Source organism: Oncorhynchus tshawytscha, unplaced genomic scaffold, assembly GCF_018296145.1.
Source record: "Oncorhynchus tshawytscha isolate Ot180627B unplaced genomic scaffold, Otsh_v2.0 Un_scaffold_530_pilon_pilon, whole genome shotgun sequence".
Classification (NCBI taxonomy): domain Eukaryota; kingdom Metazoa; phylum Chordata; class Actinopteri; order Salmoniformes; family Salmonidae; genus Oncorhynchus; species Oncorhynchus tshawytscha.
In genome coordinates, this window is record NW_024609811.1 from 146,653 (window position 1) to 203,019 (window position 56,367).

General features: G+C 43.4%; 5 protein-coding genes across 6 annotated transcripts; 4 read left to right on the plus strand and 1 right to left on the minus strand.

Moving 5' to 3' along the window:
- Positions 1-2,771: 2,771 nt before the first annotated feature.
- Positions 2,772-6,198, plus strand: hddc3 (HD domain containing 3). The gene is made up of 4 exons (XM_024407079.2): positions 2,772-2,976; positions 3,650-3,705; positions 3,908-4,148; positions 5,107-6,198. Exons 1-4 carry the CDS (start codon positions 2,865-2,867, stop codon positions 5,235-5,237), a joined length of 540 nt encoding a protein of 179 aa, XP_024262847.2. The 5' UTR covers positions 2,772-2,864; the 3' UTR covers positions 5,238-6,198.
- Positions 6,199-7,154: 956 nt separating this feature from the next.
- LOC112238505 (macrophage mannose receptor 1-like) lies at positions 7,155-9,514 on the plus strand. The gene has a single exon (XM_024407080.2). The coding sequence runs from the start codon at positions 8,047-8,049 to the stop codon at positions 8,797-8,799; it is 753 nt and encodes a 250-aa protein (XP_024262848.2). The 5' UTR covers positions 7,155-8,046; the 3' UTR covers positions 8,800-9,514.
- Positions 9,515-27,590: 18,076 nt separating this feature from the next.
- LOC121845993 (guanosine-3',5'-bis(diphosphate) 3'-pyrophosphohydrolase MESH1-like) lies at positions 27,591-29,544 on the plus strand. 2 transcript variants are annotated; one of them, XM_042318630.1, is made up of 4 exons: positions 27,591-27,827; positions 27,953-28,008; positions 28,202-28,337; positions 28,697-29,544. In XM_042318630.1, exons 1-4 carry the CDS (start codon positions 27,716-27,718, stop codon positions 28,825-28,827), a joined length of 435 nt encoding a protein of 144 aa, XP_042174564.1. In that variant the 5' UTR covers positions 27,591-27,715; the 3' UTR covers positions 28,828-29,544. The 2 variants fall into 2 exon arrangements, with proteins under 2 accessions (XP_042174564.1, XP_042174563.1); XM_042318629.1 differs by having other exon boundaries at positions 27,594-27,827; positions 28,202-28,442.
- Positions 29,545-41,098: 11,554 nt separating this feature from the next.
- mfap1 (microfibril associated protein 1) lies at positions 41,099-45,752 on the plus strand. The gene is made up of 8 exons (XM_024407077.2): positions 41,099-41,786; positions 42,152-42,368; positions 42,666-42,810; positions 43,004-43,197; positions 43,557-43,826; positions 44,300-44,459; positions 44,784-44,873; positions 45,241-45,752. The coding sequence occupies exons 1-8, from the start codon at positions 41,705-41,707 to the stop codon at positions 45,418-45,420; spliced, it is 1,338 nt and encodes a 445-aa protein (XP_024262845.1). The 5' UTR covers positions 41,099-41,704; the 3' UTR covers positions 45,421-45,752.
- hypk (huntingtin interacting protein K) lies at positions 45,742-47,152 on the minus strand. Its single transcript, XM_042318624.1, has 4 exons — positions 46,951-47,152; positions 46,484-46,539; positions 46,339-46,390; positions 45,742-46,081 (listed from the first exon to the last, which is right to left on the minus strand). Exons 1-4 carry the CDS (start codon positions 47,110-47,112, stop codon positions 45,986-45,988), a joined length of 366 nt encoding a protein of 121 aa, XP_042174558.1. The 5' UTR covers positions 47,113-47,152; the 3' UTR covers positions 45,742-45,985.
- Positions 47,153-56,367: the final 9,215 nt, after the last annotated feature.

Here is a 56,367-nt window from a genome sequence, read left to right on the forward strand (position 1 = left end):
GCTGCACTGTTTGTATTCAGTCATGTCACCAGACACCTTGCCCTGATTAAAAGCAGTGGTTCGCGCCTTCAGTTCCACACAAATGCTGCCATCAATCCACGGTTTCTGGTTAGGGAATGTTTTAATCGTTGCTATGGGAACGACATCTTCAACGCACGTTCTAATGAACTCGCACACCGAATCAGCGTATTCGTCAATGTTGTTATCTGACGCAATACGAAACATCTCCCAGTCCACGTGATGGAAGCAGTCTTGGAGTGTGGAGTCAGCTTGGTCGGACCAGCGTTGGACAGACCTCAGCGTGGGAGCTTCTTGTTTTAGTTTCTGTCTGTAGGCAGGGATCAACAAAATGGAGTCGTGGTCAGCTTTTCCGAAAGGGGGGCGGGGCAGGGCCTTATATGCGTCGCGGAAGTTAGAGTAACAATGATCCAGGGTCTTTCCACCCCTGGTTGCGCAATCGATATGCTGATCAAATTTAGGGAGTCTTGTTTTCAGATTAGCCTTGTTAAAATCCCCAGCTACAATGAATGCAGCCTCCGGATAAATCGTTTCCAGTTTGCAGAGAGTTAAATAAAGTTCGTTCAGAGCCATCGATGTGTCTGCTTGGGGGGGATATATACGGCTGTGATTATAATCGAAGAGAATTCTCTTGGTAGATAATGCGGTCTACATTTGATTGTGAGGAATTCTAAATCAGGTGAACAGAAGGATTTGAGTTCCTGTATGTTTCTTTCATCACACCATGTCACGTTGGCCATAAGGCATACGCCCCCGCCCCTCTTCTTACCAGAAAGATGTTCGTTTGTCGGCGCGATGCGTGGAGAAACCCGCTGGCTGCACCGCTTCGGATTGCGTCTCTCCAGTTAGCCATGTTTCCGTGAAGCAGAGAACGTTACAGTCTCTGATGTCCCTCTGGAATGCTACCCTTGCTCGGATTTCATCAACCTTGTTGTCAAGAGACTGTTGTCCAGAGTAGTGATGCTGGACGGGCGGGCAGGTGCAAGTGTAGCCGATGTGAAATGGCTAGCTAGTTAGCGGTGGTGCGCGCTAGTGGTGTTTCAATCAGTGACGTCACTTGCTCTGAGACCTTGAAGTAGTGGTTCCCCTTGCTCTGCAAGGACCGCGGCTTTTGTGGAGTGATGGGTAACGATGCTTCGAGGGTTACTGTTGACGTGTGCAGAGCGTCCCTGGTTCGCGCCCAGGTCGGGGCGAGGGGACGGGCGTAAAGTATATACTGTTACACAGGCAGCGATCGGTTGAAGAGCATGCATTTAGTTTTACTTGCATTTAAGAGCAGTTGGAGGCCACGGAAGGAGAGTTGTATGGCATTAAAGCTCATTTGGAGGTTAGTTAACACAGGGTCCAAAGAAGGGCCAGAGGTATACAGAACGGTGTCGTCTGCGTAGAGGTGGATCAAAGAATCACCAGCAGCAAGAGCGACATCATTGATGTATACAGAGAAGAGAGTCGGCCTGAGAATTGAACCCTATGGCACCCCATAGAGACTGCCAGAAGTCCGGACAACAGGCCCACCGATTTGACATACTGAACTCTATCAGAGAAGTAGTTGGTGAACCAGGCGAGGCAATCATTTGAGAAACCAAGGCTGTTGAGCCTGCTAATGAGAATGTTGTGATTGACAGAGTCGAAAGCCTTAGTCAGGTCGGCTGCACAGTAATGTCTCTTATCGATGGCGGTTATGATATCGTTTAGGACCTTGAGCGTGGCTGAGGTGCACCCATGACCAGCTCTGAAACCAGATTGCATAGCGGAGAAGGTACAGTGGGATTCGAAATGGTCGGTAATCTGTTAGTTAACTTGGCTTTCGAAGACCTTAGAAAGGCAGGGTAGGTAAAGGAAGTATTTGGTTATCTTTTCAAATGTAGCCAGAAAGGTCAAACAAAATACTACTAAAAACAATTTAGATGTCCTCCTTACATAGGAAAACACACATTAAAAAAAGATGTCTAAAATACATGTTTTGATGCCAAAACACTGATCAAGTTGATCCTTGTTTTTGGCAAACTATTACATTTTTTTCTTTCTGACAATAATCACCCCCCAAAATATATATATATATATTTACTACATTTTGGCATAGATTTTTCCTGATTTGGATCAATGATTGGGTCTCAAATGATGACTTACCAAATCACTTTACGCAGCAGATAAATGTCCTTCTCTCCTGACAGTCCCTTGTTCGCCAGTGCTCTACCTCTCTGATCAGGGTCGCACAGCGGAGGTGGTGGGCGGGGCAGCTTTCCCCCGGTCCAGGCCTGGTATGGTATGGTACTACTGGGGTAGCCTACCCGTTCATCCACATGTCCACAAGTCTCTGCTTCCTAGACAAATCCAGCCCCTGATCATGACATTCAAACAAACCCCTGCTCATAATGGGGACTTTATGCAAAAATGTTCTTGTCTCTAATGAACACATGGACATTAGGACTAAGTATTGATTTACGAACTATTATTAATCAAATCAATTCTATTTATAAAGCTCTTCTTACATCAGCTGATATCTCAAAGTGCTATACAGAAACACAGCCTAAAACCACAAACAACAAGCAATGCAGGTGTAGAGGCACGGTGGCTTGGAAAAACTCCCTAGAAAGGAATACTGCTAAAATATATATATAAAGGTAAGGCTCATTCGTATTTATATTGTTTCGCAAGGATGCACACAATTTATCCCAATGCAATATGTTATCCTTGCTTCTGTGGAGGCGGATAAAATGTTGGGAGACTTTGTCTGACTACGGACATTTAAAGAGAAGGCACTGACGCACAAATGACGGGTGAGATCTGCGACCAAACGTTGGTAATAATGTGCGGTCTGTAGTGTGAGAAACTACTTTTACAGCATGAGTTCAGAAGCGGTCATTCTGTTGGAGACTGTCAACTTCGCTGCTGAAAAGCACCGCAATCAACGACGTAAAGATGCTGAACAAACGCCATATATCAACCACCCAATAGGTACAGTTGTTATAAAAACAATCTTAACAGATGCTAGCTAGTTAACGTCTATGAATGGCATAAGGACTTAACTAGCTACCATTAGCGCCTATTGATGATAGCTAGCATCTTCTGACCGGGGAAGTTTTGTTAATTAAGAGCCCCGACGCTTGTTCTGAACGTTAAAACATCTTTTGCGGTACGGTTTTGGAAACACAAGGAACATATATTTCATATTAGCTAGACATTTTTTTTATTAACACAAAAGATAAAAGCACTGCACACTTTTTTTTAGGGTAAGTGTTCCCACACAGTCTTATCTCCATGGTACCGCGCTTGTTTACTGAAGACAGAGTCGTTCATGTGCTAATTAGCTGTCTGCATCTGTTGTCACTGAAAGATGCTGACAGCTGCATCTGTTAACAGTGTACAGTAAGTGTATGTTTTGCATTTGGGAAATTATTTGATGTAAAAGTTTGTTTCTAGAAGTTTACTGTAATTGAGAATTTAGTATTTAGCGGTTTTGGCTGCAAGGGCCAATTTGCCTCTAAACATGCAAGGTCCTTGGACGATAAGGAGTAACGTTAGCCTCTAGTCCATTATTGAGAGAGGTCCTTAGCAATAACTCTCTCACTGCTTGGACTTCAGTGCATGGATATCTGCATTTACATTTGCCGTGTTTATCATTTTGCAGGTGTGGCAAGGATCCTAAGCCATGAAGGTGGGATCACAGACATTGAAGTTTTGCAAGTAAGTGTTTTACGTATCAGACAAACTCAAAATACTTTCTTGCATACTTGTTCCTGGAGGGCAATATTTTAAATCGTAATGAAATTATATTATTAAGTATAGACGAGTCAATGGGCAATGTTAAGCTCATGAAAACATTCAACATTTTTGTGTTAACAGGAAGGTCATGACCGATATTTATGTGTTTTCCAACTGTCCTCAGGCAGCTTTGCTCCATGACACAGTGGAGGACACTGACACCAGCATAGGAGAACTACAGGCCATCTTTGGGCAAACGGTGGCTCGAATTGTTCAGGAAGTGACAGATGATAAGGCGCTACCCAAGCATGAGAGGAAACGTCAGCAGGTGGAGCATGCACCTCACGCCAGCCACCAGGCCAAACTGGTCAAACTGGCTGACAAACTGTACAACCTGAGGGACCTGAACCGCTGCACACCTACAGGTGATTGATTGTAGGGTGTCCAATCAAAAAAGCATATTTTTGGACCCTCTGTGTAAAATATGTTAATTGTGTTGGTTATCCTATGAGAGAACCAATGGTCCAAACCCCATTTCACTATCATATAAACCCCATTTCACCGTTCAAAGGTTATTGGAGTTTTTACCCTTGTAGGTTGGCCAAAATTTGTGTGACTAAGTCAATGGAGGCCAGAGAGAAAAAGTGGTCAAAATAAGGAAAATTGCACAGTGTTGCGTTAACTAGGCTAGAAGCTGTGTAGGAGATAATTACCTGACAAGCTCACTTTTCTGTTGATCTAGTCATCTATCTTCTCAAATCCACAGGACGTAAAACAATATAGAGGTAAGATGGATATTGATTTTGAGACATGACATGTCTGCTATATGCATCTGCTGCTAAATCATGGCCGCTACTGCGGGATGGTAAATGTTGTCAGAAGTTAACATAAATGACTAAGCAGTCGATGGACAAGGTATGACAACAATCCATGCTTTGGTTTTGTTATCCACCATTTCAAATGCTAACTTTTTAGCATTTTTGGCACATCCAATGCATGCGAATGGTATCTTTATTAGCATTTTCACACGTCATGTCCAAATCCTAAAGTATCTAATATATATATGTATATGTATATGTGTTACTGTGTGAAAATGCTAATATAGGTACCATTGATTTGTGCCAATGTGAGTGACTGATTCTTTTTTTTAAAAAGAAATAGCAAGAGCAGCACCATCTAGTGGTTAGAAGCTGGTGATGCAGGATGGGACATAAACCTAACAACCTCAATGACCAATTTCTCTGAACTGGGGAAACTGATCTTTATTTTCTAATTCTCTCTCTGGCTCATTGCTTCTCTTTACTTACTTCCCTCGTTGTCTGACTGTCCCTCTCTTTACCCCTGTCCTATATCTTATATTTAAATCTGTGTTGTGGTTGCCAGGTTGGTCGGCAGAGCGTGTTCAGGAGTACTTTGTGTGGGCAGCCCAGGTAGTGAGAGGACTGAGGGGGACCAACCCAGCACTGGAGAGACACCTAGAGGAGCTCTTCAAGCAGAGGGGGGTTGAGCTTTGACACCTCTCTACTTCTGATACAGGGTGGCACAACAGAGCAACTCTTGATGCACACTTTTGTAAAGAGTTCATGTGAAAAGATCTGAGCATATTGTCTTCATAATAGGAGCCTTCTCCATCGAATAAACTCTTAGCTCTCATAAGGATATATTTTTTATGGGTAATTTATTATTCATTCATTCTACAGTCATTTGCATACATTGTCTGTAGAACTGGCAAACCATCAATGTCACCTTGAGTTTTCTCGTATTGAATAAAGCAATGATATGCATAATTTTGTGAAGATGAAAGGCTGTTGTGGAAATTCACCACCATGTCATGGAAATGACCACCAGGGACACTTAAGTCAATCTTAAATGAATGATCCTTTATTATCAGCGCGCTGGAGAGGTTCCAACCAACTCAATGCACTATAGAGCACATGTCAATCAGGAGCTCTGCTGGGGCAGTCCCAACTGTTGTCTTATATATGGCTATACACAGACATGTTATATTTGCATAATTAATTCATCATTACTGTTTTGTTTCATACATGTGACCGACCAGTACTGGTTCATAACATGTGACAGACCAATACCTCAAGGCTTCTTCTCTCTAAGCCAAGACCTTGAAACTCAGAACTTTTGTTCTCGAAACAAAGTTCTGGGCGTACTGCCAAATTGCAGCTACTGAGAGTGAGGATTCGTTCAGTCAGTCACTTGCATGAACATAGAAAACGGTTACTAGAAAAGCACACGACTAGAACACAGAAATTAGTTCTTAGAAAAGCACAAACGTTAAACATTTCCAGCACAGTTACTTTTGTAAATCATAGTTTGCAGGACTCATCTGAATTCTGATATTTGTTGTTTTATCACCTACATTGTATCTGTTGCCTTTTGTATCATTAATACTGACAATCAAAGATGGGGTAGTGAAAATACATGTAATATTTATCCCCTCAATAAAAACAATGAATTCCACCATTTATTTTTTATTTTATTTTACATTTGAGTCATTTAGCAGACCCTCTTATCCAGAGTGACTTAGTTATTGCATTCGTCTTAAGATACTATAGCTAGGTGGGAGAACTACATGTCACAGTAAGTCGATTTTTCATAGATAAGGTCGGAGCTAGTAAGGGGGGAAAAGTCTAGTGTAAGTTAATGAAAGTCCTTTGGGGGGGGCACAGAACCGTATAGAATTTCTTTGTATGCTGTACCGTTAAGATTTCCCTTCACTGGAACCAAGGGGCCTAGCCCGAGCAATGAAAAATATCCCCATTATTCCTCCTTGACAAAACTTTACAGTTAGCACTATCCATTTGGGCAGGTAGCGTTCTAATGTCATCTGTCAAATGCAGATTCATCCATTGGACTGTCCGATGGTAAACGCATTTCCACTGCCCCAGAGTCCAATGGCGTCGAGCTTTACACCTCTCCAGCCAATGCTTGGCATTGCGCATGGTGATCTTAGGCTTGTGTGCGGCTGCCTGGCCATGGAAACCAATTTCATGAACGGAAAGGGGGATACCTAGTCAGGTGTACAACTGAAATGTGTCTTCCGCATTTAACCCAACCCCTCCGAATCAGAGAGGTGCGGAGGGCTGCCTTAATTGACATCCACATCTTCGGCTCCTGGGGAACAGTGGGTTAACTACCTTGCTCAGGGGCAGAATTACAGATTTTTACCTTGTCAGCTCAGGGATTTGATCCAACAACCTTTCGGTGAAGCTCACGACAAACAGTTCTTGTGCTGACGTTGCTTCCAGAGGCAATTTGGAACTCGGCATTGAGTGTTGCAACCGAGGACAGATGATTTTTACATGTTACGCTTCAGCACTCGGTGGTCCTATTCTGTGAGCTTGTGTAGCCTACCACTTCGCGGCTGAGCCGTTGTTGCTCTTAGACATTTCCACTTCACAATAACAGCACTTACAGTTGACACTCAAACCTCAAAAGTGGTCTCCTGATGTGGTTTAAGCATTGTTATGGACTTAGATAATACAATTACGTTGTTTTCTGTAAGAAAAAGTGTAACAGAACGAAAACCTTACAGAAATGGGGAAAAATCTGAAACCTGTGAATTTGTGACTCAGTTGGCAGCCTCATTTATCTGTTTCAGTAGTAGGCCTACTATTAGCCTACTGCACAGTACAGCATGGGTTGGTCTGACTGTGAAAGACCAATATGGGATTTATCATTTTAGGTTATTCATAGTGTATGTCACTGTTTCTCATATAATATTTCCACACAGGGCGCCTTTCCTTCGCCGGATGAGCCCTTTGGCAAAATGAGAGTATACCCACTTCTCCAGGCACCACTACAGCCCTGATTAAACATGTAGGTTAAATATGTAGCATCAAATATGGTCAAGAATATTGAGTTCTCTGAACTCACTACTGATTCTCTGTTGGAGGGATTTACATGTCAACTTTGGTTAAAGTTTATTCGTGTTCTTTGGACCGTGAGATTTTCTGAAGCTCCTGGGTAGAATTTGCTTAAAAGATGCAGCCATTATTTGACTGCGGTGTTCCTTTTTAGGCAATGTGTGTACAGGGCCCTTACTCTATTTTCTTACCCTGAATCCTCACATCCACTTTCAAAGTCTCTCCCCTCTGACGCTGTCCTCCAATTCATTTAGAGAAGGCGAGGAAAGAGGATGTGGCCAATCAGAAAACCTATGAGGAAGAGCCATGGATTGGTTGGCAAGATTAAGGAGGCACTCTGATTGGTGGGCTGTGTGGACACATGAGAGGGGGCCAGTAGAGTAGCAGCAGCTTCATAATATCAGCAGCAGCTTCATAATATCAGCAGCAGCAGTGGGGCATCATGCAGAGGAAGAGTAGCTTCACTGGTCTCCTCATCACTGCTCTGTGTGCAGTGGCCTCTGGTAAACTCAGAGAATATCACTATGTGTCTGAAGAGAAGACCTGGTCAGAGGCTCAGCAGTACTGTCATGAGCACTACACTGACCTGGCCTTCATCAGCAACCAGGAAGAAGTATATCAGCTCCTTCCCATTTCAAGGGGTGATTGGACCTGGATTGGTTTGCACAGAAATGCTAACGACCCAACAGGATGGACATGGTCAGGAGGAGAGAACTCAGCATTTAGGTTTTGGAAGTCAGGAGAGCCAAACAATGCTGGTGGCATTGAGGACTGTGTCATGGTACAGTGGGATATGAGATGGATGGATTCGCTTTGCTCCCGGACATTCCCCTTCTTATGCTACAAGGAGAAGTTGATCCTGGTTCAGGAGATGAAGACGTGGGAGGAGGCTCTGGAGTACTGCAGGGGTCACTACACCGACCTCCCCAGCCTGCTCTCTAAGACTGAACATCTCCAAGCCCAGAGCAAGATAGAGGGTGCCCAGACCGACCATGTGTGGACGGGTCTGATCTTCTTGGCCAGAGAATGGCTGTGGGTGAACGGGGACCACCTGGAGTACCAGGCCTGGTCTGGCGGGAAGCTGCCCCACTGCCCCGCCCAATACCTCCACTGTGGGACCCTGACCAGAGATGAAAAGCACTGGGGAACCAGGAACTGTGAGGAGAGGAGGAACTTCCTCTGCTACAGAGCGTGAGCCCCAGAGGAGAGAGATATTATTGTAGTAGATATGATTATCTATGGATGCTCTCTACTTATTACCAGTTAACGCTGTGATTGGTTATTCACCCTATTTACTTGTTGGTGCATATAAACCTATTGGGTTTAACCCACGGGGCAGCAGGTAGCCTAGCGATTAGAGCGTTGGGCCAGTAACCAAAAGATTGCTGGTTCGAATATCGACAAGGTGAAAAATCTGTTGATGTGCACTTTAGCAGGACACTGAACCCTAATGTGCCCCAGCGGCACCGTACTACTATGGCTGACCCTGTGAAACAACACATTTCCTGCACCTTTCTGGTGTATGTGACAATAAGACATATATTTTTTTGTGTGTGTTTTCTACAATAGTCTACTATTTTTGTACCTGTAGATACCGTGGTTATGATAGTGGGTGCTTTGTGTGTACAAAGACCATAACACTGGGCACAGATGTCAATTCAATGTCTAGTTTTGATAACATTGAATTGAGTTGGTAATTAACTTCTTCTTTTTTACCATGTCATTCGATTTAGGTAGGGTAAAAAAATATAGACAAGAAATCACAGAATTCCTTCAGGTTGATGACTCTGCAAATCCAATCAGTTTTCCTCTTTGATTCATCCCCATCAGAATGAAAAACAGTAACAGTAGATATGAACGGACACATCATGTACTGTATATCATGTAAGGAAACCAACTGTTGGTATGAAATAAATAATTAACTTAGACAAAGATAAGACCTTCCTTCTCATTTTTATTGGTGCACCTAGAAATAATAATAGATAGCAGAACATCTCATTGAAAGATCACAACTTCTCATTGATAACCTGTCATGTACCATGAAATATGTGTCTGAAATAGTGAAAATATTAACTATTTACATGGTTTATGGTTACAAAAGGATGTAATCCAAAATGCACTTGAAGGAAACATAGAATTGACAATAACTGCAAATCAAATCACAAAGTGGGGGAGAGAAACAGAGGGGGAGGAGGGAGAGAGAGACAGAGGGGGAGGAGGGTACGGAAGGAGGGAGAGACAGACAGAGGGGGAGGAAGGTAAGGAAGGAGGGAGAGACAGACAGAGGGGGAGGAGGGTACGGAGGGAGAGAGAGACAGACAGAGGGGGAGGAAGGTACGGAAGGAGGGAGAGAGACAGAGGGGGAGGAAGGTACAGAAGGAGGGAGAGAGACAGAGAGGGGGAGGAAGGTAAGGAAGGAGGGAGAGACAGACAGAGGGGGGAGGAGGGTACGGAAGGAGGGAGAGACAGACAGAGGGGGAGGAAGGTAAGGAAGGAGGGAGAGAGACAGAGGGGGAGGAAGGTACGGAAGGAGGGAGAGAGACAGGGGGAGGAAGGTACGGAAGGAGGGGGAGAGACAGAGGGGGAGGAAGGTAAGGAAGGAGGGAGAGAGACAGAGGGGGAGGAAGGTATGGAAGGAGGGAGAGAGACAGAGGGGGAGGAAGGTAAGGAAGGAGGGAGAGAGACAGAGGGGGAGGAAGGTACGGAAGGAGGGAGAGAGACAGAGGGGGGAGGAAGGTACGGAAGGAGGGGGGGCGAGACAGAGGGGGAGGAAGGTAAGGAAGGAGGGAGAGAGACAGAGGGGGAGGAAGGTATGGAAGGAGGGAGAGAGACAGAGGGGGAGGAAGGTAAGGAAGGAGGGAGAGAGACAGAGGGGGAGGAAGGTATGGAAGGAGGGAGAGAGACAGAGGGGGAGGAAGGTAAGGAAGGAGGGAGAGAGACAGAGGGGGGGAGGAAGGTACGGAAGGAGGGAGAGAGACAGAGGGGGAGGAAGGTACGGAAGGAGGGGGACAGCGAGACAGACGGTGATCTGGGAAACCTGTTGTCTGGGAAGTGTCCTTGTGTATCGCTTTGTTGTTGTTGTAGTTTGGTTACTGATATACTCCAAATGAACTTAGCTAACTATATCTGACACAATATATCTGATTCCAGCCTTGGGGCCATCAAATAAACATAATAATAATAATAATAGTAAATGAATCGGTTTCATCTGACAGTTGTGTCCAGTAAAAGTCATTGTAACAACCACAAGCACCGTGGAATGGAATCTGTGTAAAATAGCGGGCTGGACCAAAGATGATATTCTTAACACGAAGCCAATGGTGTACATTATCCCCTAAACCCGGCATTCATCTACTAAATTCCATAGGTTGTAATTATACATTTACAAACAGTATATTTTTTCCCTCCACCACAAACACCCATGTCAATCAAACAGTGCTCTTGAATTTCAGGATGAAGACTAAAACAAATGTAGTTAAAGAAGCAGAAAATAAGTGCAGTGCTGGACTTCTGAACCTGTGAGAGGACATACAGTGCATTCGGAAAGTATTCAGACCCCTTGACTTTTTCCACATTTTGTTATGTTACAGCCTTAATTTAAAACCGATTTTAAAAATGTTTTCCCCCCTAATCAATCTTCACACAATACCCCATAATGACAATGCGGAAACTGTTTTTTCTCATTTATAAAAAATGTAAAAACAGAACTAATTGATTTACATAAGTAATCCATAGGTCATCCTTGAGATATTTCTCCAACTTGATTGGAGTCCACCTGTGGTAAATTCAATTGATTGGACATGATTTGGAAAGGCACACACCTGTCCATATAAGGTCCCACAGTTGACAGTGCATGTCAGAGTAAAAACCAAGACATGAGATCGAAAGAATTGTCCATTGAGCTCCGAGACAGGATTGGGTCAAGGCACAGATATGGGCAAGGGTACCAAAACATTCCTGCAGCATTGAAGGTCCCCAAGAACACAGTGGCCTCCATCATTCTTAAATGGAAGAAGTTTGGAACCACCAAGACTATTCCTAGAGCTGTCTGCCCGGCCAAATTGAGCAATCGTGGGAGAAGGGCCTTGGTCAAGGAGGTGACCAAGAACCTGATGGTCACTCTGACAGAGCTCCAGAGTTCCTCTGTGGAGATGAGAGAACCTTCCAGCAGGACAACCATCTCTGCAGCACTCCACCAATCAGGTAATTATGGTAGAGTGGCTAGACGGAAGCCACTCCTCAGTAAAAGGCGCATGACAGCCTGCTTGGTTACCAAAAGCACCTAAAAGACTCTCAGACCATGAGAAGCAAGATTCTCTGGTCTGATGAAACTAAGATTGAACTCTTTGGACTGAATGCCAAGCGTCACGTCTGTAGGAAACCTGGCACCATCCCTACAGAGAATTAGACAATATAGGCTATCCCTCTGCCTATTGGCTTATTTGCATGTTCAAAACTGTCTCAAAATACAATGCTGCTGGCACTAAGACAGCATTGAATGAGCTGTATTCCGCCATAAGCAAACAAGAAAACGCTCACCCAGAGGAGGCGCTCCTAGAAGCCGGGAACTTTAATGCAGGGAAACTTAAGTCCGTTTGACCAAATTTCAATCAGCATGTTAAATGTGCAACCAGAGGAGAAAACACTCTGGACCACCATTACTCCACACACAGAGACACATACAAAGCTCTCCCTCGCACTCCATTTGGCAAATCTGACCATAATTCTTTCCTTCTGATTCCTGCTTACAAGCTAAAAATTAAAGCAGGAAGCACCAGTGACTAGATCATTAAAAAAGTGGTCAGATGAAGCAGATGCTAAGCTATAAGACTGTTTTGCTAGCACAGACTGGAATATGTTTCGGGATTCCTCCGATGGTATTGAGGAGTACACCACATCATTCATTGGCTTCATCAATGAGTGCATTGATGACGTCTTCCCCACAGTGACAGTACGTACATACCCCAATCAGAAGCCATGGATTACAGGCAACATCCGCACTGAGCTAAAGGCTAGAGTTGCCGCTTTCAAGGAGCAGGACTCTAACCCGGAAGCTTATATGCCCTCCGATGAACCATCAAACCGGCAAAGCATCAATACAGAACAAAGATTGAATCGTACTACACCGGCTCTGACGCTCGTCGAATGTGGCAGGGCTTGCAAACCATTACAGACTACAAAGGGAAGCACAGCCGAGAGCTGCCCAGTAACACGAGCCTACCAGACGAGCTAAACTACTTCGATGCTCGCTTCGAGGCAAATAACACTCAAACATGTATGAGAGCACCAGCTGTTCAGGAAGACTGTGTGATCACGCTCTCCAAAGCCGATGTGAGTAAGACCTTTAAACAGGTCAACATTCACAAGGCCGCTGGGCCAGACGGATTACCAGGACGTGTACTGCGAGCATGCGCTGAACAAATGGCAAGTGTCCTCACTGACATTTTCAACCTCTCTCTGTCCGAATCTGTAATACCAACATGTTTTAAGCAGACCACCATAGTGCCTGTGCCCAAGAACAATAAAGTAACCTGCCTAAATGACTAGTGACCTGTATCACTCACATCTGTAGCCATGAAGAGCTTTGAAAGGGTGGTCATGGCTCACATCAACACCATTATCCCAGACACTTCGACCCACTCTGATTTGCATAACACCCCAACAGATCCACAGATGATGCAATCTCTATTGCACTCCACACTGCCCTTTCCCACCTGGACAAAAGGAAAACCTATGTGAGAATGCTATTCATTCACTACGTTCAACACCATAGTGTCCTCAAAGCTCATCAATAAGCTAAGGACCCTGAGACTAAACACCTCCCTTTGCAACTGGATTCTGGACTTCCTGATGGTCCGCCCCCAGGTGGTAAGGGTAGGTAACAACAAATCCGCAACGCTGCTCCTCAATACTGGGGCCCCTCAGGGGTGCGTGCTCAGTCCTCTCCTGTAGTTCCTGTTCACTCATAACTGTACTGCCAGGTATGACTCCAACACCATCATTAAGTTTGCCGGTGGCACAACAGCGGTAGGCCTGATCACAGACAGCGACGAGACAGCCTATAGGGAGGAGGTCAGAGACCTGGCCATGTGGTGCCAGGACAACAACGTCTCCCTCAAAGTGATCAAGACAAAGGAGATGATTGTGGACTACAGGAAAAAGAGGACCGAGCACTCCCCCATTCCCATCGATGGGGCTGCAGTGGAGCAGGTTGAGATTTTCAAGTACCTTGATGTCCACATTACCAACAAACTAACATGGTCCAAGCACTCCAAGACAGTCGTGAAGAGGGCACAACAAAACCTATTCCCCCTCAGGAGACTGAAAAGATTTGACATGGGTCTTCAGATCCTCAAAAGGTTCCATAGCTGCTCAATCGAGAGCATCGTGACTGGTTGCATCACTGCCTGGTATGGCAACTGCTGGGTCTCTGATCGCAAAATAATGAAGAAAAAATAAAGGTAAAACGTATCGGTGCTCATCGGCCATTGGACATAAACATTACACAACAAGTTGGAAATTCAAATTCAACAATGAGGTGTTTGGAAGGAATCCGTGACAGTGGATAACCGCAAGCATTGCAACTGGGAAGTCAGACTGGGAAAATACGTTTTGAACGGTCATCCAACTGGGAAGTCAGACTGGGAAAATACGTTTTGAACGGTCATCCAACTGGGAAGTCAGACTGGGAAAATACGTTTTGAACGGTCATCCAACTGGGAAGTCAGACTGGGAAAAACGTTTTGAACGTCATTTCAGACTGGGAAAACACGTTTTGAACGGTCATCCAACTGGGAAGTCAGACTGGGAAAACACGTTTTGAACGGTCATCCAACTGGGAAGTCAGACTGGGAAAACACGTTTTGAACGGTCATCCAACTGGGAAGTCAGACTGGGAAAACACGTTTTGAACGGTCATCCAACTGGGAAGTCAGACTGGGAAAATACGTTTTGAACGGTCATCCAACTGGGAAGTCAGACTGGGAAAATACGTTTTGAACGGTCATCCAACTGGGAAGTCAGACTGGGAAAACACGTTTTGAACGGTCATCCAACTGGGTCAAGTCAGACTGGGAAAACACGTCATTTTGAACGGTCATCCAACTGGGAAGTCAGACTGGGAAAACACGTTTTGAAGTCATCACTGGGAAGTCAGACTGGGAAAACACGTTTTGAACGGTCATCCAACTGGGAAGTCAGACTGGGAAAATACGTTTTGAACGGTCATCCAACTGGGAAGTCAGACTGGGAAAACACGTTTTGAACGGTCATCCAACTGGGAAGTCAGACTGGGAAAACACGTTTTGAACGGTCATCCAACTGGGAAGTCAGACTGGGAAAACACGTTTTGAACGGTCATCCAACTGGGAAGTCAGACTGGGAAAATACGTTTTGAACGGTCATCCAACTGGGAAGTCAGACTGGGAAAACACGTTTTGAACGGTCATCCAACTGGGAAGTCAGACTGGGAAAATACGTTTTGAACGGTCATCCAACTGGGAAGTCAGACTGGGAAAATACGTTTTGAACGGTCATCCAACTGGGAAGTCAGACTGGGAAAATACGTTTTGAACGGTCATCCAACTGGGAAGTCAGACTGGGAAAATACGTTTTGAACGGTCATCCAACTGGGAAGTCAGACTGGGAAAATACGTTTTGAACGGTCATCCAACTGGGAAGTCAGACTGGGAAAATACGTTTTGAACGGTCATCCAACTGGGAAGTCAGACTGGGAAAATATGTTTTGAACGGTCATCCAACTTGGAATTGTAAATATTTTTCTTTGATGACAAAATTTGCCAAAGAAGGACCACCGCGCACAACAATGTGAGTCCAAAAATGTCTTATATGCTGCTGCATAAATTATGTAATATGCCAGGGAGATATGGTCAGCCATATCAGGTATGTTTTTAAAAAGGCAGTAAATGAGGCTGAATGAATTGTTTCGCTGCCAGACAAGGCTCTGCTGATGGCCAGGCTTTAGCGGTGGTAAGGATTCACTCCATTGTGCTGACTTCCCAGTTGCAATGCTTGCAGTTAGCCACTGTCACCGATTCCTTCCAAACAACTCATTGTTGATTTTGCGATTTCCAGCTTGTGTAATGTTTATGTCCAATGGCCGATGAGCACTGATACGTTTTATCTATATTTTCTCTTCATTATATCTCTTCCTATGACAAGGACTAAAAATGATTTTCCAGTAGAATTGATTCATGAAGTAAGATGTTGATATGATCAGTTCAATCAAAGCTGCTGTACATATAACGTGATTTGACGTAATTTCTGTGGCCAATGACCCTGCTGTTGGGACAGCTTTAAGTAGGATCTGAATGTTTTTGTGCACCTCTTGTTGCCGTTATAGTGCAATTAATGTATTGTTTAGTGTTGTGACTTTGCTGGCATGCATCAAACATTTTTTTTGTTGTGGTTGCCCCACCAAGATTTATATTCTAAAATCGACACTGTATATAGTGCAAACTAATGGGAAGAACTTTCAATCTTGTGTCTCTGCACAGCCTGGCATTTCTTCTGCACGGCAGTCCTGGAAAGGGTATGCATCTGCGCCCCTGTAGAGGGAACATTGTCCACCACCCAAAGGACATCCAGCCAACTTGACACAACTGTGGTAAGTATTGGAGCCAACATCCGCCAGCATCCATGTGGAAGGCTTTTGACACCTTGTAGAGTCCATGCCCTGACAAATTGAGGTTGTTCTGAGGGCAAAAAGACCCCTACTTAAGTCGTTTTTGGGGCATCTGTACTTTACAATTTATATTTTTGACTACTTTACTTTTTTAAAAACTTTTACTTTACTAGAATCCTTAAGAAAATAATGTACTTTTTACTCCATACATTTCCCCATAAACATACAACGTTTTAAGAACATGAACAATTGTGCCATCTGGTTTGCTTAATATAAGGAATTTGAAATTATTTATACTTTTGATACTGAAGTACATTTTTGCAATTGCATTTACTTTTGATACTTAAGTATATTTAAAACCAAATACTTTTAGACTTTTTCTCAAGTAGTATTTTACTGGGTGACTACTGGGCCATTTTCTATTATGGTATCTTTACATTTACTCAAGCATGACAATTGGGTACTTTTCCCACGACTGCTAATCCCTGGATAGGGGCACATTAAAAGCATTGATATTTGTGCCAGAGTCTGCTTATGTGGTAGTGCTGCCGATGTCGGACCACACATTGCCCAACTTGGCGGGGTTTCAAAACTCACCCTGCACCTTTAAACTTTCATTCCTCTCTATATCGGTACATCCAATAAAGAAACATATGAATGTTGAATGGATGTTAACACTTCATTACAAAAAAAACATTGATGTATGAGTATTCTAGGTTAGAAATGAGTTCAATTCAATTGGAATCATCAGAATTATGTAAAATATTGTTGTATATGTTAATGTCCTATCAATTCAACAGTGGTCTAATAATATCATCACAGGTTTACTACTAATTGTAAAAGATGTTCAGTTATTGTCAGTTCTATGTTTCCTTCAGGTGGATTTTGGATGACATCTTTTTGTAACCACAAACCGTGTAAATACTTAGTAACTATTTTAATTATTTCAGGCATATCATATTTCATGGCACATGACAGGTTATCAGCGAGAATGTGTGCTCTCTCAACGAAATGTTCTGCTATTTATTTCCTTGACATATCTGTTGCTACTGTGCCAGAAAGTATTCATACCCCTTGACTTATTCCACATTTTGTTGTGCTTCAGCCTGAACTCAAAGGGGATTAAATAGATTGTCTCACCCATCTACACATAATACCCTATAATGACAAATTGAAAACATGTTTTTGGAAATGTTTGCCAGTTTAGTATTCATACTCCTGAGGCAATACTTTGTAGAAGCACCTTTGTCAGCGAATACAGCTGTGAGTCTTTCTGGGTAAGTCTCTGATAGCTTCCCACACCTGGATTGTGCAACATTTGCCCATTATTATTTTTTAAATGTTTCACGCTCTGGTTGTTGGTCATTACTATACAACCATTTTCATGTATTGTGTGATTTCTTTTGTCCATTGTTGTGATTCACAGTAGGGAGCTGGTAAGGCCCAACAATGCCTTCAGAAAGTATTCATCCCCTAGACTTGTTCCACATTTTGACGTATTACAGCCTAAATTCAAAATGTTTCAAATCATTTTTTTCCTCACCCATCTACACACAATACCCCATAATGACAAAGTGAAATTATGTTTTTAGAATACATTTTTTTAAATGTATTAAAAATGAAATCACACAATACATTTTGAGCCTGTAATCGAACCCACAAATGCTGGATCTCCAGATACTCAACTAGTCTAAAGAAGGCCAGTTTTATTGCTCCTTTAATTAGAACAACAGTTTTCAGCTGTGCTAACATAATTGCAAAAAGGTTTTCTAATGATCAATTAGCCTTTTAAAATGATAAACTTGGATTAGCTAACACAACGTGCCATTGGAACACAGGAGTGATGGTTGCTGATAATGGGCCTCTGTACACCCATGTAGATATTCCATTAAAAATCAGCCGTTTCCAGCAACAGTAGTCATTTTCAACATTAACAATGTCTACACTGTATTTCTGATCAATTTGATGTTATTTTAATGGACAAAAAATGTGCATTTCTTTCAAAAACAAGGACATTTCTAAGTAACCCTAAACTTTTGAACGGTAGTGTATATACTCCTGAACTTATTTAGGCTTGCTATAACAAGGGGCTTGTATACTTATTGACTCAAGACATTTCAGCTTTTCGTTTTTAATGAATTAGTAAAAATGTAAAAAACATCATTCCACTTTGACATTATTGGGTATTGTATTGTGTGTAGGCCGGTGACAAATCTTATCTTCATCCATTTTAAATTCAGGCTGCAACACAACAAACTGACATCTCTTACTTTATCTCTCTCTCTATCTGGCTCTTTGCTTCTCTTCACTTGCTTGCTTCCCTCTCTGGTTGTCTGACTGTCCATATCTTTACCTACCCCCCCATATCTTATATTTATTCTGTATTGTGGTTGCCAGGTTGGATGGCAGAGCATGTTCAGGAGTACTTTGTGTGGGCAGTGCAGGTGATGAGAGGACTGAGGGGGACCAACCCAGCACTAGAGGGACACCTAGATGAGCTCTTCCATCAGAGGTTTGACACTTCTCTTCTTTTAACACAGGGTGACACAACAGAGCAGCTGTTGACGCACACTTTTGTAAAGAGTTTATTTGAAGACTTTGAGCGTATGGTATTTATGTTAGATGGCTTCTCCTTGGAATATACTTTCTATACTCTTAACTCTCACAAGGAAAAGGCCCACTTAATAAGATTTATTTTAATAGGTGATTCGATTATTGCTTTATTCTACAGTACTTTGTAAACATTTTGTTTGTAGAACTGGCAAACCATGAATATGTCACATTGAGTTATCTCACTGTATTGAATAAAGCAATGCTATGCATTTGAAAAGATGAAAATGGTTACTTGTTAAAAAATAAATATGCATTTAATGGTGAAGCGGAACCGGTAACTACTCTATAATGACACACTGAATGAAAAATACATTTTATTTATTGTGTGTATGTGTCATCTATTTTTTTGTATATGAATGTAGGGGTTTAGGGTTACAATCAGCATTACAGGGTCTCTGGGACTGGTAGGCCTATTCTTGCCTGGCTACACTCTAAAAATGCTGAGTTAAACAATCCAATTTGGATTGGAACACAGGAGTATTGGACAGAATACAAGTTCAGTTATTCTGACCCAGCCATTTGGGTCACTTAGTTGGGTTGTTGGGTTATTGATGCTGAGTTATTGAGCTATGAGACAACAACACATCTGCCATGCTGACCCTCAACACAGGGGCCTCTTAGGGGTGCGTTCTCAGTCCCCTCCTGTACTCCCTGTTTACCCACGACTGAGTGGCAGCGCACAACTCCAACACCATCATTAAGGCTATTTTACAAACTGATATAACATTCAACCTTAAAATGAGTAACACATCCATGGTGTTGAGGTTAATGTAACTATTTCTTCTTATATAATCATATAAAGTGTTCATGTTGAAGATAGCATGCATAGGTCATTGCAAGTCTGTGGAGATCGCTGTAATAATCTGTGCAGAATCTCAAACGGCATTGATCACTTGCACCATGTACTTTTAATATAATCTCAACTGCAATCCAGGTGGCGCAGCCGTCTAAGGCACTGCATCTCAGTGCTAAAGGCGTCACTACAGACCCTGGTTTAATTCCAGGCTGTATCACAACCGGCCGTGATTGGGAGTCCCATAGGGCGGCGCATAATTGGCCTAGCATCGTCCGGGTTAGGGTTTGTCCGGAGTAGGTCGTCATTGTAAATAATATTTTTTTCTAAACTGACTTGCCTGGTTAAATAAATCAAATAAATGAGTTTCTACTATTAGATAAATCACAGTGATAACACATTCATCTGTTGTATGAATAAACAAAATACCTGACATTGTATTCCTCATTTGAACGTCGCTGTGCTTTTGAATGGTTGAAAGTGCAGTGATAGACAATTGGGTGAAAACTAAACCCCCCAAATAAATTCTAGTGGAATTTGGTTGTGCTTTTAGATGTTTGAAAGTATAGTGATAAAACATTGGATATTAAACTAACTTTTGGCTGTCTTTTTGACTGGGTGAATATAGTTTGTAATCTCATTGATCAATGTCTCAAACAAATATTACCCAATTGTCCACGTTGAAATTACCTGGTGTGCCCAGTGGGTGGGGAGTTTGGTAAATGACTGGATTAAATAATGACCTACACAAACACAACTTGCTCTATAAATACTTGGAATAAATGCTTTAAAATGAATGTCTCTCTAGTGAAGGCCACTCCTTCTTCTAGTGAAGGCCACTCCTTCACAACCACTTTACTGAAACTTGAGAGCAAATATTTATAGGCTGATTTGTTTCAACTGCCAAGAATGCAGTCTTTCAGGTCATGGGTGTATACTTTAGGTCTTCTGTGCTGGCCAGCCTACTCCTGATACAAATCATAGTGTAGTATATCCTGCCATTATCATCACTGTATTTACCATGCATTATCATGTGAATTCTAATGACTCCTCCATCATCGTGACAATGCATTTCAGACACGGTATGTGTTTTTTCTGCAATGTCACTACATGTGTCTTTGAAAATCACTTTGTTAGGCCTAGGGTTTTTCCAAAGCAGCACTGCACTCCAGTTTTTCTTTTAAGCACTAGTTATATTTTTGGTAATTGTGTTTGCATACCCAGGGTGATTCTTAGGACCTAGAAAGAGAAGTGTCAACAACCTCTGCATAATCAGAACAGTTGCTTTGTGAGGTGTTAAGTGGAAGGTGCCATGTAGGCCATTGAAGCCTGAAGCGTCCCACTTCCCCTCAGCCTGGCAACAGGTGAAGGGGAAACCTAGATTGGAGAAAAACCTGAGTCCATTAAGTCCATTAAGGGCTTCCATTCTACCAAATGTGATGATGAGAGGAAGTGCAGTGGCAAGGCAGAGGGAGAAGATGGAGCAAGATTAAACTTTGCCGAAATTCTGCTAAACTTCTCCGAAATGAATCATCTGATCTCAATACAAACAGAGCGCATTACTTTTTCTAGACTTGACCATTTTCTAAAGTTATCCTTGAATTGTCCCATAGAATCTCTGTTTAGCAGATGGGACATTTGGAGGGAGCAGCTTCAGGGTTAAATACCAGAACAAACATAAGGAAATGTGATTCAGGTCAACAGTTCCCAGCTATCACCTGTGCTTTCCTGAACCAGTACTTATATCTGTTCTGGTATTTAACCCTGACACTGCTCAGTTCTTATGCCCCAACTACCACACAAATGGGCTAACAAAAGTGATTAAGTATTGCAAAGTTGTGTTTAGGGGCTCATATTGGCACATTTCCATTGTCACATTTGACTCCAGTGTTTAGCCGACCAATGCTACCTTTCGTGTTTCCATCTCCAAGACCTGGCCCAAAAGACTAGCTGGGCCATGGCCTTGGTGGACCTACCCTGATTTGGGTCCAGACCAATGTCGAATTTCCATTTGGGATTTGTCCCAGTGTTTACCTGGTGTGGCAAAATAGTTTTGCGCTTCCAACTCCACTGCCCGGGCCAGTGAGTCACTGGGCCATGTTGGGCCCTATAAAGTCTGTTTACATTTTTAACCAGATTCTGTTGTTTTTTTCCAAAATGATGTTTTCTTTGTTTCGTTTTTACAGGTTTGCATGTTCCCTGTTTTTTTCTGATTTTCACTCTACAAATCACACTTTTTAAAAATAGAAAACAACTAAGTTTGATGTTAAGTCCACAACAATGCCTAAACCACATCAAGAGATCACTGAATCTATTCTACCACGCCCAGAAATCTGCTCCTTTTATTCTCTGTCCCCAACGCACTAGACAACCAGTTTTGATAGCCTTTAGCCGTACCCTCATCCTACTCCTCCTCTGTTCCTCGGGTGATGTGGAGGTTAACCCAGGCCCTGCGTGTCCCCAGGCACTCTCATTTGTTGACTTCTGTAACCGAAAAAGCCTTGGTTTCACGCGTGTTTACATCAGAAGTCTCCTCCCTAAGTTTGTTTTACTTACTGCTTTAGCACACTCCGCCAACTATGATGTGCTTGCCGTGTCTGAATCCTGGCTTAGGAAGAACACCAAAAATTCTGAGATTTCCATACCCAACTACAACATTTTCCGTCAAGATAGAACTGCAAAAGGGGGAGGAGTTGCAATCTACTCCAGAGATAGCCTGCAAAGGTCTGTCATACTTTCCAGGTCTATTCCCAAACAGTTCGAGCTTCTAATTTTAAAAATGTATCTCTCCAGAAATAAGTCTCTCACTGTTGCCGCCAGTTATAGACCACCCCCAGTTACCAGCTGTGCCCTGGACACCATATGTGAATTGATTGCCCCCATCTATCTTCAAAGTTTGTTCTGTTAGGTGACCTAAACTGGGATATGCTTAGCACCCTGACAGTCTTACAATCTAAGTTAGATGCCCTCAATCTCACACAAATCAATTATCAAGGAACCCACCAGGTACAACCCTAAATCCGTAAACATGGGCACCCTCATAGATATTATCCTGACCAACTTGCCCTCCAAATACACCTCTGCTGTTTTCAATCAGGATCTCAGCAATCACTGCCTCATTGCTTATATCCGCTATGGGGTCCACGGTCAAACGACCGCCCCTCATCACTATCAAATGCTCCCTAAAACACTTCTTCGAGCAGGCCTTTTGAATCGACCTGGCCCGGGTATACTGGAAGGGTTTTGACCTCATCCCATCAGTCAAGGATGCCTGGCCGTTCTTTAAAAGCAATTTCCTCACCATTTTAAATAAGCATGCCCCTTTAAAAATGTAGAACTAAGAACAGAAATAGCCCTTGGTTCACTCCAGACCTGATTGCCCTCGACCAGCACAAAAACATCCTGTGGCGGACTGCACTAGCATCGAATAGTCCCTGCGATATGCAACTTTTCAGGGAAGTCAGGAACCAATACACACAGTCAGTCAAGAAATCAAAGACTAGCTTTTACAAACAGAAATTTGTCATCCTGTAGCTGTAACTCCAAAACGTTTTGGGACACTGTAAAGTCCATGGAGAATAAGAGCACCTCCTCCCAGCTGCCCACTTCACTGAGGCTAGGTAACACTGTCAACACCGAAAAATCCACGATAATCAAGAATTTCAATAAGCATTTCTCTACGGCTGGCCATGCTTTCCTCCTGGCTACCCCAACCCCGGCCAACAGCTCCGCACCCCCCGCAGCTACTTGCCCAAGCCTCCCCAGCTTCTCCTTCACCCAAATCCAGATAGCAGATGTAAAAATCAGCTGGGCTAGACAATCTGGACTCTCTCTTTCTAAAATTATCTGCCGCCATTGTTGCAACCCCTGTTACCAGTCTGTTCAACCTCTCTTTCGTATCGTCCGAGATCCCTAAAGATTGGAAAGCTGCCGCGGTCAGCCCCCTCTTCAAAGGGGCTGACACTCTAGACCCAAACTGTTATAGACGTATATCCATCCTACCCTGCCTTTCTAAAGTCTTCAAAAGCTAAGTCAATAAACAGATCATTGACCATTTCGAATCCCACCGTACCTTCTCTGCTGTGCAATCCGGTTCCCGAGCTGGTCACGAGTGCACCTCAGCCACGCTCAAGGTCCTAAATGATATCATAACCGCCATCGATAAAAGACAGTACTGTGCAGCCGTTTTCATCGACCTGGCCAAGGCTTTCAACTCTGTCAATCACCGTATTCTTATCGGCAGACTCAACAGCCTTGGTTTCTCAAATGACTGCCTCCCCTGGTTCACCAACTACTTCTCAGACAGAGTTCAGTGTGTCAAATCGGAGGGCCTGTTGCCCGGACCTCTGGCAGTCTCTATGGGGGTACCATAGGGTTCAAATCTCGGACTGACTCTTTTCTCTGTATATACAGTGGGGAGAACAAGTATTTGATACACTGCCGATTTTGCAGGTTTGCCTACTTACAAAGCATGTAGAGGTCTGTAATTCTTATCATAGGTACACTTCAACTGTGAGAAACGGAATCTAAAACAAAAATCCAGAAAATCACATTGTATGATTTTTAAGTAATTAATTTGCATTTTATTGCATGACATAAGTATTTGATACATCAGAAAAGCAGAACTTAATATTTGGTACAGAAACCTTTGTTTGGAATTACAGAGATCATACGTTTCCTGTAGTTCTTGACCAAGTTTGCACACACTGCAGCAGGGATTTTGGCCCACTCCTCCATACAGACCTTCAGATTTCGGGGCTGTCGCTGGGCAATACGGACTTTCAAAGATCCCTCCAAAGATTTTCTATTCGGTTCAGGTCTGGAGACTGGCTAGGCCACTCCAGGACCTTGAGATGCCTCTTACGGAGCCACTCCTTAGTTGCCCTGGCAGACCACATGACCTTCTCCCATTCCTCCTCTGGATCATCCAGATGGTCATGGGCAAACTTCAGACGGGCCTGGACATGCGCTGGCTTGAGCAGGGGGACCTTGCGTGCGCTGCAGGATTTTAATCCATGACGGTGTAGTGTGTTACTAATGGTTTTCTTTGAGACTGTGGTCCCAGCTCTCTTCAGGTCATTGACCAGGTCCTGCCGTGTAGTTCTGGGCTGATCCCTCACCCTCCTCATGATCATTGATGCCCCACGAGGTGAGATCTTGCATGGAGTCCCGGCCCAAGGTTGATTGACCGTCATCTTGAACTTCTTCCATTTTCTAATAATTGCGCCAACAGTTGTTGCCTTCTCACCAAGCTGCTTGCCTATTGTCCTGTAGCCCATCCCAGCCTTGTGCAGGTCTACAATTTTTTTCCCTGATGTCCTTACACAGCTCTCTGGTCTTGGCCATTGTGGAGAGGTTGGAGTCTGTTTGATTGAGTGTGTGGACAGGTGTCTTTATACAGGTAACGAGTTCAAACAGGTGCAGTTAATACAGGTAATGAACGGAGAACAGGAGGGCTTCTTTAAGAAAAAGTAACAGGTCTGTGAGAGCCAGAATTCTTACTGGTTGGTAGGTGATCAAATACTTATGTCATGCAATAAAATGCTAATTAATTACTTAGAAATCATACAATGTGACTTTCTGGATTTTTGTTTTAGATTCTGTCGCTCACAGTTGAAGTGTACCTATGATAAAAAATTACAGACCTCTACATGCTTTGTAAGTAGGAAAACCTGCAAGATCGGCAGTGTATCAAATACTTGTTCTCCCCACTGTATCAACGATGTCGCTTTGCTGCGGGTGATTCCCTGATCCACCTCTACGCAGACGACACCATTCTGTATACATCTGGCCCTTCTTTGGACACTGTGTTAACTAACCTCCAAACGAGCTTCAATGCCATACAACACTCATTCCGTGGCAACCAACTGCTCTTAAATGCTAGGAAAACCAAATGCTTTCAAACGTTCGCAGCCTGCACCCGCCCGACCGACTAGCATCACTACTATGGACGGTTCTGACTTAGATTATGTGGACAACTACAAATACCTAGGTGTCTGGCTAGACTGTAAACTCTCCTTTCAGACTCATGTTAAACATCTCCAATCCAAAATGAAATCTAGAATCAGCTTCCTATTTCGCAACAAAGCCTCCCTCACTCACGCTGCCAAACATACCCTCGTAAAACTGACTATCCTACCAATCCTCGACTTCGGCGATGTCATTTACAAAACAGCTTCCAATACTCTACTCAGCAAACTGGATGCAGTCTATCACAGTGCCATCCATTTTGTCACCAAAGCCCCTTATACCACCCACCACTGAGACCTGTATACTCTAGTCAGCTGGCCCTCCCTACATATTCGTCGCCAGACCCACTGGCTCCAGGTCATCTATAAGTCTATGCTAGGTAAAGCTCCGCCTTATCTCAGCTCACTGGTAACGATAACAACGCCCACCCGTAGCACGCGCTCCAGCAGGTATATCTCACTGGTCATCCCCAAAGCCAACACCTCATTTGGCCGCCTTTCCTTCCAGTTCTCTGCTGCCAATGACTGGAACAAATTGCAAAAATCGCTGAAGCTGGAGACTTATATTTCCCTCACTAACTTTAAACATTAGCTATCTGAGCAGCTAACCCATCGCTGCAGCTGTACATAGCCCATCTGTAAATAGCCCACCCAATCTACCTACCTCATCCCCATATTGTTTTTATTTACTTTTCTGCTCTTTTGCACACCAGTATTTCTTTCTACTTGCACATCATCATCTGCTCATCTATCACTCCAGTGTTAATTAGCTAAAATGTAAATACTTCGCTACTATGGCCTATTTATTGCCTTACCTTCTCACACCATTTGCACATAGTGTATATAGACTTTCTTTTTTTCTATTGTGTTATTGAATGTACGCTTGTTTATTCCATGTGTAACTCTGTGTTTTTTGTGTCGCACTGCTTTGCTTTATCTTGGCCAAGTCGCAGTTGTAAATGAGAACTTTTTCTCAACTGGCTTACCTGGTTAAATAAAGGTGAAAAAAATGTAAAATAATAATGTTTCAAAAACTTTTAAAGTAGGGGAAATGTTTGAGAATCTTTTGGGGGGTGTAGTTACCTTTTATTTTTCTAGTGTGCAGCTATCAAGAGGCTGTTGTTTAGCAGTATTTTCTGTAGGGCACATGTGATCAGTGATGTAAATTACTTAAGTAAAAATACTTTGAAGTACTACTTAAGTCGTTTTTGGGGTTATTTGTACTTTACTATTTATATTTTTGACAACTTTTACTCCATTACATAGAAAGTACTTTTTACTCCCTAAAGTTTCCCTGACACCCAAAAGTACTAAATATCAAATGCTTAGCAGGATATTGTCCAATTCATGCACTTATCAAGAGAACATCCTTGGTCATCCCTACTGCTTCTGATCTGGCGGACTCACTAAAGCAAATGCTTCGTTTGTAAATTATGAGTCTTGGAGTGTGCCCCTAGCTTTCTATAAATAAAAAAAACACGAGAATTGTGCCTTCTGGTTTGCTTAATATAAGGAATATGAAATTATTTATACTTTTACTTTTGATACTTAAAGATGCACCATGCAGAAATGCTCCTCCATTTCATGGTTGCTAACATTCTAATAGTTCACCTAATTTCAGTTTACAAAACAAGCAAGTAGATTGTAGAGAGTCATTGTGCCATCTAAACCACTATATTTTCCATAACCACAAATGTTGTATTTTCAGCTGTTTGAAGCTGGTGCACAAAACTGAAAGTAAAATATTAAATTCTCCATATTGCAGATTTAGTAGGGCCCTAGCCTTGGCCTCTGTTGACCTGCTAGCTAACATTAACCGTCTATCTTATGTAGTCATTCAAATCATAACATATCATACTAGTATGGCGTACCAGATTTACTATTACTATGTTACGTCTAGTGTATGAGACCAGGCTGGTGATATACGTCATCATTTTGGGCAACAGGCGTGTCCGTATAGCCTCTCCCTGGAGGAACGCGCCCTTAAAGAGAAGGCAGCGACGCTGACATCACTGAGATGTGCGAATTTGATAAATTGTGATCAAACGTTAATATACTGTCTGTATTGTGTGTCAATAACTACTTTTACAGCATGAGTTCAGATTCTGTCATTTTGTTGGAGACGGTTAACTTCGCTGCTGAAAAGCACCGCAATCAACGACGTAAAGATACTGAACAAACACCATATATCACCCACCCAATAGGTACAGTTATGACAACAATCTAACGGCTATCCAGCTAGATAGTTATTGCTAAGGACCTATCTCTTTACTCGGACTTCATTGTGTGAATATCTGCATTTACATTTGCTGTGTTCATAATTTTGCAGGTGTGGCAAGGATCCTAAGCCATGAAGGTGGGATCACAGACATTGAAGTTTTGCAAGTAAGTGTTTTGTGTTTCAGACAGACTCAAAATACTGCTTTCCACAAAATCGCACATCCACAAAGTCAAAATTGTCCATATTGTAACGACCCTTGGTTTATAAGCGCGGAAATCGACCCTGCCGCACGAGCGTTTAAAACATTTTTCGAGTTTGTGTTAGCCAGAGTTTGTTAACAGGAATGACTGTCCTCAGGCAGCTTTGCTCCATGACACAGTGGAGGACACTGACACCAGCATAGGAGAGCTACAGATCGTCTTTGGGCAAACGGTGGCGCGGCTCGTCCAGGAAGTGACAGACGACAAAGCACTGTCCAAGGAGGAGACAAAGCGTAAGCAGGTGGAGTATGCACCTCATGCCAGCCACCAGGCCAAACTGGTCAAACTGGCTGACAAACTATACAACCTGAGGGACATCAACCGCAGCACGCCAACAGGTGATTGTGCTCTCTGTCCTTCTGTCTGTCTGTCTGTCTTCAGCCTCTTGATCCAACCAACTGACTAGGAAAATGTTGTAGGCTAGACACAATAAACTGATACCCTATCAGGATACTACTCTCTCTTTCGCTCTCTCGTTCTCGTTCTCTTTCTCTCTGTTTCATTGCTTGTCTTCACTTGCTTCCCTCTCTGGTTGTCTGACTGTCCCTCTCTTTACCCATATCATATATTTATTCTGTATTGTGGTTGCCAGGCTGGTCGGCAGAGCGTGTTCAGGAGTACTTTGTGTGGGCAGCCCAGGTAGTGAGAGGACTGAGGGGGACCAACCCAGCACTGGAGAGACACCTAGAGGAGCTCTTCAAGCAGAGGGGGGTTGAGCTTTGACACCTCTCTACTTCTGACAGGGTGGCACAACAGAGCAACTCTTGACGCACACTTTTTGTAAAGAGTAAGACTTTAAGCGAATTGTCTTTGTTAGCTTCTCCTTGGAATATACTTTTCTATACTCTTAGCTCTCACAAGGAAAAGGCCCACTTACTTTGGATTTATTTTTATGGATGATTTGATTCTTCATTTTAAGTACAGTGATTTGTATACATTGTGTGTTCCTATAGGAAAACCAACAATGTCACCTTGAGTTCCTGCTGTATTGACTAAAGGAATGCTATGCACTCGTAATGGTGAACATTGTTCAATTATAATATTTCATGGTGATGCAGAACCTGTAACTACGGTACTCTGTCATGTCACACTAAACTAAAATAGATTTTTGTATAGATTTTTTTTTTTTGTGTGTGTGATTTATTTTTGTAAGTATATAAATGTAGGGGGTTAGGGATACAATTAGCTATACATTAAAATGGTGATATGTAAATTATTCCATAGTACCCATTATACATTTTGCTAGTAGAATGGGTCGGAAGCTATTTTTCCACTAACCTGTTCATGCTTCTACTTTCTTTGTTCTCGATTCGGGAAGACATGTGTACCTTAATGTCTGTGTTCAGTTGCAGGTACTTCTCCAAAAAACAGAATATACTCAGAAAGAGTCAAATACAAGTTTTGTATCGAGTGAGAAATGCCTCTTTCATGTGAAGGTCTTCTTTTTTTTGTCACAATATGTGATGTGCTGTCATCTACTTATACAGTGGGACAAAAAAGTATTTAGTCAGCCACCAATTGTGCAAGTTCTCCCACTTAAAAAGATGAGAGAGGCCTGTAATTTTCATCATAGGTACACTTCAACTATGACAGACAAAATGAGGGAAAAAAATCCAGAAAATCACATTGTAGGATTTTTTATGAATTTATTTGCAAATTATGGTGGAAAATAAGTATTTGGTCAATAAACTTTTGTTATCTCAATACTTTGTTATATACCCTTTGTTGGCAATGACAGAGGTCAAACGTTTTCTCTAAGTCTTCACAAGGTTTTCACACACTGTTGCTGGTATCTTGGCCCATTCCTCCATGCAGATCTCCTCTAGAGCAGTGATGTTTTGGGGCTGTTGCTGGGCAACACGGACTTTCAACTCCCTCCAAAGATTTTTTGGGAGAATTATTTCTGCCTCGTCATGCCTTCACCCAGTCTTCCCCTTTCCGGCCACAGGCTCCGAGAGGTGTTCCCAAGCCATGTCATTTTTACTTTGTTCCCCATCTTTTCCCTTGCCACCTGATAGGCACGTCAAGTGCATATCCCTAATCAACGCTACATCCTCTTGAGGTAACTCAGCACTGTATATGCTTTCATATCAATGCCTTCAGAATGTTGTCCAGTGTACAATTACCCCAACATCTATCCTTTCATATGATGCATTAACCAATAAAGCAACTAACCCAACCCAACTATGGCGGTTAAAGTAGCTCCCAGACCCAACCCATCGCATGTCTACAGTGGATAGTCTTTCTCTCTTTAGCTCCACTTCCTCTGTCATGGCGACTTCAAGCTCACCCGTTATACAGTTGGACCTCACTTCACGTGACAACTATGCACTCACTGAGGAGAGACATGGCGATCTTTACCGCTGCCGGTGCTGTAAATAGTACTGTGTGTGGACCAGACCAACGCTGTCCCAACACCACCGCCTGATGTATCTTGATGTACACTCAATCTCCAGAATTCAGCCAGTACCCTCGGTTATCTCCTGCTACTCATGTGCCACTTACACCTTGGAATATACACACTGCAATGCATGGGTCATTTCCTGACAACAGGACAACAACACTCTCCCCTTATGGCCAGATCACTAATTTGTGACGTGTGAATAACAGCCCCTAGTACTCTCATCAGTCTCCCAGTTACCCATTACCAAGCCATGTGGCATGAGTCCTCATAAAATGATATCTCAACAATACTACTAAAGTAACCCCTACTGCTACTGACACTGCCCATGACCCATACCTCAAACTCCCTCATTTCTGCAATAGTCTAATTCCATGCTGTTACTATAGCCTTTAATTACTGTCCCTACAGTTACTGCCGTGAGAATAACTACTGCATGGAATCTGCCAAGTGTTCGCTGGCTGTTATAAATGGGAAAGAGATTAATGACGTTGGAAGAATATCCAACCTAACAAAACTCTGAGTCACAGGTTTCTTGAAAGTTGACAATAGTGTCTGAAATGCCAACACTATCTCTGCTACTTTCACCATGATCTGGGTATGTGTAACGTTCAATTTAACTTCATAATAGTCCCTATATTGTGCACAGTTAGCTGTTAGCAGTTATCTCCTGTAACAATATACACGGAGTGGTATCATTCCCAGCGACTATAACCACGACCTTCATTTATGAGCCCTCACAGATCTCCACCCCAGTCACATTCCATTCCACTTAACAGCCTTATGTTTATCTCACCTCCTGCTACAGATACATTTGCACATATATCATTACATTTAACCCATAACACAATGGTCACTACTCCTAATATACTTCTAAAGTTATAAACATACTAAAACATTCTCAAATCAATTAGTCAATATACCTCAGTCCCTCCTCTGGAACAATGATCACTCTTATGTTCCACGAAACCTCAAAAATATTGACTTAAACAGGGAAAATAGAAAATACATGTTTTAATAATTTCACACACCCCTTGATGCGACTAAAACTAGGTAAAGAACCGTCCATCCGTTACGTTCTATGCCCATGTGATGCTGGTCTCCATGCCCGTCTCCTTCATTTTCATCCTTGGGTGTTAATGCAAGACACAGACTATGAGCCTTGTATGCAATTGATTGTACCGTATCATCCAGCAATCTATATGTATTGATGCAATTTAGCATTCAAATTCTGATGACATGGTAAAACCAAAAAAACGTAATGGTTGACCCAAGCTATCATCTAGTGAGTTTTCCAACAACCTCCCTGTCGGAGAACACTTAAAGATAAGGTTTCTAGAGCCTCCCTAGGCCCAATAAATTTGAGCAGTGCCCCCACCCCTCACCATTTGAGAGCAACTCTCTCCCGCTCTATCCGAATCATAACTAAAACATTTTGACAAATTATCCAACCCAAATTTAGAATGATAGCCCTTAGTGCTTTACTTTGAGTCTATCACTCAAATTCCAGCTTCTCAACCTAGCACACATCATCCCGGTTAGAATGTACAGTTATAAACGGGACCTTTTATTGCCGGTAATAACTCGTCTCATTACAACCCCCGTTTTTCCCTGTTTTCCTGTCTCGAATGGCATGGTAATGAAAGATCAGTATCTCAATACATCTTAGTCTAAATTGTTTGCATTGTGTAGACCTTCCTCAATACCACCCCCAATTAAACAATTACGGGCACGGTTGACCACCCCACCCTTCTCCCGGCACTTATCATTCTAGCGTGTCTTCTTCTGACAGAGTTACAGTTCATCTTCCCAATGGCACATGTAACTCTTGCCTGTCACATTTGATGGCCCTTAGTAATGTCCCGATTTCAATATAAGCGGCAGGGTAGCCTAGTGGTTAGAGCGTTGGACTAGTAACTGGAAGGTTGCAAGTTCAAACCCCCTACCTGACAAGGCACAAATCTGTTTTTCTACCCCTGAACAGGTGGTTAACCCACTGTAGGCTGTCATTGAAAATAAGAATTTGTTCTTAACTGACTTGCCTAGTTAAATAAAGGTTTTTAAAAAAGTAATCAGTTTTTCCCACATACAAGTCTCTCACCTGAGCCACTACCACCATTCTGCCTGGTCCATTTCTCCCACCAGTACACCAGGAGCATGAGAGAAGTTTGAATGTTATCTCTCTCCATGCTCACTCCACAGCCGCTGTCTCAGGAATAGAGTTCCCTACCTTCCCGGTTGGTCCAGTCTATCCTGCCTCCTTGGTAGGCTCTCAGTTTCTATCTGTACCTGGCCTTCAGTCTCTGGCCCTGGTTGCAGGTTCACACTGTTCTGACTTAGGTTCCCAGACTCCTATCATACTGCTCGTCCCCCAGTCCTCTGTTGTTCTAGGCCACAGTTCCCTGTACTGGTCGCCCCTAAGTTTGGCCCTAGGTATCCTACCCAGCTAGGCCCCAGAGTCGCTGGCCTGTCTGCAGTCTTCTGCCCTGCTCAGATCACAGCCCCCTGCCTTAGCTGTTAGACAGTTGCCTAGCCTGCCTGGTTTAGTGCCTACTAGGCACAGAGTTTGTTGCACTAGCTTGCTGTCTCCAGACATATTCAGTCTGCCGTACCCTGGCCCACCAGGCTTAGAGCCTCCTGCCCTGCTAAGCCACAAGTTATCTGTGCTGGGTTCTCAGCCCTTGTCTGCCCTCAGTCCCTAGCACTAGGTCCTCAGTCTCTGGCTGTACTAGGTCTGCTGTCTCCAGCATTGGTCAGACCTCAGTCCCTAGCCCAGGTGGGACATCAGTCTCCTTCCCCGCCAGGCTCAAAGGTACCAATCTTTCCAGTAGGCCCTGAGGCCTACTGCTCTCCTAGCCTTCAGTAGTTTCATTTTCCCTCTCAGTTCCAGAGTCAGTTTCCATGGTCAAGAGTTAGTTTCCCTGTCCGGTCCAGACTTTTTCTCCCTCTCAGGTTCAGAGTCGTTCTCCCTTTCAGGTGCAAAGTAATCAGCACTGCGCTCCCAGCCTTCAGCCATTCTAGTTTTGCTGTCTCCAGCTCTAGTCGGACCTCAGTCCACTGCTCCGCCAGGCGATAGGTTCTCTGCCCCACTAGGTGTGTAGACCCTGCCTCTAGCCAGTTCGCAGCCCCCAGCCTTAGTCTGCAACCAGTCACCTAAACTAGCACTAGGCTATAAGTTCCCTGCTCCAGCAGGTTCTGCAGCCTCTCACCATAACTGGCTTGCAGTTGTCAGTCTTAGTGGTAGGTTAAAAGTCCACTGCCCTGTCAGACCCTGAGTTTCCTGCACTGATAGGTTCAGCCCCATGACTTGGGGGACCCACTGTTCCCTGACCCCGGGGGATTGCTGTCTCTAATTCTGTGGGGCCGCTCGCCTCCTGCCTTGGACAACGCAAAGCCCTGCCGATGTGGGAGACCACCTGACCTCATCTCTGGGGCCCAGCCGGGCCCCTACATCCAGATCCCTGATGATCCTCGACAGTTGTGGCCGGTGTGCAACATTCCTCCGCCGCAGTAGACCATACTCAGCGTTCAAAGATGGGCCCCAGCTGCCCTGCAACAGCTGAGTCAGAGGATCCTCCGCCACACCCGTTGTATTCCATGGGGTGGCCCAGGACTCTCCCTGCGTCTCCATGCTCCTTCTTTATTGGGCGGCCCATAATCCCCTTGTCGGCACCCTACAGGCCCTCATGGTCCTCTAAAGTGACAGTAGTAATAAGCTTCCCTTCACTGCTCTGCCCCTTTGCCCTAACTGTCAAGTTGGGCCAAGTTGGTGAAGATGAATGTCCTGAATGGACAACAGTAGTGTCGAAAAGTAGAACAAAAAGGGTGGATATCTCAGCTGTCAATCACAGCCCTTCGGTTTTTGGCCAATCAGTTGGCTTGGACACATGTGGACACTGCACCTGCCCATTCTAGCTTAGGGTTTGGTCGACTTCGCAAGAAGAAGACAAGAAGAAGACACAAGTTTGGATGGTGACCAAGTTTACAGTTTACTCTTAAGAACATTGTGAGTGCAACAAAGGGAAACATCAGTAGATTCCTAAGTAACTGAAGAGTGTGTGTGTTAAAAGTATACAGTTGAAGTCGGAAGTTTATATACACCTTAGCCAAACACATTTAAACTCAGTTTTTCACTATTCCTGACATTTAATCCTAGTAAAAATTCCCTGACTTAGGTCAGTTAGGATCACCACTTTATTTTAAGAATGTGAAATGTCAGAATAATAGTGGAGAGAATGATTTATTTCAGCTTTTATTTCTTTCATCACATTCTCAGTGGGTCAGAAGTTTACATACACTCAATTAGTGTTTGGTAGCATTGCCTTTAAATAGTTTAATTTGGGTCAAATGTTTCGGATAGCCTTCCACAAGCTTCCCGCAATAAGTTAGGTGAATTTTGGCCCATTCCTCCTGACAGAGCTGGTGTAACTGAGTCAGGTTTGTAGGCCTCCTTGCTCACACACGCTTTTTCCGTTCTGTCCACAAATTTTCGATAGGATTGATGTCAGGGCTTTGTGATGGCCACTCCATTACCTTGACTTTGTTGTCCTTAAGCCATTTTGCCACAACTTTGGAAGTGTGCTTGGGGTCATTGTCCATTTGGAAGACCCATTTGCGACCAAGCTTTAACTTCCTGACTGATGTCTTGAGATGTTGCTTCAGTATATCCACATAATTTTCCATCCTCATGATTTCATCTATTTTTTGAAGTACACCAGTCCCTCCTGCAGCAAAGCACCCCCACAACATGATGCTGTTGTGAAGTGGTTGAAAAACGAGTTTTAATGACTCCAACATAAGTGTATATAAACTTCCGACTTCAACTGTATGTGGTAGTAATGAAGATGAATAAACCTCCTGGACTGAGAAGCATCCGTGCTGTTTTTGCCAGACAGCTTGTAGCGAATCAGAACCAATTTTATCAGCATTAAGTTCTAGTGGGTAAGGGCATTCACAGCCGACCGCTCAGACGAGCTCCCGCTTGCTGCATTTTTACAATTGGAGTGGAGGATACATGTATGAGCGATAATTAATAGTTTCTGTTTGGGATGCGTTTGTTGAGTAAGGATGCAGATGTGGGAGACCTGTTTGACGTGTTGAAAATGGTGAAGTATGCGCTGGAAAAGTGGAGTCTATCAGAGTGACCAGGAGTGGTCTTATTTTGATTAATTGTATTTCTGAATAACCTACAGTACCTACGCATGTGAAGTGGGTGGGGTTATATCCTTCCTGTTTGGCCCTGTCTGGGGGTGTCCTCGGATGGGGCCACAGTGTCTCCTGACCCCTCCTGTCTCAGCCTCCAGTATTTATGCTGCAGTAATTAATGTGTCGGGGGGCTAGGGTCAGTTTGTTATATCTGGAGTACCTCTCCTGTCCTATTCGGTGTCCTGTGTGAATCTAAGTGTGCGTTCTCTAATTCTCTCTTTCTCTCTCTCTCTCTCGGAGGACCTGAGCCCTAGGACCATGCCCCAGGACTACCTGACATGATGACTCCTTGCTGTCCCCAGTCCATCTGACCGTGCTGCTGCTCCAGTTTCAACTGTTCTGCCTTGTTATTATATGACCATGCTGGTCATTTATGAACATTTGAACATCTTGGCCATGTTCTGTTATAATCTCCACCCGGCAAAGCCAGAAGAGGACTGGCCACCCCACATAGCCTGGTTCCTCTCTAGGTTTCTTCCTAGGTTTTGGCCTTTCTAGGGAGTTTTTCCTAGCCACCGTGCTTCTACACCTGCATTGCTTGCTGTTTGCGGTTTTAGGCTGGGTTTCTGTACAGCACTTTGAGATATCAGCTGATGTACAAAGGGCTATATAAATCAATTTGATTTGATTTGATTTTGAAGCTTGGTTACGTCAGATATTCTGTAAGAGCTTTCATCCCCAAACTCCTTCATGTTTCATGTGTGTACAGACGCACGGTGTATACTGAAGAACGGTGTGTAGAAGGATGACGGTATTTCAATTCTGGTGGGGATCATGATCCCGAGTTCCTGGAGTGCCATGTAAGGGTGAAGGAGATTGAGGTGTCAAAAGTTAGAGCGGTCAATCAAATCTCCTATGTGTTTCTGTACAGCACTTTGAGATATCAGCTGATGTACGAAGGGCTATGTAAATACATTTGATTTGATTTGATTTGATTTGGAGGCGATTCAAAGAGTTGAAGATATGGTAGTGGGCGCACCACAGCCTGTAGTAAATGTTTGTTGTCAGTCAAACTGTGTGTTAAAAACGTGGATTTTGTGGAATTCATTGCCACAGTTATAAACTGTATGGCTGAAGTCTCAAAGAAGTCAAAGAAACTGGACATTATTGTGGCAGCGGAAGAAAAGTGTTTGTGATTTAAGGATTTTACATCTGAATACTTGCAAGGCCGTACTGGCGCCAGAAGACGGCCCGCCCTTCCAGGCTCATCTTGAGCCTATGAGGGGCTCAGATCTGTGTTGTTTTTTTACAGAGAAGTTGTTTGATTTAGTTTTGACTGTACTGTATATACTAAAGTTTGGACACACCTACTCATTCAAGGGCTTTTCTTTATTTTGACTATTTTCTGTATTGTAGAATAATAGTGAAGACATTGAGAGAATGCCAAGAGTGTGCAAAGCTGTCATCAAGGCAAAGGGTGGCTACTTTGAAGAATCTAAAATCTAACATATATATTGATTTGTTTAACACCTTTTTGGTTACTAGATGATTCCATATGTGTTATTTCATAGTTTTGATTTCTTCACTAATATTCTTCAATGTAGAAAATAGAAAAAATAAAGAAAAACCCTTGAATGGTGTGTTCGAACTTTTGACTGGTACTGTATACATAATGTTTTTGGTGTAGTTTGGTTGTTTGTTTTGTTTTTTGGGAATCCTGTTTCCATCCCACACAGTAGGTGGTGAGATGTACACTAAATTGTGCCAAAGTCAATATATCATAGAAGAAGAAGGAACCATTGTAACCATAAATGTTCCATAGGTAGAAAAGTATTTCCAGTCATCCTGATGATAGATTACATATTTAAGGAGGTGGGACAGGGAGTGTGTGTGGCCTTTGCTGATGATGGGACTGTATGGAAGAGAGGTGGGAATGTGAAATATTTGATGAGGAAGATGCAAGAAGCTGTGGGAGTTTTGGAAGATTGGTCTCTAACATGGGGGTTTAGGATGTCTGTGGCCAAGTCCTGTTTTATAGTCAGGGTATAGGTAGGGTGTATGAGTTCAAGTATTTAGGTACAGTGCCTTGCGAAAGTATTCGGCCCCCTTGAACTCTGCGACCTTTTGCCACATTTCAGGCTTCAAACATAAAGATATAAAACTGTATTTTTTTGTGAAGAATCAACAACAAGTGGGACACAATCATGAAGTGGAACGACATTTATTGGATATTTCAAACTTTTTTAACAAATCAAAAACTGAAAAATTGGGCGTGCAAAATTATTCAGCCCCTTTACTTTCAGTGCAGCAAACTCTCTCCAGAAGTTCAGTGAGGATCTCTGAATGATCCAATGTTGACCTAAATGACTAATGATGATAAATACAATCCACCTGTGTGTAATCAAGTCTCCGTATAAATGCACCTGTGATAGACTCAGAGGTCCGTTAAAAGCGCAGAGAGCATCATGAAGAACAAGGAACACACCAGGCAGGTCCGAGATACTGTTGTGAAGAAGTTTAAAGCCGGATTTGGATACAAAAAGATTTCCCAAGCTTTAAACATCCCAAGGAGCACTGTGCAAGCGATAATATTGAAATGGAAGGAGTATCAGACCACTGCAAATCTACCAAGACCTGGCCATCCCTCTAAACTTTCAGCTCATACAAGGAGAAGACTGATCAGAGATGCAGCCAAGAGGCCCATGATCACTCTGGATGAACTGCAGATATCTACAGCTGAGGTGGGAGACTCTGTCCATAGGACAACAATCAGTCGTATATTGCACAAATCTGGCCTTTATGGAAGAGTGGCAAGAAGAAAGCCATTTCTTAAAGATATCCATAAAAAGTGTTGTTTAAAGTTTGCCACAAGCCACCTGGGAGACACACCAAACATGTGGAAGAAGGTGCTCTGGTCAGATGAAACCAAAATTGAACTTTTTGGCAACAATGCAAAATGTTATGTTTGGCGTAAAAGCAACACTGCTCATCACCCTGAATACACCATCCCCACTGTCAAACATGGTGGTGGCAGCATCATGGTTTGGGCCTGCTTTTCTTCAGCAGGGACAGGGAAGATGGTTAAAATTGATGGGAAGATTGATGGAGCCAAATACAGGACCATTCTGGAAGAAAACCTGATGGAGTCTGCAAAAGACCTGAGACTGGGACGGAGATTTGTCTTCCAACAAGACAATGATCCAAAACATAAAGCAAAATCTACAATGAAATGGTTCAAAAATAAACATATCCAGGTGTTAGAATGGCCAAGTCAAAAGTCCAGACCTGAATTCAATCGAGAATCTGTGGAAAGAACTGAAAACTGCTGTTCACAAATGCTCTCCATCCAACCTCACTGAGCTCGAGCTGTTTTGCAAGGAGGAATGGGAAAAAATTTCAGTCTCTCGATGTGCAAAACTGATAGAGACATACCCCAAGCGACTTACAGCTGTAATCGCAGCAAAAGGTGGCGCTACAAAGTATTAACTTAAGGGGGCTGAATAATTTTGCACGCCCAATTTTTCAGTTTTTGATTTGTTAAAAAAGTTTGAAATATCCAATAAATGTCATTCCACTTCATGATTGTGTCCCACTTGTTGTTGATTCTTCACAAAAAAATACAGTTTTATATCTTTATGTTTGAAGCCTGAAATGTAGCAAAAGGTCGCAAAGTTCAAGGGGGCCGAATACTTTCGCAAGGCACTGTATGTGGTTTGATGAGAGGCTTTCGTGGAAGAGACATGTAGAGCATATTGAAATTAAGTGAAGGAAGGTGCTGATCCTCATGAGGGAAGTGGCAGGATATGATTGGGGGTCAGATAGACGATGTATATATACTGCACATGTTGTATATACCAGGCATTGATCAGGTCATCTTTGGATTATGGGTGCCTTGTATATGGATCGGCAGCCAAAACGGCACTACAACGCCTGGATAGGATACAGTCAAAAGCCCTGAGATTGTGTGGGGTGCCTTCAGGACACCACCTGTTGAGGTATTGCAGGTGGATAGTGTGGAACTGCCACTGAGGATTTTTTATATGTAACCGTTATTTAACTAGGCAAGTCAGTTCAGAACAAATTCATATTTTACAATGACAGCCTACCGGGGAACAGTGGGTTAACTGTCTTGTTCAGGGGCAGAATGACAGATTTTTACCTTGTCGGCTCGGGGATTCGAGCCAGCAACCTTTCAGTTACTGGCCCAACGCTCTAAGAACTAGGCCTCCTGCCACCCTGATAAGGTGGGACAAACTTGTGTACTGGACAAGGTTGAAAGGACATCCTGTGGTCACGACAACTGGGGAATGCTGGGAGCAAGGATTGGGTAAGTAGAGGGCATACAGGTGGACAATCGGGCAGAAGGTGGTAGAATATGGACTGGGGGTGAGCGAGATAGGGCTAGGTAAGCTTTTGCTGGGTTCCTACCCATGTGGGTGTGGAGGGGTAATGAGAAGGCAGATGTGGTGGCTAAGAGTGCTGTGAGGAGAGAGGGGGTAGATATTCAGGTCCCGCTGGGCTGCAGGGAAGTCAAGTCCTTGATCTGGGCAAAATGGCTTGATCTTTGGCAAAGGGAGTGTGATGCTAGTAGTAAGGGGAGGCAATTTCCCACTGGGATTCTCTGCCTCTAACCCTATTACAGGGGCCGAGTCACTGGCTTACTAGGGCTCTCTCATGCCGTCCCTGGAAGGGATGCGTCACCTGAGTGGGTTGATTCACTGATGTGGTCATCCTGTCTGGGTTGGCGCCCCCCCTTGGGTTGTGCCATGGCGGAGATCTTTGTGGGCTATACCCAGCCTTGTCTCAGGATGGTAAGTTGGTGGTTGAAGATATCCCTCTAGTGGTGTGGGGGCTGTGCTTTGGCAAAGTGGGTGGGGTTATATCCTTCCTGTTTGGCCCTGTCCGGGGTGTCCTCGGATGGGGCCACAGTGTCTCCTGACCCCTCCTGTCTCAGCCTCCAGTATTTATGCTGCAGTAGTTTGTGTCGGGGGGCTAGGGTCAGTTTGTTATATCTGGAGTACTTCTCCTGTCCTATTCGGTGTCCTGTGTGAATCTAAGTGTGCGTTCTCTAATTCTCTCCTTCTCTCTCTCTCTCTCTCTCTCTGAGGACCTGAGCCCTAGGACCATGCCTCAGGACTACCTGACATGATGACTCCCTGCTGTCCCCAGTCCACCTGGCCGTGCTGCTGCTCCAGTTTCAACTGTTCTGCCTTATTATTATTCGACCATGCTGGTCATTTATGAACATTTGAACATCTTGGCCATGTTCTGTTATAATCTCCACCCGGCACAGCCAGAAGAGGACTGGCCACCCCACATAGCCTGGTTCCTCTCTAGGTTTCTTCCTAGGTTTTGGCCTTTCTAGGGAGTTTTTCCTAGCCACCGTGCTTCTACACCTGCATTGCTTGCTGTTTGGGGTTTTAGGCTGGGTTTCTGTACAGCACTTTGAGATATCAGCTGATGTACGAAGGGCTATATAAATACATTTGATTTGAATTTTACAGCATGCACCGGTCAGGAAAGGAAGATGTGGAGAGTATGGGATGTAGGACAGAGGAAGTTGTGTGGAGTAGACTACAGTTTGAGTTTTAATGCCACGTTGTGGATGATAGAGAGACAAGAAACAGGTATGTGTGATGAGTGTTTAGTGGAGGAAACAGTGGTGCAGGTGTTGATATTTTGTGGACTGTATGATGTAGATAGGGAGAGATTGTGTGAAAGGGTTAGAGGCTGGCTGGGTTGCTGTAGTGGACGGAGGAAAGTGGTGTCTAGGGCTCTATTTCATTTTCTTAGAGGAACATGAATAATGAATATAATTTAATATAATATAGGTAGGCTGTGACTGGCCTCACACTCCAGTAATGTAGGTGGCAGTGTATGCTCCTTAAAAGGATGCGATCCGATCCGCCAACCCAATCCCAAGGAAGAAGAATGATTTCCGGTAAAGTTAGAGTATTTCCTGTGGTGGTCGAGAAAATAAACGACGGGTTTGTTTTGCTATCTAGAAGTCGATTTAATTTTTGTTAATATATTGATATTGTTGATCGGGCAATCATGTCTGGACGGGACGCCCTCAACATGAAGCAACCGCCGATCCAGTCCACGGCTGGTGCTGTGCCGATTCGAAATGAGAAAGGTGAGTTTTCCTGTAGCTAACGTTAGCTAAGGCAAGCTATCCTGGACTAGGTGGTAGCCGATTTCATGGTAGCAATAGATAGCTATCTAGCCATCCAAGTACACAACTTTGTATAACTTAGCTAGTTAATATCACGATATAATTGCATGCTGCATTTTCTTAATTGTACGGACAAACTTTTTGTCTGCGTCTACAGTAGATATACAAATCACAATTCATTCCCTTACTCGTGTTTCAATCCATCACAAAACCAAAACGACAGTATATACAACTTAACCTCACTAAATGTAACAGAGTAAGTAGAGCTATCTATGATAATGGACAGTTCATGGTAACCAAGCTTGCTCGCCTACTTTCGTCCCCAGGTGAGATTTCGATGGAGAAGGTGAAGGTGAAGCGCTATGTGTCGGGTAAACGTCCCGACTATGCTCCCATGGACTCCTCTGACGAGGAGGAGGAGGACTTCCAGTTTATAAAAAAGGCAAAGGATGCCGAGCCTGAGATGGAAATGGAGGAAGAGGTGGTGTCTGACCCGCGTCTCAAGCGTCTGCTAAACCGCGTCTCTGAGGATGCGGAGGAGAGGTGAAGATAATTCTCATTGATTCATCTTGTAAACCAGTGGGATCCTGTGTTGGTTGTGATGGCTCCCAGTCCCATCTTCATTGAGCTGAACTGTATTTGTCAGTAGACACCCATAGTTGGGTGAGGGGTTGTTAAAACCTTTCTGCACATATTGTGGGTTATCAGGAATTTGAATACTATGAATGACTGACTGATTTTTATTGGGCTTAGATCACTAAACCATTTAGGCCTAACTATTAGCCCTATTGGATTTTGAGTGCTGTGATGATTGTAAATGTTTCTTTCTCTCTCTCTCAGGTTGGCAAGACACAGACAGATCGCAGAGCCGGAGGTGGTTGCAGAGAGCAGTGAAGACTCCGACGAGGGAACCTGGCACCCAGAGAGAGCACCCGAAGAGAGCAGTGACGAAGAGGAGGAGGAAGAGGAAGAAGTGGATGATGAGGTGAGTGACACAAGGATCTTCTTGGAAAGCTGGATCAGGCACCCCTTTTATTCATTAAGATTTTAAAGACAAAACTGATCTTAGAACAGCACTCCTACTCTGAGATGCTTTGTGAATACGGTCCCAGGTGTGTAATATGGAATGGTATACAAGATACCCTTTACGTAACACATTGACTTTGTTTTGTTTGTAGGAAATCGAGAGGCGGCGAGCGATGATGCGCCAGCGAGCGCAGGAGCGGAAGAACGAGGACATGCCGGAGATCATGGAGGTGGAGGAAGAAGGGAATTCGGGCGCGGAGAAGGAGGAGTCGGAGTCAGAGTACGAGGAGTACACGGACAGTGAAGATGAGGCCGAGCCGCGGTTAAAACCAGTCTTCATCCGCAAGTAAGGAGTCCTGCCATCCAAGATTACTCCTGAACCATTATCAGGGCTTAATATAATTTATTTCAGAATGTAATAACTTTATTTTTCTAAGGGAAACTTTGATCGTGGGCTTGGGATTAGACAATTCAAAACGGCCAAATTGACTGATGAAAATACATTTGGCTTATAGGAGAAATAATTTTAATTTAAAAGCCAGTACAAAACTGTTACCAGCTATGCTGTTTTCTACTGCATGCATCAGTTTGTGTATACCTGCTGTCCTGTTATCATATGGACAGAGTATGTTCACAACAAATGGATTGTGTTGCAGCGTTTGTGTCCCGGGTGAGAAAATTAGATTTTGATGTGTATCTCCTCAGGAAGGACCGAGTAACAGTGGCGGAGCGCGAGGCGGACGAGCTCAAACAGCGGGAGCTGGAGGCGGAGGCCAAGAAGCAGGTGGAGGAGCGGCGGCGCTACACCCTGAAGATCGTGGAGGAGGAGGCCAAGAAGGAGTTTGAGGAGAACCGCCGCACTCTGGCTGCTCTCGACTCCCTGGACACGGACGGGGAGAATGAGGAGGAGGAGTATGAGGCCTGGAAGGTCCGGGAGCTCAAGCGCATCAAGAGGGACCGGGAGGCCCGTGAAGCGTGAGTACAGTCAGACTTAAACATGAACCATGGTGTTCACTAGGCACAAAATGAATATAGATCTGAAACGGTCAAGTACTATCTTGAAACACTCGTTTTCATCTTTGAAACATTTTGCTACAGTGTGTCCTATTGTGCAGCACTTTAAACCATTCAAAACCATTTACAGGCAAATGCATAAGAGTGGAACATATTAAGACAGTCTTGAATGACAATGGAAGTAGACATCAGAAATACTTCACATAGGGCATTGATTCACTTAACCATTGAAAGCTGGTGTTGTTCCCTCTCAAAGTAAAAAAGGCTAGCGTCTTTGTTTTTATATTATGTGATTATCTGTATGATTATCTGTATGAATGACCTGTACACTTGAAGTGTTTATACCCATGTTAATAATTACTGGTCCAGAGTTAATTATATTGACACAAACCTTTGCTGTCCATGTAACCCACTTGCCTTGTCGGTTTTTCCAGAATGGAGAAAGAGAAGTCTGAGATTGAGAGGTTCCACAGCCTCACCGAGGAGGAGCGCAGGGCCGAGCTGCGGAATAATGGCAAACAGATCACAAACAAGGCCTCTAAGGGCAAATATAAGTTCCTCCAGAAGTACTACCACAGAGGAGCCTTCTTCATGGTGAGTTGTAGACACGAGGGTTCAGAGAACTCCGTACAGTGCATTCTTATAAGAAACACACCACCAGATGTTGCTGATGAGTGATTGTTAGAATTGTAGGAGAAAGTGTAAGTATAGGAGTGATCTGTCTCATGTTTGTTGTTAGATTGTTGTATGAGTGATTCTTATAAGCAGTGTGCGCACTGTTGTAGCATATTCAGAGATGTGATTCAGGTATATAGAATATGTATGATCCTTCATTCATATAATTGAAACTTGGTAAACGTATTTTGTCCGACTAGCTCGTCTTGTCTTTGATGTTGGCTGAATGTGATCTGTTTCCAGGACGAAGAGGAGAATGTGTTCAAGAGAGACTTCAGTGCCCCCACTCTGGAGGACCACTTCAACAAAACCATCCTCCCCAAAGTCATGCAGGTCAGCTGGACTTCTTTCAAACATCATACTTTTGTAGCACATATAATCCCCCTATGTTTATTTATTATAAATGTACACTATCAATGTAAACAGCAAATTCATACTGTTTTTGAACCCAGTGTATTGGCAACCCCTATGTAAATTAATTTCTTTAATTTATAGTGGCTATACAGAATGTTTTTTGTTCTGGAGCTGCTCTTGAGACAATGTTCTCCTAAATGGACATATTATCCAGACATTACCTCAAAATAAGGATGTGTGTGGTTTCATGACAATAAATTATACAATTATATGAGCCATACAGTCAACAATTGGCAAATAAACGTCCAGATAGTTCATCTTTAACAACCCCCTCATTTAATTCCAGGTCAAGAACTTTGGTCGCTCCGGACGCACTAAGTACACCCACCTGGTGGATCAGGACACCACATCGTTTGACTCAGCCTGGGCTCAGGAGAGTGCTCAGAACAGCAAGTTCTTTAAGCAGAAGGCTGCAGGAGTGAGAGATGTGTTTGACCGACCAACAGTGCAAAAGAGGAAGACCTGAATCTAAGTTGAGGGGGAAGAGACACACTTGGGGTGTGTTCAGTGGGATGAAATGTTTCAGAATGTTGCAGATGGAAATGAACTACACTTCACTGAAGTATATTCTATGGCCATACATTTACCTGCAATATCCTGAATGCACCAACCCTTTGAGCAAGGCCCTGGGTTTAGGGCTATGCCCTGATAATGTGTGGATGCTTCATGGAGGCATATTGATGTAATTTTGTACATTTTCAAAGTTGTGTAGCTATTTTGTTTTATCGCCATTGATCTGACATCTGTTAATTTCTAACTTGGATATAAAGCGTACGTGATTAAAACATAACATTTTCATCCATTGGTTTTATTTCATTCCACATTTATTATAAATCAAAAACAGGTGCTTGCAAAAGTAATCATTTTTAAGTATTGTTGAATATACATAAAGAGAAATGCAATGTTTTATTTCAGTTGACAAAATGTCTGATTTGAGCTATGGAATGGAGTCAATGAATACAGTCAGGCTAGGAAGCAGTCCAGTGTCCAATGCTGCTGCATAAAGCTGCTCTCGGGTCAGTTTCTCCTGGTCAGTTTGACAGGTCAATCAGAGCCTCTACCACATTGCCCATGTGTTCTCTCAGACTGCGCTCGGCCACTCCCCGGGAGATCTCCATCTCACCCATCTGTGGAAAGACAGTTGAGGCAGGACATTAGAATAATCAGAATGGGTAGTTGTATTGATAGACCGTCTGAAGTGTTCTATGTATGAATGTATCTCTGAAGCATAGTTTCTAATAACACCCCCTAGTAGAATATGGATGACTAGAGTTCCAGAGGACTAATTTGATTTAATGCTTTTGTGATGCAAAAGATCATTAACTTTAGATGAGGGTTGTGACCCTGACACTTAAACAAGAAACATGTCTGGGGGGATACTTACAATGAGTTCTACATCCTCTTTCTTGATAGTGACTTTAGCCAGTTCCTTTTCCCTGAAATCATAACCCCAGACAAGTCATTAGTGTACTCATTCATTTCCAGATCAATGATTGTTGAATGAAAATCTGACAAAGGAAGTGACTCACCTATCTTGTTTAGCTTTCTGTTCTCTTGATCTCCTGTCTCCAATCACTGACATTGCCTGAAACAGGACATGCAGACATCAGATAGTCAAAGGGATCATATTTGTATGACAGCACTGACGAGTCAGTAACTAGAACTCCCAAAACAGGTTGGAAGAGTAAATTATGCAAGGCAGAAAAACCTACAAGCAGCCATAGGCTAACGCTTGCTGAATAGACAGAAGCTCTACCCTGTCCTGGGATGTACAGCGCCTGTTCTGTTCAGGGCTGACTTGGTTAAACAGCACGTGCCAACGTGAAATGACGCGTTTGTATGTTGATTACGGTAACATTTTCACAACACATGGTTTGTGCAAATATGTTTCCATTCTTCACTGTACGCCGGTTAGGCCCGTTGTTAGCATACGCTAGCTAGCCTTCATGCTAACGTGGGCACCCATCGTCGCCCCGCGTGCTTGGCCCAGTCTCACCGTTTCAAGATCGGAGCTCGATATTTCCTTCTCCTCGGCATAATCGGTGACTCTCTCCAAATCGGCAGCCCCACTATCATGTTTCCGAGGCTTTTCTGCTGGTTTTCCAGTGCAGTTCTCCTCAGCTTCCAGGTCCAAATCCACATCTCCCTCTGCCGCCATGTTTGCTCCTGTAGAGCCGGAACGAAAAGAGAGTGGGTATCCGTTTACAAAACTATCGGAAGGCAAATTAAGAAGCACCGATGTCACATGGTTTCCAGTGTGAGTGCTAACCAAGTCCTTCGGACATTCATACCCTCATTGCAGGTTACAAAAAGGTTAAGGTTAGGGTTATGTAAGAGTTGGGGTTATAGGGTAGGGTCGTCTCAAGGATCCCAGATAGCGAATATAGAAAAAACCGCAATCCATTATCAGCAATTTGTAAGCAAAAATTAAAATATTTTACATTGATATTCAGTTTTAATTTGTATTTTGTTAACTTCATATACAATTAGATTAACTAAATCTTTATCCTAAATTATGTTATAGTAGTTATGCTCATATTACTACAAATTATGCATATTCTAGCATGCCAGGCAAATATTGAATTTACCATGCAAGATACATTTCTTGATATCCTTAAAGTGATACAGCCAGTAGTTTTGAAAGTAGCGCTCATCACCAGCCAAATCTGGTCCCTGAAAAGTGTGCAAGGTGATATGTTACATCCTGGAAAAGAAGAAATGTCATGCAATTACGGATTTGCAAGTGCTTAAAGTAACTGTCCAGTGTTTCCAGATTTCTATGATATATGACATATAATTAATTACAATATGAATGAAATAGTTTTCCTGCTCAAAAATTGTAATTAAGTATGTTAAAAATCAGCTTTTCTGTGTTGGAATGGTGTGGGCATACCACAACAATGTAATGGCATGGGTGTATCCCGGTCATTATAGATATTCATGAGCGTAGACCACTGATTGGCCAGCTGGATGACATTATAGTCTTTATTTTACTAGGCAAGTCAGTTAAGAACAAATGTATTTATTTTTATTAAATTTATTTTCAATGACAGCCTAGGAACAGTGGGATTAACTGCCTTGTTCAGGGGCAGAACAACAGATTTTTACCCTGTCCGCTCAGGCATTCAATCTTGCAACCTTTCGGTTACTAGTCCAACACTCTAACCACTAGGCTGGCTACCTGCTGCCCCACTCTATGAGGAAATAGCAAGCATTTTTTAATTGGTCTGTTTGAGATACAAGTTTGAGATTGGATTTTTTAAGTGTTTTTTCTCCAATTTATGCTTTGGCCACAAATACAAGTATAAGATGAGTCAAAACATTATTTGGGTATGAGTTAACAGAGCATTAACTTTCAAAAGTCAGATTTTCTCAGGACAGTTACTTTAAGATCCAGTTCAATCTCTTAAAAAAAATTGATATCCAACTTCCAAGTGTCACTTGGCCAGATGGGCCAAATGCCAAATTATATTCTGACTGGATAGGTTGATGTATAGACTGCATGAGGTTGGATTAAAGGGTACTCCGCACACCTAGGCCTATTTCTGTCTTGCATAAGAGGTTTACAGTACTTTAATACTCAGAGTCCCAACAACCTGGCCAACCTCCTACGTTTCTCTCTTGACCCCCCCCCCCACAATAGTTTTCCCGCCTCCTGTACACTACACTACACTTACCAATCAATCCAATTTATTTTAATCAGCTTAATCCTAAAAAGTAGAGAAATCTTCCTTGACCACATCTGAAGCCAAAATCTCTTTGACTGGCTCTCCCTCTCAGGGTGTTTGCCTTGTACATCATCTATGCCTGTCTGTTGGGGGAGATGTGTGGGATGATCGATGGGGCCCAGAGGAATGGTGGTGCTGGGGCTTATTAATGAAAAACAGGAGGGTGATATGCATATACTAAACTTGAGTGTTTCCGGGCTTGTTAATTCTGTACTGCTGTCCCAGTACCCCTTTCATCCTGATGTATGATTGATCGTTGAGAGCCGGTGGACCTGGAGCTTCTTCGCCCCCCTCAGTGCCTGCTGCACCAGTCTGGGAAGTAATGTTGTGTCGCTGTCTCTGTACTCAGGTGAGAAACTGATGAACTCAGAACGAAACATTCAGAGAGTGAGCTTGGGCTTTTGCAAGTGGTGGGACTGGTGTTGGGGTCAATTCCATTTCAATTCAGTCAATGTAGTTTAAGTTTATTTCCTGAATTTATTTCATTTAAATGGAATTGAATCCAACTCTGGTGGGACTGCCTTCAAAATGGATGAGATTAGACTATCTACCTTTAATTCAATAACAAAGAATACTTTATGAATTCTATCAAATTCTATAGTTTTTATGGATCGCAATTCCCAGCCTGAGAAACAGTGAATGGTGTTTCAGACATTACCATCCTGGTAAACACAATGGAATGAATAGAATGTCTTATTGAATGTCTTATTCTTCCCTTCCCTGCCTGGTGGAATGTGTCCCACTGACTGCCTTCCTTCTCACCCAATTCAGCTCTTGGCCATGTTCAGTAGTTCATCAACACCTCACTATGATCCACTTCTTGATCTGTAATAGTTACTGTTGACCTAGACATATACAGTTACAGTATACTATGGATTGATAGGCAGGCGGGCGGGCAGGCAGGCAGGCAGTACACTGTGATCATATTGTTATGAATCTTTAGAGTGAAATGGCCCATTTTACTGTTATACAATTCATGTCACATAGGCCTATACTGTATATTATTTTTGATAGAAAGTCTCATTGAATTCATGAAGATATTAGTTTGAACTTTGCACTCATGGGTTGCTGAGCCACATAGAAAAGGCAATCAAATACTGTTTTTAATCTCCTAACCTGCAAAGCAGAAATATTATGTTTCATCCATTCAAAAATGTTTGGGATTGTGGTGTAGATTATGTGTAGGACGTTTGCCATAATCTGCAGTTTCTGTGTAATCCAGAGAGCGTAAACTGGAAAATGGACTGTTATGTACACTCAATCAGTTATGTCACTGTTGATGAATGGATAAATTGTGTTGCCATGGGTTGGCATGGGAATCCTCTGACTGACATGTGAGGCTTGCCTCTCTCTGGGTCATCGTCTTAGTTCTGTGTCTCATCACTCTCAATGGACAGTAAGACTACAATGTTTATACATTCTTACACTTCAAACATATCTCTAAATAACTGGACTCTAAAGAATCACAAGATTTTAACATTTTTACACGCAAAAAAAAACTACAGTCAACTGTGTTTTTTGGAAAACGTGTTTGGACTCGATCCAACCGTTCTTCCAAAAGGCCTATTGAAACCATAGATTGAATGCTTCCACTCAGGCGTCGTTTGGCTCCTCTAATTTGCTTTTGTCTGCTCGCTTTGGCAGTGTCTCCTCTCCCACAAGGCAAAAGCAATTATCTGTCAGTGAAAGGGCCCCCAGGAATGCTGGGTAGTACCGAGGGCGACGGTGGTGGGTCGCCCTGACCGACACTCGAGAGTAAAACCCGGGTCTTATTCATTATGCACCAAACGAAAAATAAGAAAAAAATTGAAACAGGGAGGGACAACTGTTTTTTCCGTTGTATATTTTTTGAAAACGTTTTGCTACAGTGTGCGCTAATGAATACAAGCCTGTTTATCTGAAAGGACTAATTGGTTCATGGAAGTTCACGGTGGAGTAATTTAGCCAACAGCAGATTAAAGATCTTCAAACCAGATTAAAGTTCTTAGTGATTCTACTCTGCTGCGATTACATCAGTTAATGTTGATTCTTGGAGAATAGTATTTGTTCATTGTCACTGTAAGGAATTAATTGGTAGTCACTATTGTGTTTTTTAGGGCAATGATTGCGAGTGTTGATGGTTTTGTTATCTCAGACAGGAGCTATGATTGCGTGACAACCAGCTGGGATGAAGGAAAACAAATAGTACCACTGTCACATTTGAAGAAGAAAAACAGTCCTAACCGTGTCACATTTAGCATATTGATCAACATATTTCCATTTGTAGCTTAGAACAGATAGTAAATATTGACACAATGTGAACTTTCCACTATGTCTGAAAAGAGTTTTGTCATATATCATCAACAAAGCTTTACAGTGCATGCAGGGAGAATCAGTGTATCAGAGAGTGTGCAGTTAGATAACATAGGCCATTCTTAAATCAATCCCTAGACTAGGGTTGCAAAATTCCATTAACTTCTGGTTGGAAGATTCCACATATAAGTGTATATAACCCATCAAAGTATTCAGACCCCTTGACATATTCTATATTTTGTTACGTTATATCCTTATTCTAAAATTAATAAAAATTAAAAATAAATCTAAGAAATCTATACACAATACCCCATAATGACAAAGTGAAAACAGGTTTTTAGAAATGTTTGCAAAATTGTATATATATAAAAAACTGAAATACCTTATTTACATAAGTATTCAGACCCTTTGCCATGAGACTCAAAATTGAGCTCAGGTGCATCCTGTTTCCACTGATCATCCTTGAGATGTTTCTATAACTTGATTGGAGTCTTCCTGTGGTAAATCCAATTGATTGGACTTGATTTGGAAAGGCACACACCTGTCTATATAAAGAGAACCAAGTCATGAGGTCAAAGGAATTGTCTGTAGCGCTCCGAGACAGGATGGTGTCGAGGCACAGATCTGGGGAAGGGTACCAAAACATTTCTGCAGCACTAAAGGTTCCCAAGGACACAGTGGCCTCCATCATTCGTAAATGGTGGAAGTTTGGAACCACCAAGACTCTTCTTAGAGCTGGCCACCCAGCCAAACTGAGCAATCGGGGGGGAAGGCCTTGGTCAGTGAGGTGACCAAGAACCCGATTGTCACTCTGACAAAGCTCTAGAGTTCCTCTGTGGAGATGGGAGAACCTTCCAGATTGACAACCATCTCCGCAGCACTCCACCAATCAGGCCTTTATGGTAGAGTGGCCAGATGGAAGCCACTCCTCAGTAAAAGGCACATGACAGCCCGCTTGGAGTTTGCCAAAAGGCACCTAAAGACTCGAGAAACAAGATTCTCTGGTCTGAAGAACCCAAGATCGAACTCTTTGGTCTGAATGCCAAGCGTCACGTCTGGAGGAAACCTGGCACCATCCCTACGGTGAAGCATGGTCAAATCAAATCAAAGTTTATTTGTCACGTGCGCCGAATACAACAGGTGTAGACCTTACAGTAAATTGCTTATTTACAGGCTCTAACCAATAGTGCAAAAAGGTATTAGGTGAACAATAGGTAAGTAAATAAATAAAAACAACAGTAAAAAAGACAGTGAAAAATAACAGTAGCGAGGCTATATATATACCGGCACCGGTTAGTCGGGCTGATTGAGGTAGTATGTCCATGTAGATATGGTTAATGTGACTATGCATATATGATAAACAGAGAGTAGCAGTAGCATGAAAGAGGGGTTGGCGGGTGGTGGGTGGCGGGACACAATGCAGATAGCCCGATTAGCCAATGTGTGGGGGCACTGGTTGGACGGGCCAATTGAGGTAGTATGTACATGAATGTATAGTTAAAGTGACTATGCATATATGATAAACAGAGAGTAGCAGCAGCATAAAAGAGGGGTTGGGGGGGGGCACACAATGCAAATAGTCCGGGTTGCCATTTGATTACCTGTTCAGGAGTCTTATGGCTTGGGGGTAAAAACTGTTGAGAAGCCTTATGGTCCTAGACTTGGCACTCCGGTAACGCTTGCCATGCGGTAGTAGAGAGAACAGTCTATGACTGGGGTGGCTGTGGTCTTTGACAATTTTTAGGGCCTCCCTCTGACGCTGCCTGGTGTAAAGGTCCTGGATGGCAGGCAGCTTAGTCCCAGCGATGTACTGGGCCATACGCACTACCCTCTATAGTGCCTTGCGGACGGAGGCAGAGCAATTGCCGTACCAGGCAGTGATGCAACCAGTCAGGATGCTCTCGATGTTGCAGCTGTAGAACCTTTTGAGGATCTGAGGACCCATGCCAAATCTTTTTAGTTTCCTGAGGGGGAATAGGCTTTGTCGTGCCCTCTTCACGACTGTCTTGGTGTGTTTGGACCATTCTAGTTTGTTGGTGATGTGAACACCAAGGAACTTGAAGCTCTCAATCTGCTCCACTACAGCCGCGTCGATGAGAATGGGGGCATGCTCTGTCCTCCTGTTCCTGTAGTCCACAATCATATCCTTAGTCCTGGTTACGTTGAGGGATAGGTTGTTATTCTGGCTCCATCCGGCCAGGTCTCTGACCTCCTCCCTATAGGCTGTCTCATCATTGTCGTTGATCAGGCCTACCACTGTTGTGTTGTCTGCAAACTTAATGATGGTGTTGGAGTTGTGCCTGGCCATGTAGTCGTGGGTGAACAGGTAGTACAGGAGGGGACTGAGCACGCACCCCTGAGGGGCTCCAGTGTTGAGGATAAGCGTGGCAGATGTGTTGCTACCTACCCTCACCACCTGGGGGCAGCCCGTCAAGAAGTCCAGGATCCAGTTGCAGAGGGAGGTGTTTAGTCCTAGGATCCTTAGCTTAGTGATGAGCTTTGAGGGCACTACGGTGTTGAACGCTGAGCTGTAGTCAATGAATAGCATTCTCACGTAGGTGTTCCTTTTATCCTGGTGGGAAAGGGCAGTGTGGAGTGCAATAGAGATTGCATCATCTGTTTGGGCGGTATGCAAATTGGAGTGGGTCTAGGGTTTCTGGGATAATGGTGTTGATGTGAGCCATTACCAACCTTTCAAAGCACCTCATGGCTACGGACGTGAATGCTACGGGTCTGTAGTCATTTAGGCAGGTTGCCTACGTGCTTTTGGGCACAGGGACTATGGTGGTCTGCTTGAAACATGTTGGTAATAGAGATTCAATCAGAGACATGTTGAAAATGTTAGTTAAGACACCTCCTAATCTGTCAGGCCCAGCGGCCTTGTGAATGTTGACCCGTTTAAAGGTCTTACTCACGTCGGCTACGGAGAGCGTGATCAAACAGTCGTCCGGAACAGCTGATGCTCTCATGCATGCCTCAGTGTTGCTTGCCTCGAAGCGAGCATATAAGTAATTTAGCTTGTCTGGTAGGCTCGTGTCTGCTGGTGGTGGCAGCATCTCATGCTGTGGGGATGTTTTTCAGTGGCAGGGACTGGGAGACTAGTCAGGATTGAGGGAACGATGAACGGAGCAAAATACAGAGAGACCTTTGATGAAAACCTGCTTAAGAGCGCTCAGGACTTCAGCCTGGGGCGAAGCTTCACCTTCCAACAGGACACGACCCTAAGCACACAGCCAACACAATGCAGGAGTGGCTTTGGGACAAGTCTCTGAATGTCTTTGAGTGGCCCAGCCAGAGCCCAGATTTGAACCCAATCAAACATCTCTGGAGAGACCTGAAAATACCTGTGCAGCGACACTCCCCATCCAACCTGACAGGGCTTGAGAGGATCTGCAGAGAAAAATGGGAGAAATTCCCCAAGTACAGGTCTGTCAAACTTGTAGCGTCATTCCCAAGAAATCTCAAGGCTGTAATCACTGTCAAATGTGCCTCAACAATGTACTGAGTAAAGGGTCTGAATACTTATGTAAATGTTACAATTCAGTATTTCTTAAATATTTTTGGCTAAAATGTCTAAAAACCTGTTTTTGCTTTATCATTATTGGGTATTGTGTGTAGATTGATGAGGGGGGGGGAATTATTGAATCCATTTTAGAACAAGTCTGTAATGTAACAAAATGCGGAAAACTTTCTGAATGTTTTGAGTTGCTGACAGTTCTTTATAGGCTACAGGTGGCAAAAACTGTGTTCTGGTAGAATTTGTTATGTTTACTTGGTCTGTAACAAGAACATTTGACAGGCCCTAGTTGGGTCACACAACCCCAAAAGGTTTGGGAACCACTGATGAGTTAGGCCTATGCTGTCGTAGAGTAGTAGCCCCAGTAAGAACTGTTCTGCAGCCAAACGATGATAACCCAGTCTGGGTTATGGAGCTAGTCTACGGCAGGGTTGGGGAGAGCGAGAGGGACTGATGAAGGTCACGCTAACTGAGACTGAGGGGACTGTACAACTTCCCTGGATTATCCTGGCACAGCTCCCTGCACACTGACCCAAATCTATTCTGACTCACTCTCTCTCTGTGTACTCCCTCCCTGTGTAAACAACCCGTGTGGGCTACTGCACTTCAGATAAGATTGTGGGCGCAGTCCTTCTCTTGTCTTGAGAAAGGCCACTAAGGCCATCGATCAAGTCCACCTTTGTAAACATGGATAACAAACATACAGATCACCAGCATTTTTTATAGTCTACTGTACTCTTCTGCCTCGGTAGGGCCCACGCCCTGCCACTCAGTCCCAGTCAAAGCCAGTTTAAAACAGAACTGAGGAGATTAAGTAAGAGTCTGTCTTGTGGAGAAGGGTTGAACAGAGATTACTGTATATCAATGGATAGCATAGAGATAGACAGAGATCTTGACTTTGTATCTGTGCCAATATGGTGTCTATGACAGAATTGTCAGCGCCATTGAGGCTATCTCTATTTTAAAGTAGTCAATCTGCTTATTTTGTGTTTGAAAATAAAACAACTTTTAACTAGAAAATGTCTTCTTCAAGATTTCACGTTATATATTTTGCCCGCTGGGTTGACTAGAGGCCTACATCCTGTTTCTCCTGACTCAGACACAACCCTACATGTGTCCTCTTTCTCCTGACTCAGACACAACCCTACATGTGTCCTCTTTCTCCTGACTCAGACACAACCCTACATGTGTCCTCTTTCTCCTGACTCAGACACAACCCTACACGTGTCCTCTTTCTCCTGACTCAGACACAACCCTACACGTGTCCTCTTTCTCCTGACTCAGACACAACCCTACATGTGTCTCTTTCTCCTGACTCAGACACAACCCTACACGTGTCCTCTTTCTCCTGACTCAGACACAACCCTACACGTGTCCTCTTTCTCCTGACTCAGACACAACCCTACATGTGTCCTCTTTCTCCTGACTCAGACACAACCCTACACGTGTCCTCTTTCTCCTGACTCAGACACAACCCTACACGTGTCCTCTTTCTCCTGACTCAGACACAACCCTACACGTGTCCTCTTTCTCCTGACTCAGACACAACCCTACATGTGTCCTCTTTCTCCTGACTCAGACACAACCCTACATGTGTCCTCTTTCTCCTGACTCAGACACAACCCTACATGTGTCCTCTTTCTCCTGACTCAGACACAACCCTACATGTGTCCTCTTTCTCCTGTGTCCTCTTTCTCCTGACTCAGACACAACCCTACACGTGTCCTCTTTCTCCTGACTCAGACACAACCCTACACGTGTCCTCTTTCTCCTGACCCTACAGACACAACCTGACTCAGACACAACCCTACACGTGTCCTCTTTCTCCCTCAGACACAACCCTACATGTGTCCTCTTTCTCCTGACTCAGACACAA

Coding starts and splice junctions, on each gene's coding strand:
- hddc3 (XM_024407079.2), top strand. CDS start 2,865: ATGAGTTCAGAAGCGGTCATTCTGTTGGAGACTGTCAACTTCGCTGCT. Junction 3,706..3,907: donor CAGACATTGAAGTTTTGCAA/GTAAGTGTTTTA, acceptor AACTGTCCTCAG/GCAGCTTTGCTCCATGACAC. Junction 4,149..5,106: donor GAACCGCTGCACACCTACAG/GTGATTGATTGT, acceptor TGTGGTTGCCAG/GTTGGTCGGCAGAGCGTGTT.
- LOC112238505 (XM_024407080.2), top strand. CDS start 8,047: ATGCAGAGGAAGAGTAGCTTCACTGGTCTCCTCATCACTGCTCTGTGT.
- LOC121845993 (XM_042318629.1), top strand. CDS start 27,716: ATGAGTTCAGATTCTGTCATTTTGTTGGAGACGGTTAACTTCGCTGCT. Junction 28,009..28,201: donor CAGACATTGAAGTTTTGCAA/GTAAGTGTTTTG, acceptor GACTGTCCTCAG/GCAGCTTTGCTCCATGACAC. Junction 28,443..28,696: donor CAACCGCAGCACGCCAACAG/GTGATTGTGCTC, acceptor TGTGGTTGCCAG/GCTGGTCGGCAGAGCGTGTT.
- mfap1 (XM_024407077.2), top strand. CDS start 41,705: ATGTCTGGACGGGACGCCCTCAACATGAAGCAACCGCCGATCCAGTCC. Junction 42,369..42,665: donor TCTGAGGATGCGGAGGAGAG/GTGAAGATAATT, acceptor TCTCTCTCTCAG/GTTGGCAAGACACAGACAGA. Junction 43,198..43,556: donor AAACCAGTCTTCATCCGCAA/GTAAGGAGTCCT, acceptor GTATCTCCTCAG/GAAGGACCGAGTAACAGTGG.
- hypk (XM_042318624.1), bottom strand. CDS start 47,112: ATGGCGGCAGAGGGAGATGTGGATTTGGACCTGGAAGCTGAGGAGAAC. Junction 46,540..46,950: donor CGAGCTCCGATCTTGAAACG/GTGAGACTGGGC, acceptor GTCCTGTTTCAG/GCAATGTCAGTGATTGGAGA. Junction 46,082..46,338: donor AAGAGGATGTAGAACTCATT/GTAAGTATCCCC, acceptor GTCTTTCCACAG/ATGGGTGAGATGGAGATCTC.